The 53,742-nt window shown below is 41.3% G+C and overlaps 5 protein-coding genes across 6 annotated transcripts; 3 read left to right on the top strand and 2 right to left on the bottom strand.

The window, feature by feature from the left end:
* The first annotated feature begins 3,225 nt into the window (after window positions 1-3,225).
* On the top strand, window positions 3,226-10,991 carry tmem42b (transmembrane protein 42b). The gene is made up of 3 exons (XM_080786765.1): window positions 3,226-3,504; window positions 6,452-6,598; window positions 7,846-10,991. Exons 1-3 carry the CDS (start codon window positions 3,328-3,330, stop codon window positions 7,990-7,992), a joined length of 471 nt encoding a protein of 156 aa, XP_080642891.1. The 5' UTR covers window positions 3,226-3,327; the 3' UTR covers window positions 7,993-10,991.
* Window positions 10,992-13,042: 2,051 nt separating this feature from the next.
* Window positions 13,043-28,473, bottom strand: zdhhc3b (zDHHC palmitoyltransferase 3b). 2 transcript variants are annotated; one of them, XM_080787470.1, is made up of 7 exons: window positions 28,349-28,473; window positions 22,652-22,983; window positions 21,281-21,405; window positions 19,961-20,057; window positions 19,019-19,100; window positions 17,334-17,464; window positions 13,043-16,531 (listed from the first exon to the last, which is right to left on the bottom strand). In XM_080787470.1, exons 2-7 carry the CDS (start codon window positions 22,952-22,954, stop codon window positions 16,373-16,375), a joined length of 897 nt encoding a protein of 298 aa, XP_080643596.1. In that variant the 5' UTR covers window positions 22,955-22,983; window positions 28,349-28,473; the 3' UTR covers window positions 13,043-16,372. The 2 variants fall into 2 exon arrangements, with proteins under 2 accessions (XP_080643596.1, XP_080643595.1); XM_080787469.1 differs by lacking the exon at window positions 28,349-28,473 and adding an exon at window positions 27,517-27,934.
* A 136-nt stretch (window positions 28,474-28,609) lies between these two features.
* exosc7 (exosome component 7) lies at window positions 28,610-32,798 on the top strand. The gene is made up of 8 exons (XM_080787404.1): window positions 28,610-28,749; window positions 28,950-29,051; window positions 29,692-29,786; window positions 30,262-30,427; window positions 31,335-31,405; window positions 31,542-31,665; window positions 31,889-32,044; window positions 32,636-32,798. Exons 1-8 carry the CDS (start codon window positions 28,693-28,695, stop codon window positions 32,738-32,740), a joined length of 876 nt encoding a protein of 291 aa, XP_080643530.1. The 5' UTR covers window positions 28,610-28,692; the 3' UTR covers window positions 32,741-32,798.
* Window positions 32,799-34,040: 1,242 nt separating this feature from the next.
* LOC308332048 (tetranectin-like) lies at window positions 34,041-37,826 on the top strand. The gene is made up of 3 exons (XM_080787660.1): window positions 34,041-34,222; window positions 34,622-34,720; window positions 36,376-37,826. Exons 1-3 carry the CDS (start codon window positions 34,105-34,107, stop codon window positions 36,780-36,782), a joined length of 624 nt encoding a protein of 207 aa, XP_080643786.1. The 5' UTR covers window positions 34,041-34,104; the 3' UTR covers window positions 36,783-37,826.
* Window positions 37,827-37,951: 125 nt separating this feature from the next.
* On the bottom strand, window positions 37,952-51,727 carry cdcp1b (CUB domain containing protein 1b). The gene is made up of 13 exons (XM_080787659.1): window positions 51,546-51,727; window positions 47,948-48,172; window positions 47,166-47,516; window positions 46,856-47,068; window positions 46,221-46,571; window positions 44,362-44,574; window positions 43,831-44,187; window positions 43,196-43,555; window positions 42,589-42,786; window positions 41,577-41,939; window positions 40,277-40,636; window positions 39,703-39,787; window positions 37,952-39,336 (listed from the first exon to the last, which is right to left on the bottom strand). The coding sequence occupies exons 1-13, from the start codon at window positions 51,613-51,615 to the stop codon at window positions 38,802-38,804; spliced, it is 3,681 nt and encodes a 1,226-aa protein (XP_080643785.1). The 5' UTR covers window positions 51,616-51,727; the 3' UTR covers window positions 37,952-38,801.
* Window positions 51,728-53,742: the final 2,015 nt, after the last annotated feature.

Below are 53,742 nucleotides of genomic sequence, written 5' to 3'. Positions count from 1 at the left end.
CTTGTTCTATTCATCAAGGCATGCCATTTACAACCTGTGGGCCCAAGCCCACTAACGGGCCATCAGGATATTGCGAGTGGGCACCCAATTGTAATATTAACATGTAAAAAGTCATGGTATTTTTTGCTAACCCATTTAGGAAGTTTTCTGAAAATCTTCAAATATTTATTAAAACATTAAAAAAGAAATTATACTGTGCGCAACAACTATCCCAAAAGGCGTTCCCTTCCTGAAAGGTATGGTTACACAACGGGTTCCAGCTGTTAATGGGACCCTTGTAAAGTTTGTTTTCATTGTGATACCGATAAATAGGAACCTAAAGTATATTGCGTTATATTCCATTGATCCAACACACTCGATTGATTGATCTTTAAAATGAACTTGCTCTGAAACACCCTATGAACACTGATTTTAACGATTACTGTAATTATCAGAAAATAGAGGGATGTTTTTCAAAAAGTGGTGTTATTAGGGCTTGCTTGTGTGTGCCTCGACGGAGCAGGCAGTAGATTATCTGTGTGCTGGTTGTGGTGGTCCGGTCTGGGCCAATTTCTTGACCCAGTCCAGCCCTGGATGGTGGACCGCAAACGCTTTTGAGATTTTCAAATGGGCCCTGATCCAGAAAGGGTTGGGAACTTGGGCAGAAGCAGACAGAGTCCAGTTCACACCCTGCCTGTCTGCAGTTGTCTACTCTGAAGACCAGGGAGTACATCTACAAATGAGAGCAGATGGTAGCCAGACAAGATTAAATTGCCATACCTATATTCAATTGCTTATATCTATCCGTTCATAATGCTGTGGTATAAAAGCTGGTTCTAGGAGCATCCCTTCAAACACACGGGAAACCATATAACGCCTGGGATTCGAACTCTGTAGGTCTCGTATTAATGGAGAATACATCCCTGATCTAGACTAAAAGGAAAACCCCTTCCTTGGCTGGGAGTTATTAGGCTGGGATAGAAATTGTATAACCTTCAGATGTCCAAGCTGCAACTCAATCTCCTAGTCCTGAGCAACTGCTGTATTTATTTTATACTAACGAGCTCTTCACTTTGAGAACTAAAAACGAGGAGGAATGACAGAACTGGTTGATGCAGGCACCAAATGGCTTCGAAAAGTGTCACTTGCTCTCCATAGACTCAATTATCGCTCAGTAAACATGAGATGGAGGACTAGTACTCTGACTTGACACCTCTGTTAGTCAAACCCGCTCAGGCTCATTACAGGCAGTACAGGCCCCTGCAGGCTGCTCCATCTAAATGAGAATATAATGACTAATTAATCATCTGGAATGCAACATTTGTCTTCCAGGAGACACTTTTGAAAGACAAGAAGTCAATATGACAGATCAATATTATTTTTAAGGATTGTTTTAGAGTGACCACAGTGAATATAATTCACTGAATACAATTCACATAATTATGGATGATCCACACATGTACTTGTAATGGATGAGGAAATAGCTTCATGGTAATCCTATATAGATTGATTTAATTGCTCTTTCCAAGTTGTCAAAAATGTCAACAGAACAGACCACTGGCTATTTAAGTCAAATGATTGTGATTCCGCTAGGAAATCACATAGGTTGAGAGTGAGACTGAGGTCACCTGAAAATAAATCGTTCAATGCTGTCTGAAGTGACTCTGTGATGGACATGCTGTTCATCTACAATCTACAGAACATCAGAGACATCTACTGGCCAGGAATGGCATGCTCGGCTGATAACATTTCTACCACAGAAATACAGAGGGTTTAGGTATTAGGTTCATGAAAGCCTGGGTATCTCGAGGCTAGGTTCACTGTAATGAATGAAGTTTAGATCAAATGTCGTTTGACATTGAATCCAAATAGATTTACTATAGGTTTGTTGAGAAACAGTATACAGTAGCCTATATATACTGTATATACAGTCCAATTAATTCCAATGGAAATAAGCTTAGGCTTCCTTGGGTTTAAACCCTGCAGCAGACCTTGTACTGAACCGTATTTTCAATCAATGAAAGCCTTTTGGAGAAAATGGAAGGTTCATTCCATTAATGCTGAGGGGGAGGAGGTATAGACAGCTATGTACAAAATAAATCAACTTTTTGCTGTTTCACAAACATCTTTCAAAAAGTTACATGACTTATTGAGTTCTGTCAGTCGATGTTCAATGTGGGATTTGTCTTATTGTGGGTGACCGTAGGTTGCAGATTACAATGAAAACCTGCAAAACCTTAAACCTGTCAGTCAGTCAGTCCGTCCGTCACGTCTCACACGGCCGTCTCCATATATGAAGATCATGACACTGACTGACCTCATCAAACCCTGGATAGCCATGGAGAAGACTGGATTGTCACCTACATCTGCATATATGGAGCCGATCAGCAACGCCACATCTGACCTCAAACTATATCAGATCAGATCGGATCTGACCTGTTCTGACATTCCATATGTTGATCCTTCCCAACCTGTCCTTCCTCTTTGATGAATTTGATCATTTGTCTATCCCCCAATTTTTTCCCTCTACACCAAATCTCTTTGATGAAATAGTCAATCTACAAACACAAGTGTGTGGGTGTGTGTGTGTGTGTGTGTGTGTGTGTGTGTGTGTGTGTGTGTGTGTGTGTGTGTGTGTGTGTGTGTGTGCGGGTGCGCACTTGGGTGAAATATATATAGCAGTCCATCAATATTCAATCTGAAGCCAGACAGACCCAGTCATTGGGTTTCCAGTGGTCTGATTCAGGCAGTCACAGTGCAATGCTCTTTAGTCTTGATGCAGTACACAGTCGACTACTCTGCCACTTGGCTCCATTCAAGAACATTACATTAGCATTGATCTTCTCTACTCCATCCGGCATTAACAAAGCTATGGGTGGAGTTCAAAGGACCAAAAAAGCAGTTAGCTACACTAATCTTCTGTTACCAAAGTCTGCTTTTCTCCACTACCCTAAATTATTTAAAATATCTTAATTATGGACTCCCGGTTCATTAAGTCCTCAAATAAATGGTTATCTACAGTGGCCTGTATTTATGACGTTTGTAGCCTATACCTTTTCCATATTTGTTATTTCTGTATCCAATGATGACAATCTGCAAACAGACAGCCAGGCTGTGAGGATTATTCCCTCAATGTAGAACTACGCGTCCCATAATGCTCAGCGGGAAAGATCCTGTCCAACCACTGAACACATCGAGGTTGTTCAGCGTGGTTTTGATTGGTGTGACTGCCACCGGACGGTTGTTGGTAGGAATCCCAGCAGAACGTGTTGGGTGACACTCAGGCTGTAGCAGAGATGTGATGATGATGATGGATTAGTAAGAATATGTGCCTCGGTTCCTGTCAACATGCTCCCCGGTGTCTTATATGCATTGCTGGCGGGTTTCCTGGGGGCCGTGGCGTCGTCTTCGGCCAAGCTGTCCCTCGGAGCAGACTACCTGAAGGGGGTTTGCGAAACTGGGCTCCGGACGTGGGGAGAGCAGCGGAAATTTAGACAAGCGGGCGAGACCACGGCATGTGACTGGGTGAGCCTGCCATCGCTGCAGTTAACCGGGCTTTGAATTATTAAAAACGCGAGGGATTCGAATGGCTTTTGAATAATGTACTGTGTGTGTCGGTATAAGTGCACCCTCCGCAGCAGTAGAGGCATTCCTCAGAAGTTACTAGGGGTTCCTTTCAGCAATAGCGCATCTCCTCCTGATTCCAGCTTTCAGCATCAGCACCCCAACAGTATAGCGTCACGGACGTCACGCAACAAAGTCATATGTATAGCAGTAATGACGGCATCTAACTGTAGCCTATACCCTATACTGCTCGTATTAGTGACGACCGTGTTGACGTGAATAAGAGTTGTGCATGCATTATTAGACAAAAATAGAAATATGGCTCAAGGCCAGTTTTGTTTAATAGGCTAGGTCTGATTTCTTGAATCAATGACCTTCAGGCACGAGCACGACACGTGCCGTGGAAGCCGTCGGTTTGTGTTATGGTCGGATTTTAGATTACAATAACATGCAACTCCACATTTATTTGAACACATTGACCTCACCTAGGCCTATACAAATAGCCTATACAACTCTTGTCATCTTTAAAGTAAGATGCTTGCATGTGCTTTGTAACTCACCCTTATCTGGGCAAATGTGGGAACATTGAGGTTGAGGTCCATGAAAGAAACAAGAATCTCAATTGAGAGTAGGCCTACTATACAGTTTAAGTCCACACTAATTATCCATAATGTATAAATTATGGATATGGGGTCAGGACAACTAGGCCTTTTCATGGAGGGGTCAGAATAAATTTTTGACTTAAACTGTTATTCGTCTATAGTAGGCTATAGCAATTTTGATATTCATGATATTAATGGAAAGTACAGTCACGACAGAAAATCACACCTGTGTGAACTGAGCAGTGCAACCAACGGCGTCAACTCCGCGGGTGCGCAGGAGCCGAAGCACCTACTGGCAAAATAATAAGCCAATAATAATAAATTGCGGGGCGGGTGCATGGGCACCTTAAAATATATAGGTTACTCTAAGGTGGGCACCCACTGTCGTTAGGGGAACCTTCCGCCACTGAGTGCAACTATACATATATTGTTATAGTTACTGTACTGTACTGTGCTCTGTATTGTATTGTAGTGTACTGTGCTTTGTACTGTACTTTAATTAGCCTATATTTGGAAATATCTTTGAGAAATGACAGAGTTACCCTGTGGGGGTTCCCGGAACATCCAGACCGCCAGGAACACTCCCAGGGGGCCTGCCCTGTTCCGGCGAGCCTTCCCACGACCAAAATGGTCGAGAAATGACAGTTTTATTTCAAAACTATATTAATTATGTTTGTGATTAGCCTATTTCAAAACTACAGGTGCATCTAAAAATATATATATTGTGGAAAAGTTCATTTTCTTCCATAATATAATTAAAAAAGTGAAACTTTCATATATTCTAGATTCATTGCACATTTTAAAGTGAAATATTTAAAACCTTGTTTTATTTTAATCTTGATCATTATGGCATACAGCTCATGAAAATCTAAAAATCCTATCTCAAAATATTAGAATATTTTATGAAACCACTACCACTATTTATAATACAGTGTGAAGTTTTCACAGTCAGTGGACCAACAACATGCAGATAACATGGACCCAAATCATCACAGTGTTAGGACAGTGGTTCCCAAACTGTGGTGCGTGCATTCCTTGTGGTGCGCGACATGAAAAGTCTAATGGTGGTGCTATGGTTTTATTTTAAATACAGTACCGGTATATTAACATATTATGCCAATATATGGCACGTAATTCAGAATATAGCCTATGCTGCATATATTATGCCATATTCAGGTTCATATATGTGGATAAAAAGGAAATATATGTCTCTATATAGCTTATGCAATTTATATTTCCATGTGGGGGGTGCATCACCTAGGTCGGGAGGTAACGGGGTGCATGGCCAAAAAGGTTTGGGAACCGCTGTATTAGGATATATTACAGCACTGTGTGCTTTTGCTTCCGTATGTTGACAAGCTTTATGGGTATACTGATTTCCTTTTCCAGCAGCACTTGGCACCTGCCAACGGCTCAGGCTGTTCCCCGCGCAAGTTTATAAACGACATAAAACTCTCCTGCGCCTACATTGCGGTTATGTTAATTATGTATGCTGTATACAGGGGCTTAAAGCTGCTATCAAAGCAAATCTGGGCTTTCATAACACCTCAACAGTGCCACTAGTTTATCACCTTCATGCCACACCCCATTGATGAAATAATGTGTTTAAAAGTAGCCCAGACCACGTATTGAGTGCATAAATTAACATACTTTTCAGATGGTCGACATTTCTGTATTATAAATATGTTTTCTTTTAGTGGTCTTAGATAACATTTTTTGATTTTCATGAGCTGTATGCCAGAATCATCAAGATTAAAACAAAAAAAGGTTTTAAATATTTAACTTTATGCGCAATAATCTAGAATATAAAAAAGTAAGAAAGTTTTACTTTTTGAATTATATTACGGAAGAAAATGAACTTTTCCACGATATTCAAATTTTTGGAGATGCACCTGTATATTAAGCAACGCGCCCTTGCCCCCCAGACACCCTTGAAACACTTGAATTCTGCAACAAATTGATTATTTCTAGAAAGCAGTCTTGAGATGTTATTAATGACACACCCTTACTGCGTTGATTCTTATTACAAGACCGTTGAAGATATATCGATAGCTATTTATGGAACGTGCCTTGGGGAGAATGGGGACTAGTGATTAATCAATAATCGTAGCAGATCAGTCATTTCTTTGTATATTCAAGTTATTTGTCATATCTGCCCCATGCAATGTTTGTTTGCAAAACCTAAAAGCATATATTTTGTTAATGTTCCAATAGTGCTCAATTGTAAAACACAATGAAATTGATCATCCCAATTATTTGTCGATAGTGACATGATCAGGCCTGATTGCATGCGTGGTCTTTTCCAGCTCCACATCCCACTGAGGCTGCTGTGTGGTGGCCTGCTCTTCACCTGCAATGCTGTGATGTGGACCTTCCTCGCCAAAGCTCTCAGGTACTCCTCTTCCTCCACCCGAGCCACTGTGACCACCACCGCCTCCAACTTTGTCTCCTCTGTAAGTAAAAACACCTCCCTGTTTGTTTGATTGATTGTCGTTTAATAAAGTAGTAACTTAATACTTTATTTATATCAAAATAAGTGTTATAAAGTGTTTTTTGTTCATGTTTTGCATGAATAATTGTAGTTATACTAAAGAATAAAGAGTTTTTTAAAACACATGCACAGATGCTAAAACAAAGTGCTTGGATGGAATAAAACTGACTCTGCATTTTTATGATAAGTGGAGAGACTGTTCCAGAGAGTGGGAGCTACCACTGCAAAGACACGGTCACCCTTAGTATTTAGCCTAGTTTTCAGGACAGCCAGTAGGCCTTGTTCAGAAGACCTGAGAGACCGCACATTGTCAAGGTGATGCAGAAATGTAAATTGATGCCAGCCTGTATAGTTATTTTTAAATCAGTTCAACATTCAATGGATAACCAATGTAGAAAGGCCAATTCTGTGTAGGAGAGACAGACAGTAGGAAAGCTGAATAGGAGACAGTAGGGAAACTGAGAGAGAAACATTGTAGTGGAGACACGCACTAGGAAAGCTGAGAGGGACAGAAAGTTGCAATTAAGACAGTGTACGAGAGACAGACAATAGGAAAGCTGAGAGAGGCATGTGTAGAGGAGACAGTAGGGAAGCTGAGAGGGAGACAGTGTATGACTGAGACAGACAGTAGGAAGGCTAAGACGGTGTAGGAGAGGAAAGAAATAAAGCGCTTGTAACCTGGGTTCCAGCCTGATTCGCTGCGTTCCATGGATTTGTTTTGTCACTCGCTATACGACAAAACAAATCCACAGAACGCAGCAAATCAGGGTCGAGCGCAGACTACACTGAGGTTTTTAATAAGACAGCTGCTTTGCTTTTATTGCACTTAAGTTTATCTGTGACATTTCGAGCACAAGGTCTTCAGACTAAAAGATCTGTAGTGTTGGCCTCAGTGTGCAAGCGTTTATTTTATTTCTTCCTTATACTGTCAACACCTGCCCAAACTTGGGTTGGTGATGTCACTGATGTGCATGTCGTTGCTCTCTTTACACAAAAGAAAGGAGGCAGTAGGGAAGCTGAGAGGGAGACAGTGTAGGACTGAGACAGTAGGAAGACTGAGACACAGTGTAGAAGGGACAGACAGTTGGGAAACTGAGAGGGAGACAGTACGTGTCTCAGTGTCTTCAGGTTATGTGTTATTGACTTGTTCTCATCTGTGTGACTGATGTCTGTATGTCTAATTCAATTGTATAAAATGTGTTCCCTCAGGCATTTCTGGGCCAGTTGATCTTTGGAGAGCCCCAGATAACACTGTGGTGGGTGGGGATATCCCTAACCTTTTCTGGGCTGTTGGTCCTGCAGAGGTCCTCGCCGCACGATGGACAACAAGCTGCTGTGATGAAGAAGGAGGAGTAATAGATTTCCAAAAGCATCTGAAATCATCTTTGTGTTTAGGGGAAACAGAGAATCTGGGTTAAAACGGGGCATTCATGTTCAAAGGGGCTAAAACGCCTACCACTGCAGACAAACAGGTTTGATTTCTGACTTGGCTACCAAACACAATTTTAACAGGTGGGGTTTGTGTCCTGCACTAGTGACTCCAACTGGTTGGTCCGGGCGCCTGTTGACGGGGAGGGAGGCGAAAGGTAATAATCTTAATTGGACCCTTCATACATGTTCAACTTTCCCCATGAAAAATAATTAGCTGGTGACTCCATGTGTTGTAGTAGGAGGAGACATGTGGTTGCTTACAGACGCCCCAGACTAAATCAGAGAGAAAACAAAATCGTCGTTTAAAAGAACAAAATAGAAATGCAAAGATGATCTCAGTATTGAAATCTTTTGGGGATTGTATTTTTGAACTTAGTCAGTCTGCTTCAGCACAACTCATCTGTCTAGAGAGAGAAATGAGAGAGACCAAGAAAGTGAGCCTGGGAGGGAGAACGGTACAAAGGAAGAAGCAATTATGACGAAACAGGAAGTGAAAAGGAAGAGGTTTAAGACTTTTTTTTTAAATGAAATGCACAGCAATACAGTCAACCAGTAGCAGTCAAACGTTCCTCAACAATGCAAAGATAAAGAAAGTTGAAAGAAATATAATAAAATAAGTCAAAGACAAGTCAAAGAATAAGATGGAGGGAGAATTAAAGAAATAATAATTACAGAGAGGAAAGGACTGAGAATAAAGCAATTTTAAGCAAAATGTTGGGGAACAAAGAACCAGCAGAATTTTATGAGCAAATGAGTGTTTTGGTATAAAGACAGTCAAATTGAAGTAGAGTCAAATTGTAGCCAGTTGTAATTTTCTACGCAGGTTAAGAATATGGCATATCTGCAATGTGCATGATTTAATCCTAAATAAGCCTACAAAATATGCATTGCAGATGTCAGTTCACCGAAGCTTTATTTTGACTGTTGCATTTCCAACGGAAGGTCCCTCACATTCACTGTAAACATTGTGCACAAACACTGCATTATGTGCATTCCCACGGGTGACGAACAATTCATATTATAGTGGATCCTCATCCTTGATGAAAACATGCTGGCTGACATGACGTGGAAGAGTTTACGTTTCATGAAGGGTGACTGCATGTTCCCTACTAAGGCCTGGTCCCAAATAAATCACACCAAAGCGTTTACCACACCGTCCCATCAGCTGCTTAATTCAATCCAAACACTGGTGACTGTGACTTAATTATTTGGTGGCTAACTCTAGCCACAATTTGTATTCACAGTCACACCCACCCCCAGTTTGTGAGGAAGATTGTGGCGCAATAATGAACATCCTCATCTCGTGGGGTTGCCGAGACATCTAGCTGCACCAAATACTTCCGTCCTCATCCTCAGATCCCATTAATGGCACATTCTACTTCCATTCTATCCCATAACACTGTGATATTGTGCTTAACTGGGGAGTTAGTTATTAATAATGGCAATACATGTTATGGAATGTGACATTTTGCTGTTGTAATGATACATATCAACATCACAATATGCATGCAAGCCAGCAATGGTAGCTATTATATCTGTAGCTCGTGTGCAGCAAAGGATCTGTTAGTCCAACAGCGACAATGCACACTATGGAATCAAACTCCTGTAGGCTTTCTATGATGTGATTCCCTGTTAAATGTGATTACAGTTACAATGTGATTATACAGTTATCCACCATATTGCAGGGTGACTGAGTGGTGTTTGACTCTATAGCTTTTCAGCACAATATACAGTATGTTAATGAATTACCCATTCATGCATAGTACTATTATGTTGTATCACACAAATTTGTTTTGTCACCAACTGGACAAAACATGGTCAAGTCCTCTTAAACCGAATTTTATAATCTGTCATGCAGTGGTATCACTTGTTGAACATTAGTGATCTACAAGCTCACAACACGTCACATGTTAGCTTGTAGATCCGCTAGATCGGCTATTTTTCTCAAGCAACACTACATTAAGCATAGAGGACTTGGCTATTTTTGAGAATGACGATATCCCCAAAATAAGGAGCCCAGGTTTATTGTGTTTAAGTGCTAATGTGTTGGGCTACAACGGCAAGAGTCTTGACGGTGCACTTGCAGAAGTTGACATGGTCACGTGATTATGGTCATGTACATCATTATATGGTGTCACTGTCATCAGTCAGTCCGTCAGTCAGTAGTGTCTCTTATTAACTTTTGGTGCCTACATTTCTCGTGCTAATTTTGTCAGTTTGACATGAGGACAAACCATCTTCCTGTGAAACTCACACTTAAAAATGTGTTTATGATATGGCATTGGTTAGTAACTGCTATTGTGTTTCTTTTTTATCCCTGTTAGTTATTTCCAGGATCTGACATATTCTGCCTTGGGTCCACAAGTAACTTTACCAATAATACAATGCTAGATATACAGATGGCAAATGATAAGGCTTACAGGGTGCTACAAATGTAACTAAGTTAATGTGCAGTAGTGCAATATAAAGGAGAGCTCAATTCAGTAATATTATATACTATGCTAATGTCACTTCAGAACATTACAGTTTAATTCACAAAAATGCACTAAGCGTCCTTAAAACTGAACAATCTATCTTAGTTCACTCTTAAGTATCCTAGTTTTATTTAGAAATCCATTAAGAATTGAGATGAGCCCATTATTTGTCATTGGGTTTTAAAAGTCCCCCCACCCATAACTGTACAAATGAGTTGTCCTCTCCCAGGACATTTTACTGACAATTATCAAATTCTTGACTAGTGATGACAGTAAAACTGCCCCCAAGGGTTCAACAAGTTAGTTATAGGTCAGATAAGTACTATGTTTGATAAAGACCACTTTGAGGTGTGAAAGATGCATTTGTAAAAGTGTAAATAGTTTCTATTCATAGAAAAGGTTTTAAGGACATACAAAATGTAAGCTATAATGCAAGATAAAACGCAATGTTAAATAATGATTAAATAAAACCTCTCAGCTGACGATTGTGATTTTTTTCTCTCAAAATATGTCAACTGTGATTATCATTTCCTTACAGTCAACCAGGGAACAGACAAAATGATATAAAAAGGTTACAGTAAGGAATGATTTGTTCAGATTTTACAAACACGTTTCATGTAGGTAATATTATTCTACATTTAGATAAATGTTTGAAATAATAAATCCCTGAATATACAGAGTGCGTTATTTGCATGCGTTAAAAATAAGAGTCACGGGGCACTTGGGTGGCAGTGGCACAGGGGTATGTTTACGTGCTCCTGCCCGCCATCACGGCATAGCAGTGGCCGTGATTTTCTGGCACCACTGAAAAATCTGCCAAAAACATCTTACAAGCCTAAGCCTTTACAAAAAAATATTTAGAACAATTATTTTAAGCCTAGAATCAAGCCATCCAGGATCCTGGTGATTCATGGTGACCTTAAAACCTTTGATTCTGTGATTTATTTTTTATTTATTTTTTATTATGACATTTAATAAATATGCTATGTTTAGGGTTTCTTACTTTAATTTTTCACAATATCAAAGGTTATATGGTGGTCATGATTCACTAGGATCCTGGATGGCTTGAAATAATGGCTTAAAATAATTGATATAAATATTTTTGTAAATCTCTATGGGAAAAAAATAATGGCATATTTTTTCAGTGGTGGCAGAAAGCCCACTGCTATGCCCTATATAGGGACTTCTACATTGCATCTGGCACTATCGACTCCTCCAGGTTGGTCAGGTTTAGTTTAGTCAGTGGGGAGCTGATTCTGATCTGCAGTGAGGAGCTGATCTGCAGTGAGGAGCTGATCTGCAGTGAGGAGCTGATTCGCAGTGAGGAGCTGATCTGCAGTGAGGAGCTTCACTGGGCGTGCCGTGCGGAGGAACATGCTTTCCCATGTTCCTCCGCACGGCACGGGTCACGAGTAACGACGTCCTCAAGTAACTAGTACATTTACTGTACTGTACTTAAGTACAATTTTGAGGTGCTTTTACATTACTGGAGTATCTCAAACTTTCAGTATTTTTTTCTTCTTCTCCACTACATTTCAAAGGCAAATATTTTACTTTTAATTATTCGAAAACTTTAGTTACTAGTTACTTTGTAGATTATTACAAAAAATACCACTTCAGCCCTTCGACCATTTTAAAGTAGCCAATCTACAAGCTCACGATGCATTGCGAGCTTGTAGATCAGCTATTTTCCAAAGATTTTTAGACATTTGAAATAGGATATTCTGCATGAGTACTTTTACTTTTGATACTTTAAGTACACTTTGAATACGGGACCGTTACTTGTAACATAGAACTACATTGCAGTATTATTGATACTTTTAGTTTTACTTAAGTAAAATATTTGAGTACTTTTTCCACCACTGCTACCTCACGTATAGCAGGAGATAATGCTTGCCTACTCCCTCTCTCCAGTCCCTGCGTCATGTCCAGGGGGTGTACTTGTACATGAAGCTGCCTCACGCTGCAGAAACAGGAGATAGGCTCCTGCCCTATGGGCCTCATGGCGGCAAGGCTACTTACAGTAGTTACTTACTTCCTCTCTCCAACCAGTAGGAGTCAGCAGAATTGACAGAACGACTACATTGGGAGGAAAAGGAGATACATATTATTAAAATATTTCCATAGAGGTGACCAGTCCCTTATTCAGTACATGGGAACCCCACTCTGGCCTAGTGCCCGCTGTGATGAGAGTACTTCATGCAATTAATGGAGCTGGGCGTGATGTTCGCCTTGAAACGGCTTCCATCCTCTATCCGCTCACTGTAAACTATTAGAGTAGACAGGTATATATTTTGATTAGGTCTTTATTGCAAGCCAGCCAGAGGCTCACTCTGAAAATAGAAGATCTACAAGCTAGATCTGCTAATTTCAGCATGTGACACCATGCTTTAAATTTGAGTGTGTCTTAAGTATGTTTTAAGATGTTAAGTATTCAAATATGACACATGATGTAAGAATGACTGGTGATGTATTATTAAGAAAACCTTCTTGGACCCTGCTCAGTGCCGCTTGCGGCCATATTTCTGATTTATTTAATTCCCTTCATAGCATAAACCATAACAATAATCAACATCATCACAAAATCAATACCAGTGTTCCAAAAATGACAGATAGTCTTCATGCTTAGTCAACATGTACAAGAAACAAGAAGACAAGCTGGTGTATGCGGAACTAGAATCACAACCATCATTTGTATAAAAAGATAAAATAGTGTAATACTTTCTCATTGAGTAAGCAGTTCTTTCCCATTGACTTGAAATATTATAAAATGCCGCTATGGTTTGTGTGACTCCAGTGCACACATGCACAGTGGTGACCAGAGTTCATAAATCTCTCCCTTTACACCATAACCATAAACCCTACCAGGCCTATTCTGGGATGAACATTTGGCAAAAAATAGACGATCTACAGTACAAGCTCACAATCGCGTCACAACGCACTGTGAGCTTATAAATCGTCTGTTTTCGGCAAATACATTTAGTCAGTGTACAGGGAAAAAAGGAGGGGAGTCCTAGATAGACCCTTGGGGAACTCCGGTCAACTATATATATATAGGGGTTAAATAGTTCATTTGGCAACATTAGTAGTCTTTTACAGTCCAAACTATGATCAAACTATGTACGGTAAGGCTAGTTGAACACATTAAGATAAAGGCATCTGTATACCGGTAGGTTAATATTCCACCTGTGCCAAATCATTACACTCAAAGGCATCAATAGCTGGAGAAAGACAAACTGTGCTTTTTCTCAATGCCGGATAGTCAAGCATCGTCCACACAGCACAGCAGTAGCATTTACATCACAATAGAGACACTTCTGCTGTGGCTCTTCAGGCTTCACTAAACATTTTACACTGGCTAAATTTGGACATGCTTGTCCCATGAGGTTCTTCTGTGCGAGACTCATAACCGCAACCTCGAGTAAAAGGATCATCTGTGAGTAAATCCAATTCGGTGTGGGGGAATCATCCATGCATTGGTTCATTTGGGAAGAATGTGTGTCTAGTACTGCCGTTATATCGTTCTACCTCAGTGGTTTTCAACCAGTGGTCCTTGAGTGGGTTCCAGGTGGTCCCCAATGGAGAGTTGGTAACCAAATGGACTCTTATAGATATTTAACTCTTGAGAGCGTAAAATAAAACCAAATGGACCCGTAACCAAATGGTCTACACAATTAAAGAGAAAAAATTATATTTTGATCAATGTTTGCCTGTTATCTCTCCTATGGTACCACAAACCACATCAATACAGCATGGAATTAACAAAATATTCTAATTATTGGGTCAGAGGCGCTAAATCTCATCAAATGGTGGCCCGTGGGTCAAATGCCAAATAAATAATGGTCTCGATATGAAAAAGGTTTAAAGGTTGTTCTACCTGAACAGTACGACGCGTGTACAACTTCCAATGGGAGGCTGGGAGCCGAGCTCAAAGCCCTGCACCTCCCACTGTGATGGATACAACAGAGGCGCAGCACTGGTTTTGGTTCACGTGGTAACCTATTCCGTCCACCACAGCTTGCTAAGAAGCCTATGGCTTCCGCGACCACTCACTCGCCTGGCGGTTCACTCAGGCGTGCGTTCACAAGCCTCAAGGCCTTGGATGTGGGCGCATACAAGGTACCCTTGATCACAGACACGCTCCCCCGATCTTCAAAACACAAGTCTGTGCAGAACTCCAGAACATTACAGAAACAGCCAGGAAATATTTCAGAAATAGGAGTTCTGGCAGATGCTCAACATCGACCAGTTGTTGGCAATGGACATTAACAGTCCCTGGTGGAAAAAAAGCCACTGTGAGGATCCAGTCCAACCCCAATTCTGAATTTCTATATAGGATGTGTATGTGATATATAACTCCTTCGCCTTTTAGGCAGAACGTTTCAGAAAATGTATTTTCTTTCTCCAAAAATAGCAAACCTACAAGATGCAACACTTTGTGAGCTTCAATGGTTAAAATTTCTTATAAAACAATGCACATACTCTGGACGTTGAGTGAACAAAAACAAGTGCTACCAAACTCAACCCGGTGGAAATCGCATACACACACATCTGAACCAATGTGATGTGTACTGTACTGGGAACAATGAGCTGATTTCCCAGGCACTTCCAAATACACCGTTATCAGATCTACTACCCGTTTTCCAGTTTGACATCTTGACAATGCTGGACAAAGACAGACAGAAACAGTCCTCTATGCCCTTGAGTCCAACAACGACATTGACAATGACATTGAAGTCGTTCCAACTGTGCAGCTACAGCTCTGCCCTGGCTATTGGCTCTGTAGAGGAACTGCGTCAAAGAGGTCCTGAAAATAACCCTTTTAAACACCTTCAAGTAGCAAGCAATGGGCTTTAGTACATCAGGGACAGAATAAAATAAAAACTGATTTCCAGATACTTTCCTTTGATTGTCTTCCTGACTGTCTGTTGTGATATTGTGTTGTGCTGTGCAGTAAAACTCACAATTACAAAATATAAAAAAGGTATCATTAGCAACCACTGTTTGACCCAGATCTGTATTCTATCTAGCCCGTACTTACATTAATACATAACTACGGAAAGCTACAATGCACTGTGCTAAGGCAATTTATGTGCAGCATTCAGCAAAAGACAATTATAATGATACAAATACAGCAAATGAAGAAGTGACGGGATCACAGCATTGCTAGCTGGAAAAGAAGAAAAGAAATGTCACGTTTCCATGTCTGAAGAGCATTGCTTTAAAAAGTTATTCACCTCGTGCATGCCTTATTTAGGCTCGGAGGCAGGACATTATCCAACACAGAAGATCTCTATCTGAAGAAAAATCCAGGTTGTTATCATCATGAAGTGTTTCATGTAAACGTCTGCTATTGAACACCAGGTGTGTCTTTAGTGATGACTGCTTTGTCAGAATTAGTTTTGTCAGAAGTAAGTACATTCCTTCAATGTACTTGGAAGAAAAGCAGCTATACTTCCCAAGTGACTCACGAAGAAAACAGAAACAAATCCCGGGTGTGTAACAACATGATCAAATATCCGGAAATCTTTATATGATCCATAAATGAGAAAGGAAAACAATAGACGTGTTTCTGTTTGACTATGTTGGGCATATCATTATAGGTGAAAGTATATATATCAAAAATAATTTCAAAAATAGCAAACATAGCTAATTTACGAGCTCACATTTCGCAATGTGGCTTGTAGTTCTGCTTTTCAATATTTTTGGAATAGGGTTTAAGTGGTTAAGAGGAGGTTATGTTGGAGGTCCATGGATCGATTGTTCTGATGACCCATTCATGTCCCACCAGGGCAGACCGCCGGCCAGAGTCTGAGCTCGGCTGTGTGTTTTCAGACGATGTACTGATAGATGTCTGCCTTGCCGTGGTCTGGGGTACTGAAAGGACTGAGCCAGTGTATAGTGAAAGGATGTCCAAACACAACCTTCATGTTCATCCATTTGGACCTCTTTGCCCATCGTCTCTCTTCCTTTTTCAGCTGCTCAATGCCCTGTGGATCAAACACATCACAAGTGTGAAGGAAACGTGTGTGGCGACTCTGGTGAGGTCTATTCTCTCACCAGTATACCTCTTTTTTGGAAAAAGGTCACTCTAGACTCTGCAGATTTACACGGTCAAGATACAAGTGGTCTTTGGGTGGGGCTTTAGTGTGATTATAATGCATTATAAAATTATTATAATGTATTAAACTACGAGAATTATAATACAAAGAATAATCTTACAGAAGTGGTCACATATCTGTGAGATTTTAGACAAGATGCGAGAATCAAGCATCTGGTTGTTATGTTTGTACTTTGGCCTGCATCCCCTCTCACTGTGTACATCATCTTACCATGGAAAGGCAAAGGTATTCTATCAAGTCAAATTGCACCTATTCGCTGGCAACCATCACACTTAATCTCAGCCTGACTTTTCATAATGTACCCTGCTATGAACAATGAGTCAAATGAGCGTGAGATTAAATGCAAAGTGAAAGAAGGGACACAAGCTGACCTCTTTAGCTCTCTAAAATATATTTATGTATATAAATGAGCTGCATTCAGCATTCCAAAATATACATTCACCTCAATAGCAGGAGAAAGCTCAGGTCATTCTGGATATGATATTCTAAATATTTGGAGAATTAAGCATTTGTTTTTGTCCCCCCTGTTTTGTAAATACAGTGTAACCATATTATATAGTCCTTTATCTACAACATCCTGCTGTCTTCAGGTCAGAACTTTGACAACATCTGAAACCAAACACAAACTACAGCAACAAATTCAGGGTGGTCCATCACTATGTCTACTTACCGTCTCATCGGTGCAGATGGAATGGACCTGGGTACCAAACATGACAGCCGTGAAGATGAGGAAGAGGAGGGCCTCAAAACACAAGAGGATGAGGAGGATGACTGTCGCAGGAGGGGAGAAGTTACTGCACTCTTGAGTGAGGGAGAGGAGGAGAGCGATGATTCATCAGGTCACACATGATGAACCAAATAGTGAGTTTGATTTAGCAATTAAAGATTTCACTACGTTTCCCTTCCCCATTTCTCCTCCCACTCCCTGCCTACTTAGCTAATCATGTGTTGGGATTGGGAAGAACTAAATGAAAGCAGGTGTATAGTAGGCTGGATAAGAACTACTGCCAGTTAGACGCAGTTGGTGGACGTTCTTTGACAGTCTTTATCACCTCGTGAGTTGGAGATAAAACAATGTTGGGTCTACAGAGAACATCTCAGATATAAACAGTACCTGACAATCTAATCTAATGCAAGAGTTTAACTGGCTAAATTAATGTCCATGCTGCTGCAGACTGCTTTGTTAGTTGGCTTGCTATATTTCAATTCACCGTGATCGCTGCCTGAGACAGTGGAGGAATTGAAACATTCTCCTGAGTCCTGACCCTAAAGTCACAGTTGTGATGAAAACACTGATCCAGGTGAATCCAACATTCTAATTTAAAACAAATTGTACTGGTGTTGAAAACGGGTGCAGTACTTAGTTTAGACAGTACTTAGTTGTTAGACCAGTCATTAGTCCTACAACTACAACCTATCTCAAACCCTCACCCTAAACCTAACCTTAACCCATGTCTAACCAATGACTAGTCTAAACTAAGTATGCACCCCGTTGAAAACAATAGCTGAAGCAATATGGGTGTTTGTGGTATTGGATTTGTGACCAATTCAGTGGTAGAGCATGCTGGAGTTGATCATTTCATCAGTGTTATAGAACCACTCTAATTAGTACCAAGCAGTGTTTCACAGCTCAATTACCAGCACTCTCTTCAGATAATGTTATGAACTCTTCTTCTTCAGGAAGAATCTGAAATAGACTAAACGGCACTATGTGCCGTATGTAATTAATACATAGTGTGAATGTAAATGTTCTTAAACTGTTTGTTATTCAGAATTTCAGACTAGTTTACCATTATTAGAATTAGGTTTCTCGAGAAACACAAAACACGACCGATACTGTAACAATGGCATAGATAAAATAAACAAAACTATATTGGAATAATTAACTTAATTTTGGATCACAAAATCGAAAATAAAAATGAATCATAGATTTGGAGAATGATGAAACCCCTAGCGAACCAAAGGCTGGGGGAAATAGACCTTTCTATTTTGATTAGAGGGTATAGTGGAGCACCATACTCTACTATCTTCCATACTTTTTAACTCAGCTGGTTGAGCAATTAACCATTGGCATATGAAGAGTGAGAGTGACGAAGTGAGACTGATAAAGCCCATTTTTTCATGTCCCTAAATCACGCACATGCACATTTACACGATTTGACGCTGTGTCGGGCTGTTACACACAGCCATGATCAAATGAGCAGCCACCTGTGTGTGCAGTGTGTTGTGCACAGCGCATAACCCAAAGTCTGGAAACACCTCGTCTTTGAGTGCCCACGTCCCCGGGCATGGACTAGCCCGGGGATATATATTCTAGACATAATATACTGTATGGTGTGTAGGAATATAACTTACTGGTCCAGTCTTCCTCTAAGCAGAAAACAAAATGGAATGCCACCATGACCAGAGAATGGAGAGATATTAGTGAAATGTACATCTGAAAGGAAACACAGAACGTTTGGTATTAATTTAGCCTACTCTGAACATTAATCACAATGTCATGAATCATTTTAAATTGGTTTGATGTCTTCTTAATCTGGGAAACTTTTTTCATCTCCGAGGACTTTTGCACTGAGTGGCCCGACATATTGAACCCCATGAAGCCTTGATTTTCTTTTTGTATTCCTGAGCCAATAGTCCAATTTGACTAATTGAAGTTTATATTATTCTTTTACATAGTTTTATGTTGGTCTCCTACCGCAGCAGTGTCATCACATTGGATTATTGGCTAAGGAAAACAAAACAACTCTCCATTAATAATTAATTCAAGGCTTCATGGGGTGAGTAATTGATTAAAATAAATACCTTTTTTGGGTGAAGTATTAATTTAATACATTTAATGTATAGTGCATTTACATTTGAAACAATTCTCAAAGTGCTAGAGCAAAAAATATTTGCAACGAATAACACGTCTAAAAAAGGTCTAAAGAGAAACAAGCATCATATATAAGTACTGTATATAAATATATAAGACCCAGGAGGTAAAACACTGTGGCTCAAACGAATGCTTTGTTACAAATTCCGTCAGTGACAAATTGGTTGTCATGTTCGTCACATCCTTGCTGTTGTTGATATCTAAGCTCTATTGTAGTGTGCTTTACTACCCAAGCTGACCTGTATGTTCACATCCTTACTGTTGATATCTAAGCTGGTCTGTAATGTATTGTATTGTGCTTTACTACCCAAGCTGACCTGTATGTTCAAGAGACGCATACACAAGCAATACAAATGTGAGGTATTTTATAAGCATTCTAAGGAGCACTCAGCATTATGTTTTGTAAAGGTCAAAAAACTCACTGTGAAAAGAACAAAGTACTTCTGGTTGCTTTCTCCCACACAGTTGTTGACCCAAGGACAGTGATGGTCCATTTTTTTGATGCATCGCTTACACACACTGTGGGGAGATCGAGCGCACACGCACACACAAACACACACACACACACACACGAGATAACTGTGTGACATTCAATCAATAGCACTTAATTCACGACACGTGTATGTGTACTGTGCACACATACACGCATGTATGTATGCGTGTGCGTGACTGCACGCGCACGCACACACGTGCACATGCACGCACGCAGCCGCACACACACACGATGGATACTGGAGATTGGAACAGTCCTCTCATACACTGGCAGGAAGGACAGGTGTGTGTGTGTGTGTGTGTGTGTGTGTGTGTGTGTGTGTGTGTGTACTGGATGAGATGAGACAGCCGACACCAAAGGTAAACCTTGAGGATTCATAATTTATCATGCACCATCTACCCTACCGTAACCATCTACAGTAGCATTCTATATATTACTAGACTATTCCTTTCACCATCACCATCACCATCATCATACACACTACACAGTAATAGTCTTCAATTACTCAGTAAATGTGTTCAATGCTCATGTATTCATTTTTGAGTGTCAACCACTCCCTTACGGAGTTATGTGTGTGTGTGTGTGTGTGTGTGTGTGTGTGTGTGTGTGTGTGTGTGGGTGGCTGGCTGGGTATGAGCACGAAAACAGCATGGTTGTTTTTCCACCACCTGTGTGCAACCTAACACACACACAAACACATATTAACTGTATATATGAGGATTTTGGGTGTGCCAGTACAGTACAGTACAGTAGAGGGTACAGTAGAGGGACCGGCACACGGTAACTCATTTCTCAACCGTCTCGGACGCGGGGCGGCACAAGTTAAATTAACACTGAGGATTTTAATGTATAGAACAAACTTACTAAATGTAACCGTATATAATTTAACCTGCCAGTCACTGGTTTGTCTAACCAATTACTCCTGAAATGGTTCTGCTCTTTTCATCTCTGCAGTCTGTAGGTAGCTCCCACTGATCTTCCTCATGGGGAGTTCCTCATGACGCTACAAAGTCCACAGGGAACTGATAATGCAACTGTAACTGAAACACAGGCAGGAGAGGAAAGGAGAGACGAGACTGCAGTCAAGTGTTCTACCCCTATAAATAAACCCACACAGTCAAGTCATTTTGCAGTGTGTGCAATTGTGAATTGTGGCCTTCCTTATTCTGTCACTTGCTCTAGTCTCCAAGCGCACGCACGCAAATGCGCACACACACACACACACACACAGACCCACCCCCCCTCTTACCTGCAGTGGTGAGCTCTGTCAGGCTTGATGCTGCAGCACTTGGGACATTTGTAGACAACCTGGCCGGGCTTGAGCTGGAGGCTTTCAATGAACTCCTTGGTAGCGTTACCTTTAGGTACAGCTCCCTGAGACAGAGAGACACACTTTCCATCACTGCTGATGCTACTGACACACATGACAAATAAACTATCTCTTGGAAACAGAGAAACAAGAATGACGGGTCATAACTGCCAGGTGCAGAAAGCTCTCGTTTATGAACATATACAGTAGAATCAGTTTGTGTGCCATCAGCCTCTGCCTCACCTCACGGCTCCACATTGCGGCGTTGAGAGTATGGGTTTTATGCCGGCCGTTCAGACTATGGGTTTTATGGGTACCGGTATGTCTCCCATTGGCTTAGAGCAGCGGTTCCCAAACCTTTTTGGCCATGCATGCACCCCCTGTTACCTCCCGATCTAGCTGACGCACCCCCCACATGGAAATATAAATTGCATAAGCTATATAGAGACATATATTTCCTATTTATCCATATATGAACATGAATATGACATATATATGCAGCATGGGCTATATTCTGCATATACTGCCATATATTGGCATCATATGTCAATACATTTAATAAAACCATAGCACCACCATTAGCCTTTTCATGTCGTGCAACCCCTAGAAGGCACTCGCGCACCACAAGGAGGGGTGCACGCACCACAGTTTGGGAACCACTGGCTTAGAGGCAACCTAGAGACGAGGCAGCAAATCATGCAAACGTGTCCAGTCCACTACGGTCGCCACTAGAGCTGCCAATAACATTATTATTATTATTATTATTATTGCCTATTTGCTCACACACAATGACGTAGAATTCTCTATTCATTGTCAATGGGAGTTTGTGTAGGACAAAAATAGACACTGCTGATTTGCTCAGACTCTATGATGTAAAAACAAAATCATTGTCAATGGGAATTTGTTTGTTTAGGACAACGTTTGTGAACATACACTAAAAGTTGGATATAGGAGGGGTTAGCGCCCCTCAAAAATAAACAGGGAAAAAATAGATGATAGATTCACCTGACGGGGTCAGGGAGGAGTTTCACAACACCTTGCTGGACAGGCGCCCTGACCAACTCTGTAGGAGTTGATGATAATGTAGCATCAAAGCCCCAGCCAAGCCACATTGCACCAGGGAGCATTCAAACCCCAGTCTCGCTATGGTGGTAGGCAGGAACTTTAAGGAAGCTTCATTATAGACTAGAGGAACAGCAAGCAAATATACTGGTAGCAAAAATAAAATAAAAGTTCAAACCCTTTAAATAAAGAGGAAGCCAATAAAACAACACGTCAGTACTGTAACCGTCAACCTAACACAGGACTGACCGGGTCTGTGCACATGGCTTTGGCGTGCGAGGCGAGGGCAAGGAAGGCCAGGCCGTTGAAGAGCGTCCCGTTGAACAGGGTGTACAGCACATTCTTGGCGGGCAGCAGCATGACAAAGACCACCACAAACTCGGCATAGAAGACCAGCATCCAGGTGATGACGCCACACACGATGCCACAGCCGTCACGGATGAACCACATGTCTTCTGGTCCCGTGCGGACTGGGGGAGGGGCACAGTGCTCTGGCTTCAGGTAGCCAGCTTGCCGCTCTATGTCCCTGGTACGCTGCGCTGGGTTATTCATCCTAGAGCCTTGGTGGATACGTCCGCATGCTGAGGGAAGGGAGAGAGTATGGCTGTAAATGGGAGGTAACTAATAACTGACATTCTGGTAAACTTCCCCATGGTAAACTTCTTTTAGGTGCTAATTTTGTTTAGCATCATTGATCTGGTGGAAGCATCTCTGTGGCCCTGAAACCTTATTCTTCATTACTGCTGGCACATCTTAGTTTTAGCAGTATTTGAGAACAGTATCTGGCCTCTGGTAACTGCATTTGTAACTGTACTCTGCTGTTCACATGTTTTACATGTATGGCAATAAAGGCTTCTGATTCTCTCACACACCTTACCCCCCCAAAGCTCCCAAAATTACCTTAAAATATCTCTTATCTAGAAGGTTCAACTTTATTTTTCTTTTTTAATTATTTTGTGCAGTGGTACCATAAAAGCAACATACATACAAACACAGATGTGGGGTTTAGTTCCCCCAAAAGATGTTCCGTCAAGCTCTACAACTACTAGTATAGTATTTTAATATTACTAAAAATGAGGGAGAGAGATGATAGGGAAAGATTAGAGAGAGACGGTCCACAATTCTCCGCTAGTATTCAAGGAAGCAGGTCAGTGAGAGAATAAAACTTTGATCGTAGTACCACCAGACCAGTCCTTCATAGCCAAACCAGACCATGAGGCTCTCTTTCATTCCACAGATGAAGTGGGAGGTTGGCACTGGAATTAGAACACATTATAGTTATACCTTCATCTCTTCTCTTCCTACGGTTTTTCCAATTCTACAGTAAGCTACTGTATGCCACATTGCAAAACCAAGTAAAGAGTCTGTCTGGCCTCTTAAAACCAACCAATTCAGGATAATTTCATCCTACTGCCCAGCCCACGCAAAAAACCACTAAACCAGAGCACCATCATCTTCCCTTATTAATCGCTTCTATCCATCCAGTGGATGGTACAAGATGGTACAAATGAACAATGAAGATTATCGTTGTCACAATTTATTTTAATTTAGTCGAGTTTAGAGTAAACTCAACTAACTGCTGCGGCAGCCCGATTTAGACTGCAGCCGTGGTTATAGGACATAAAAAACGTTTGTTGTGGATATCCCATTCATCATTGCCATCTGCTCTGGCTAATACAGTTTGTTCTCAGTGAGTTAAACAATGCTCACAGCATAATTACCTCAAGGTGTAAAATACTGGAATTCCCATAGATATGACAACATCCAAATTAGATTATGTCTGATTCAGATTGAAGCAGGTCACTTCAGGCAGGCCAAACTTGCTTCAGAGGGGTTATTTAGTTGACTCATCACAGCACAGTAGTAATTATGTGATTCTTATTTAACTTGCCACTCCTGTGAGAGATCACATTCACATCATTGCCACATGTCTAGGACTATTATGGACAGCGAACTCATATTAATGCAATAGGACATGGGCAGGATGTAAAAAAAACAAGAGACAAGAACAGGCAAAACAATGAGTGGCAAAACATCACTGGATCATTGGAAGCACTTGTTGGAAATCACTCAACAAGTCCTTCATAGTGGGGTACCACCCGTTTCTAAAGTGCAAATAATGCAGAATGCAGCACAATGTTGCGTTATAACGTGTTAAGTAAAATATCGCCACTTTTCCAGAAGGAAAAGCTGGACTGAAATGAAAACTTCCTTTAGGGGAACAGTCATGGGATGATGGGAAGCACAAACGTATGGGGTACACAATTGACAGGTGTGTTACGGTTAGTGTGGGGTAATTGATCACACCACCTATTTTGTGTGCACCATACATTTGTGCTTCCTAAATGAAGTTCAGTCCTGCACTCATTCCGGGCCCCTCGCCAGATAAAATGTCATCCATGCGTGTGTAGCTCGTGGAAAAGTGGAGATATTTTACATCTAATATTCAAACATGAATTCACCAAAACCAACTTAGTTAGTTGATTTAAATTGTATTTGTGTGTGTGCTCGTGCTCCGGACAAGTGACTTTTGTGCCCCAGACAAGTGAATGGGAGATGTAATTGTCCGAAGGACAAGTGCCTCAAAAAGTGAATGTCAAGCCCTGGATTTATTGAAAACGAGCGCTTCCTAACTGACACTTCAAGCTTTCCGTACAGCTGCAATGTTGGTGAGTTTAACGTAATTTAATACAATCAGATAGGACTACTGTATCTGTATGTATGGGCTGTCAACTGTCATGGCCAGAAAGGTGTGTGTTCCCAACTTCCCACATAACATCCGGGTACGATGATGTCACACACATAACCTCTATAATTGGAATGTTCAGCAAAATACTATGTTCCTGAATGTTTGACTGAATCCAAATGTGTCATGATGAATGCTGTTCTGGGTTGTGGTTCTGTGGTTACTTTACAACTGTAAAAATAGCATATGACAAGAGAACAGAACTAACCACTTTCAACATCCTATTTTGGGCTTGTCATTTAATAGACATGCAATTGCGCGTGACACCATCATCATACCCGGAAGTTATGTGGGAGTGGCAAAAAACGACTTTCTGGCCTTAACAGCCCATACATCCCAAACAGAAAAGTCATATTTGATTGCATTAAATTACTTTAAACAACATTAAATTCACCTACATCTACAGGCTCACAACAACACGTCCCAATGTGAGTTTGCCTTCTAAATCTGCTATATAAATATGATCATATGATCGACACACGATGACATGAAAGCATAACTGTAAAAAAAAATGTCATTAAACACACTGGAATCACTACCTTGCATTTTTGTTAAATAGAGGAAACTATTAAACTAATATTTGAGGTGTCTTAACCTGTCTTATCACATCCATGATGCCGATTTGAACAATGTTGGGTGGAGGTTCTTCCATGACCTACTGCAAGTTAGCCCCTCTCGGAACCCCCCGGTTGAGCTCTTTTCATCGTTCACCCGTAGGGTCCCTCTGCAGTTCGTAAGCCCACAATAGGACGCAGCTGTACACACTCCGTTGCGGCCGTGCTGCGGCCTGGTGGTCGTGGTGAGATGTTTCAAAAGAAGCATAAATCGGCTATAGGAGACAACGGAAACGTCAGAGAATTTTCATTTGGCGCAGAAGCTGTTAAGTACTTTAAGTTAAGTACAAACTTTGTTTGACCGTTTTGGCTGCTCTGAAATTCTGCGCCAAATGAAAATTCTCTGACGTTTCCGTTGTCTCCTATAGCCGATTTATGCTTCTTTTGAAACATCTCACCACCACCACCAGGCCGCAGCACGGCCGCAACGGAGGGTATGTACAGCTGCGTCCTATTGAGGAACCCTACGTAAAGTAACATCCAAATTTCAGAAACTTTACGGAGGGTGCAGAGAGGGGCTAACTGCAAGTGTGCATAATATAGACAAAAAACAAACTAAACTAACATCTTTATGATGACTCGAGTCAACAACATAAAACCTGTGACTAGAAATTACACTGCCTACAGGCTAGAGAGTTAATGCCAGTGGGTCAATTCTATCAATGGACTTTTGTGGCAGACTAAAGGACTATAGAACACTCCCTCGGTGAATGGAAGATTTTTATTTTGAACCTGAACCTTTTTTTTTAATTGCATCCCTAGTATTCGGGAAAGAGGTTTGGTAGAGGTTAAAAAGAGCAGACCTAGTCTGTCCTAAATAGTGAAAGGTCAGGTTTAATTGACAGTTTAAATGGTTAAATGAAATTAAAGTAAACATCAACATGAATCCAATACAATGATGGTAGTGCTGTCAAATAGTCTATGAAATCTATGAAAAAGTGCAATCTACTATACTACAACACAACACAATACATAGGATAGGTTTATAGTGGGGGTCCCTGCTGGTATGTGTATGTCTAACTGCCAATGAATCAACTGAACTGACCCCTTCATTAGTAGTTTTGTAACACAAAATAATGTGAATTAATAGTTACAACACAGGTTACAGTCATACAGTGACACTGACTGACCACCTAACTCCAAATATATAATATTCAATATAAATGATAGATAGGGATCATATGTTTCCAGTCTGCCTCCTAGACTCGAGTACTAATTAAAAGTAAGGAGTGATTATGACACATTGAGAGGACAAGGGGGCATGGGGACTGAGGATATAGATATAGAAAGAGAAGTGGATGGATTTGACCTCTAGTGAGAGGAAGGAACAACAGGTGGGCATCTTAACAACACACTGATCGTGTCATTTAAGTCCATATAGGTCAACCATACGCATTAAATGCATTACCAACGAATATAAGGCAAAAAAAACAACCACTTCATTGACAGTTGACACCAATACAGGGCAACATATTGGTTAGTTTCCCACTTAACTGGCCATCATCAGCTTATGTCATGTCACTATCAAGGAGGAAGGCTGGGAATAAATCTCTTCTAGCACCTTGTTTTAACATTTGGACACCACACACCAGGATGTGAATCTTTACAGTTCACACTGGTCACGTCCATGGAGGTGCGGTGACTTCCTCTCCTCGGGTTGGTGTTGTGTTATGATCAATGAATAAAGCTTTTAACAACAACAATAACAATAACTCCATGATGAGAGTAATAAGTTGCTAATTTCCATATCCTACCTCGTACACGCCAGGCCTGTCGACAGAAGTTTGTAGAGAGTCCTCAAATACATACAAAAATCACAACCAGGAGGTCACCAATTTCTGCAGTACACTGCCAGATGCCAGCACAGTGAGCACACGCACCCCTCCTCTCAACACAGTACTAGACACAGTACAGTCGCGACTCATTCACACACGGGGCACACGCACGGCGAGTTCATTTCGATCCTCGATCGGTCCTTCACCCATTCGTAACATGCCAGTAAAGTCAGCTTCAAAAGCGAACTATAACTACCTCACTATTTATTATAGTTTCCTGGGTTCACTGTCTGTCACCCAGAAAGCAGCTCTCTCTCTCTCTCTCTCTGTGTGTATTTGTGTGTCTGTCTGCAGCACAACAACAGAAGGAGTTCCGACCAGGAAGTTCCCTCTGATTGCTCTTTTCTCTGCTCTCTGGCCTCTATTACACCCCATAGCCAGGAGGAACGTTCACTGTCGTGCTGCTGCGATGACAACCGTTGCGAAACAACCAATGCGCCTATCACGGCGCGAATATCCATCCTGGTGATGGGATGTCTCCCATGGTGACTCTTCAGTTGCATGTTTTACAGTAGATTGATTGATTGACAGTTTGCATAATTACATTACATTTCAAGTAGCCTAAGATTTAGACTCTCGTAGATGTATTTATCGATTCTGAATCGATAAATACATCTACCAGAGTCTAAATCTTAGGCTACATTTCAAGCATATAATATAACTCACTCATATATAACTCACATATAACTAAACATACTATTACTATTGCTACTACTTTACGGTAATAAGTGATCTGCAGGAGAATATTTACTTGTTTTAGGTTCTGACGTTCTGTTGTCCAGACAGAGACTATAGTCCTACATTGTGTGTATTATTGAAGAGTTCGATTTTTAAAATATACAGCCTCCTGTACAAAATATAGTTACTTTAAAATGCACGACTTATTTGTTGTCCTCATTCAAAAAAATCTATTGGTTTTATAATGACTTATTCTAATCACAAGAAATAAAAAAGAACTTCGGCTTCTGAGTCTGTTTACAACGCGTGCGCAAGCGCATTTTCCTTTGTCGCCAGTTGATGACGCAGTGTCCCACACCACACATGCTGCTGGTGTTTTTATCTAGTCTAGAATATTAACTATATGGTTTTTATATAATGGCAACTGTACAGGTTAGCGAAGCCGAGAAGGTGTATATACTGCATGGTATACGAGTAAGTATCATTCTCAAACAGTTAGCATACATTATTCAGTGGTCTCGTCTCGTGTGTCACTCTTGTAGGGTAGCTATCCAGGTGTTTAATGGCACTAATGCTAGCTATCTTGTCCTTCTTACCCCTGTACCATTTCTCATCCATCCAGTACTAGTGCGTTTTGTTTAACATTATTGTTATATTCATATTATCAACACCAGGATGGCCTGAGAGTGGACGGACGGAGCTGTGAAGACTACAGACACATGGAGATTGAGACAGACGTGGTAACCAACACAGACGGATCAGCCAAAATTACCCTGGTAAATATTGATGTGTCTGTTGTTGTGGTCTGTTTTAACAGCAGTGAGTGGTGGAAAGTATTAAACTAAGTGCAAGTACTTTTACTTTACTGGAGTATTTCCACATTTTAATACTTTTGACTTATTATGTTTCTACTACATCTCAGAGGCAAATATTGTACTTTTACTCTAGTCACTTTTGTAGATTTGAATTATTATTACAAAACAATAAAACATACATTAACAACTTGCCTTATATTAAACGTTGGCTATTTCCCCTCTTTAAACTTTGGTTTATACATTCTGTCTAATAAACTATTCAATCAATCTCTTGAACCTATAATTGCACTGACCCTTTCTAACTGCATATATCACATGAATCTGTCTTGAGAGATAGATTATTACATGTATGATTGTTAATTAACATGCAAACATTATACTTGTGTCAATGCGGTCAGGAAGTAAGGGCTATTTGACAGTTCATATTAGGCTGGTCTGCATTCATGCGAGCGGCGGAAGTCGAGAGTAACATAGCTCTAAATGCAACGCATTAGAGCTATGGACCAGAGCTGAGCTCATACTTCATCATGTATATATGTAAAACATTTAATTCTAACCCTGAATAACAATTAAAAGGTTCTCTCTATTGTTCATCTTCCAGGGTGATTCAGCTGTTCTAGTTGGAGTCAAGGCTGAGATTGGGAAACCAAGACCTCTAGTTCCAGATGAAGGATATATGGAGTTTTTTGTTGACTGGTAGGTACTGTGGTTGGATACAGGATAGGTAGCCTAAAATCAATAGCGTTTTCGGGTTTCTGATCCGGTCTGGAGTGGAAATGTCTCCTCCTACATTTTCACCTTTTCTAATACACCTTTATTTGCGCAGTCTGTCTGTCTTTGCAGAAACATTAATGTTTTATTTGGCCAAGTATGTTTGAACAAATAGCATAACATGACCACCAGGAGGCAGTGTTTATTGCCTTATAGAATGCAATACAAATCACTGTACTACTTCTTTCAACCTAGCATTCATCATTATAGCAGAATTTATAATAATTTTAAAAAAAAGTAGCAGATCTACAAGTTCAGTGTGTCATGTCTGTTATGTAACATGTTGTGAACTTGTAGATTGGCTATTTTTGAAGGACTAAACTACACTGTCATAACAAAGTGAAATAACCCATTGACTGTCTATATCTTGTCACTTCTTCCCCATTCTGGCCCTTGCCAGTTCAGCCAATGCCACTCCAGAGTTTGAGGGTCGGGGGGGCGATGAGCTTGGGACAGAACTGAGTAACACTCTCTACAAAGTCTTCAACAACAAACGCTGTTTGGACCTGCAGAGCCTCTGCATTAGTGCTGGGGAACACTGCTGGGTGCTCTATGTCGATGTGTTGGTGAGCACCACTGTTTTCAACTACTGTACCATTCTCTGGCACGCCAGCTGGCAATTGGCATAATGTATGAGTTGCTTATAGCAGTGGTTTTCAACTCTTTTCAAATCAAGGCCCATTATATATTCGGCATTTGAGCCACGGACCACCATCTGATGAGATTTAGCCTCGCAAAACAATGAAAGACTTCGAATATTTAGTTGTCGTTGGATAAGATTTTGTCCACATTCCCATGCTTTATTGATGTGGCACCATTAGGAGAGATAACAGGCAAACGTTGATCAAAATAACAATTAATTAGCATTCTCTAGCCTAATTGTGTAGACGTCTTGTAAATTAAGTAATTCTAACAAAAATGTAATTCTTGAGAGAGTAAAATGAAAGCGGTCCATTTGGTTTCATTTTACGCTCAAGAGTTAAAGATCTATAAGGGTCCATTTGGTTACCATCTCTCCTTCATTTAGCTGGGGACCACCTGGAACCCCCTCAAGGACCACTGGTGGTCCCCAGCCCCCGGCCCACTGGTTGAAAATAGGGATGTCCCGAACCCTATACCACAATTTCTGTGTTAGCCGATACCGACACCGAATTCCGATAATTCGGTATTATAATAATAATAATAATATTTATAAACTCTGCATGCCCCAACATTGTATTTACCTGCCATAGTGTCGACCCCTTACCCCTGTGACGGATTGGTGGTTAGACTCGCTGGCATATTCGCCGATACCGATATGACCAACAAAGGCCGTTACCGATACAGTATCGGGACATCTCTAGTTGAAAACCACTGGCTTATAACATGTGGTCTGGTTGGTTTGTTACATGCATGAAGCTGCGTACTGTATGTTTTTGATTCTGTTGAGAAAGAATGAGTCATGAGGAGTCATGCTTGTGTTTGTTTCTGCAGCTGCTGCAGTGTGATGGAAACCTGTACGATGCCATCTCAATAGCTATTAAAGCAGCTCTCTTTAACACCAAGTAAGTTGTCACACAGTGGTATGCAGAATTATTCTGTGATGATCAAACGCAACTCTTGGCCAACATACAGTGTGTTTATCTATGATTCATTGGGGGAAAAAACCCGAAAGTAATGTTTTACCCTGTTGCAAAACAGAATTCCCAAAGTGCACATATCAGAAGACGAGGAAGGAGGAAAGGAAATCGAGTTATCAGACGACCCTTATGACTGCATGAGGTTGAGCGTACAGAATGTTCCTTGCATAGTGACCTTGTGTAAGGTAAGCAGTGTCGACGACACTCACTCGGTTACTGTACATTCATGGCTTGAAAGGGAAACTTATCCTTTGTTCATTTTGCTCTCATATCATCATATTTGCAGGTTGGGAATAAATGCGGGTCGTAAAAAAAAAGAAGAAGCTTGTAGATCTGCTATGTATAGCTAAAGTTTAAAATAACGGTTTAAAGTGGTTAAAAGGTGACACGGATGCGTGTTGTTGGCAGGTGGGTCATCGACATGTGGTGGACGCTACACTGCAGGAGAAGGCTTGCTCCGTGGCCAGCCTGCTCATCTCCGTCACACACAAGGGCATGGTGACCTGCGTGAGGAAGGTGGGAGGAGGCAGTCTGGACCCGGCGAGCATCTTTGAGATGACAGAGGTGGGTCCGAACTTAAGGTCTACAGCTCTCCTACCATCTGTCAGCCACTCCCCTCACAGCCCAGATATTGGCATGAACCTGAACCTCTGGAAGTTCACCTTCAGTTCAGACAATGACCTGTTTATACTTGTGTATATACTGGGTTTAAACCTGCTGTTTGCCTTATTGAACTTTGATTTTGAAGTTTATAGTTTAGATCAGTTTAGAACATTTTATTCTTCATAACTGAAGAGTTTACAAATGGAACCAAACATTTAGTTCCATTTGTACACTCAGAGTTACAGACCTGTAAGGGTCTATTTAGAACCCCCTCAAGAAACCCTGAGGGTCCCTGGACCCCACTTAGATAATGGTTTGATTCTACAATTCTATTGTGAATGAGAGCATTGGTGTGATGTAATGTTAGTCGGGTTGTGGTAACTGCACAGAGGGCCTGATTGGACGTTAAGTCATCTTTATTGTAACTTTTATTATTAACTTATTTTAGTTTTGACTTATTATCTACTTGTTCTCTACCATTAACTCTATCTTTGTTTCATCCTTACTGCGGTGCCGCCTCTGGATTAATAAAGGTCTCTTTATCTTTTCCAGGCAGGTAAACGGGTGGGCAAGGCCCTCCATGCCCCCCTCATGTCTCTGCTAGAGAAGGAAGAGAGCCTGGGGAAGACGAGGCAGAAAGTGGGCTTTCTGGGTTGACGTCAACCATCAGTTTGTAAATGTCTACTTTTCTAATAAAACATTTTTTTTATTTGTATTTTCATTTGTATAATACAGTGTCTCTCTGCAGGAACTAATAAATATCCAGTTAAATCAAACTACCTTTTTGGAGAGTGTGTTCCACAGGCATACGTTACTTAAAACGTGGCATTTAGAAACTCCAGCTTCATTTAATTTCCACTAAAACTAATTTCTTTATTGGCACGGTACTGCCACAGAAGCATTCCATCTGGTCAGTGTGTGTGTCTGTGCCAAGTGTCGGCAGAACAGTGTTGGGTTGAAGGCTGACGGAGGGAACAGATGTGACTCTGGACCATGTCCACTGGTCCTTCAGAACCCTGAGGCGTGTGCACTGTTCTGGGTGGAGACTGGAGACGGGTTCAGATCAGAACAAACTGCTTTTCTGCTCAAAGCTTGCGAGCTGTAATCACATATTAAGTAAGTCAGAGAGGCTTATCGTCTATCAGCCAGGGGCACTGAATCACGTATTAACCACTTACTGTATAACGTCATACGTTGTATGACAAATAGCGACAGTGGCAAACTAGAAGAAGCTCACAATGCATCACAAAGCTTGTAGATCTGTTCTTTCGTGTAACGTCAGAGGTCCAACTTAGTGTCGCGTAGACCGCATCTCTTGTCCCAGGTCGAAGAGGCTGGCTTCCTTAGGGTGGTCTGTGTAAGGGAATGAAGACAATACCAGCACTCAATATATGTCCTTTTCACATGGTTTTATTTACCTCTGATGAGCAGACAATGTACGCGTTTCGGCCTAGTCGGCCTTCCTCAGCATTGTTCTTCATTCTATTATGCATCATCGAGCCTTGCACCTATAAGGATTTTAAGGATTGGGTTTAAGTTGTCTGAGTTTCTACGGTAAGGACAATTGACATAAACTAAACTGTAAGGGAACTGAAATTTAAGAAGTGTGATCATTCCTTCAATACATATTATGCTAAAATGAAAATAAGATGTGATCAAAGCCACTTTCATACTCATTTATACTAACAATGTAACCTAGTATATTTAAAAAATATATATTATTCCAAAATCCATCATGTTTTTCAAGATATACAGAAAATATACAAACAACGTACATATGACATTCATATGTTGTATTCTGTCAACACAGGCATACCGTATAAAAGGAGTTGATATAAATGTCATATAAATAAAAGGGAGATTCATGCCTCACTCTGTCTACCAGTCTCAACCTGCTTTCCATGCCTGCTTCTTGTTAACACTTACATCGCAAGCGGTCTCTCTGGATTGCAGCATCCTTCCCCTGTTGTGGGAAGGGAGGGAGTGAAGGACAGACAGAAGCAGATAAATTGCCAGTTTCCATGCTTGAGCCTCACTCAACAGTTGTGACCATGGACTTCAAAGGAAATTGTGTTTTGCTGGGAGTACTCCTTCTGGTGAGCAGTGCATTTCAACAGGCACCACCAAAGAGGAAGAGAGGTGGGTGACATGAAAACAAACATGCATTGCATTTGTATTGCATTAAATATTACTTGTTTTCTGCAGCTAAACATCGCCTCATACAGCTCTTATTATACAATGCCACTACCCCTCTCAGTATATTTCTTTGAGGATATATTTTCCTGATACACAAAGGAGCATGTACTATTATGTCATTGATTATTGATTACTTCCACCCAACTCTCCTGTGTTTAATCCACTTGTCTGTCTGTTCTGTTTTAACACACCTGTTTATTTCAAATGTTTTAATTCACTCAGTCTTTTTCACTGTCTCCGGTATGTATTAATCTGAGTTCCCAGCTCTCGCACTCCTGTATTAATCCAACTGTCTGTCTCTTCTGGGTTTTAATCCACACCCGTCTTGTGTGTTTGGGGCAGATCTAACCAAGGATGTTGCCATCGAGGGTCTACAGAGACAAATAGATGACATTTTCCAGGAGCTCAATCTGCTGAAAGAACAGCAGTCCTTGCAGACAGGTACTGTAGGAAGGGTTTTTTACTTGTTGCTGTTTTCTAAAAAGGATCACTTTGCCCATTTTCAACATATCTTCATATTGGTCCTATATGCTCATTATAAGACAGCACCATTTCCATCTACTCACTGTGTCTCAGAGGACGCGGCTGTGGACAGTTCCGAAACCTGCCTGCCGGTGACATCAGTAGACAAGTTTGGTCATTTCAAACTTTTGTATTTGTTATTGTTCAAAGCAAAGCAATGTTTTCTATTATAGCATGCTAACTTGACTTTCCCAGGGAGAGAAAGGCTGTAGATTATGACTGAGCTTGAAAACCCCATCAATGATGTCATTGGTAGAGACTGGTTTCTGAACATATGAGATACAGAGTGAGTACGACACAGAAATTGTGTCATCTTATAATGAGCATTAGAGAGTACAAATCATTTTGTATTAAGATACAGTTGAAAATCGGTAGTGTTCTTTTAAACTACTCGAATCCCAGCATTCATATCCATATTCTCGGGGTAACTTTAGCCAAAAATATCTGTTCTGCAAGCTCACAATGCACTCTGGTTGTGACGTGTTGTGTGCCTGTAGCTCAACTATTCAGCAAGAGATTGATTGGTGTATATGGAAAAAGTGCAATTTGGGATGGATGTCGTAAACCCTCTTACAGTTTGCAAAAACAGACAACAGTAGGTTTGTTTAGTATATTACTATTACCGGTAAATGTTACATAACTGTACCTTATTTAGTGTGCCTTTAATTTCAGCATGTGTCGAGGAACATGCACCTAGCTGTGTCTACTTCAGGTCAGATAACCCCTGTGTTGCTGAACCTTTCACACATTGCATTTTAGTTGCTTCCATGTTTAGGGCATTTAGTGGCTCGGTGCTACAAGTTGAATGAGGCCCCAATGCTCCACGAAGTGGTTTTAAAAACAGCAGTAAAAACTGTACAATTTGATAACCTCTGAGAAGAGGGGTTTATCCTAATATATCAGTATTGTAGCCCACCAGTCTAAGATATATAGTACATTAAATGTATATATTTTTTAAATATACAGTATGTGTTTTTTTGTGGCTTTTTATATTGTTTATGTAGGGACAGACAGTAGGCTGACAGGAAATGGGGAGAGATATGGGGGGGTGACATGCAGTAAAGGCCGTCGGTATCGGGAGTCAAACCCGCGGCACACTGCCAGACTGGATTACCAGCCAAGGTGCCTGCCCTGGACCGCTGAGCCATGGCCCAGGATATTAAATGTATTTCTTTATACTGCTAGAACGTTGATGACGATAGTAATAGTCAAATGTCACAGTCTGGGATTGGCCTTTTTTGTGTTAAATAAATGAAGTCAGATGGGTTACATAATGATTGTCTATGATGGTTCTGTATTGGTCTGGAGAACACATGGAAAGCTCTTGTCTGACCTTTTGTCCAGAACACAAAATGACTTACAGTTGCTGTCCGAATCCACAAAACCATTCTACGTGAATGTAAACCATATGTGGTTAGGACATTGATCAAAGTCATTCAGGGCATCATGGTCATATTCTGAATCCAGAAAAAAACTTACATTTGTTATTATTTATTAACAGAGAAAGGTTGTATTATCTATAAAATTAAAGTGTAAGAAAATCTAATCATGGGTTTCCCCTCTTGTATCCGCAGTGTGTCTGAAGGGTGTAAAGATCCATAACAAATGTTACCTGTCTGAACCCCTGAAGAAGCGCTATCACACAGCTAGTGATGACTGCAACGCCCTGGGCGGTGTCCTTGGTACCCCGACATCCGCTGACGAGAATGACCAGCTCAATGACTACATCCGCCAGAGCATCGCTCCAGACGAGCAGGTGTGGTTGGGCATCAGCGACATGGCGACCGAGGGCACCTGGATGGACCAGTCTGGGTCAAGCGTCGTCTACAGGAACTGGGACACTTCCAACTACCGGGCCCGTCAGCCCGATGGGGGCATGTCCCAGAACTGTGTTTTGCTCTCGGAGGCCGCAGGTGGGAAGTGGTTTGATGAGAATTGTCGTGAGGAGAAGGCTTCCGTTTGCCAGTTCAACATTGTCTGAACTCTGAACAGACACACACGTCTTAACCATAGAATGCTTTTTGCTGTGTAATCATTGTTCATTGCCACTTTCACTGAAATAACGGTTTAAACCAGTGCTTCTAAGCTGGTTTTGCATTGGGATCTAATCCAAATCCATTTCAGTTGCATTAATGTCATATAGAAAACAAAGTACAAGTTGTCCCACATTAAGTGATGCATCAAAATGAAAATATAATGCAAGACCACGAAACACCAGTGTTCAGTAGTAGTTGTAACGTGTCCCGTACATTCTTTGTGGTTACAGAAAATCCTGGTTAGAACATGGGTTTTGAAAAACAAAAAAAGGTGGGGACAGAGGTCACTTGCAGTAGCATCACTGACTTCTGTGAGAATATCACACCAACATTGTATTTTTCACTTTCTATACATGATATGTATAGAAAGTGATAAATACAATGATATTGGTTGTTTGTTATTTCTGAAATCACATTAAACTCAGTACTGGTGCTGGCACCAGCTTTCACTAATATTAAAGAGATGGGGATTTAATTCTTCCCCATGGGGAGGACTCTTCATAAAATAGTAAAAACCTTTTGGGGTCTTGAACCACATTTTAAGAAACATTGGTTTAAATTAAGTCTTGCCATGACAAACTTCTCTTCTGCTATGCCTTGCCAAGTTGGTGCAAGCCTAAGGTTCAATAAATTACATTGATACAAAAAAAATCTCAACTTGCTGCATTCCTTACACCAAAGATTAGTTCAGATGTGAGAGCCTTGTTGTCTAGTTGTCTTGTAGCCTTGTCTAGCCTGAAAAATACAGCCAATGAATCACGGAAACAGCGTTTTTATGTTTGTCGTTGTGTATACTACTATTTAGCAGAAACGTGTATTCTGAGATACTTTATACATGAAAAACGCATCTAAAATAATTATGAAGTCTCTTACTGAAGTATGGTGTTACTCGGTCAACTTGGCTTCTGCCAATGCCACTTCCAATAAAACGGTTCCACTGTGAACAATGGAGGCCTGTCCACACCCTCACCGTTTTCTGTGGCTTAAGTTCCTGTGGTTTATGTCAAGCTCACCGTCCATTTCATAAAGGTCACTATGATTTAGACTCGAGTAAACTAAGGGATACAAGGTCATAGGCCAGTGTGAGATGAGTTTTGTCAAACACTAAAGCAAGTGATTTTTCTTTGTCAACGAAATTTGACAGAATTTATTATAAAAATAAATGGAAAAAAAAGTAATTTGCACAAAAACAAAACAATTTACCAGAAAAAACACTAAAAGGTTAACAAATACATTGAGCAAAGGTCCTAAAATGCATTTTTTTTAAATGCCCCAGCAGCTCCCCTAAAATCAGTGGCTTGCTCAAGCAAGATTCAAATAAAAAAACAAATTCTCGACGGCAATGTTGAGGGAACGATAAAAGTCGCTTTCAAGTAACAATAACATAACATGTGTGCCCATAATATATGGGCACATATAATATATAGAAGCACATCAAATAATTGCAGGGGAATGAGAATGAGGGAAGGAGGGGGGGGGGGGGTGTTCTCCTTTTTCAGTTTGAATCTTCTTAGGAAATGCACTTCTATATTGCCTTTATAAAACATTAGATGAAGAAACACTAGAAAAAAGGAACTGATGCTATCTGACTGATTCACTCCTACAGTAGTTCAGTTAGTGACCATTTCCCGGGTTCCCTGAGTGTAATAAACCACTTAAACCCTATTATACAGTACTTAGTTTACCAGGGTTCCCTAGGGTCTATTCTTGGTCCCATCCTTTTTCCTTTCTTCCAAAGCTAAACAAAATGTCTTGAGTTTGCATGTTTTGAGCTTGTAGACTCCCTGTTGTAGACAGACTTTCTGCAAATGTTCACCCCAGAATAGAGACGCTAGGGTTTGTGGTTAATGCAATGTTCTGTCACATTCCTCCAGAACAGTGAGCCCTTGGGAAGCCCAGAGTTGTCACAACAAGTAGTCTGTAACAGTAGTCTGTCAATGACACACAGTCACAGCCTCACCGTGCTATACGGAATCCTCCATTATCGTGTCAGCCATTGGTTCTAGCTCTGGTTCCATCTCTGGTTCTAGGTCTGCTGCAGAGAGGCGAATGGTGTTAATGTCCCCTATGTTCTTGAACGTGTACAGCTCGTTGTCCACCATCCTGCGGTCGTGGAAGCCCATGCTGTCCTGCCGGTCGAGAGGGATGGGGGTGCGGGGTCGGGACGGGATGAAAGAGTCCGCAGGGTCCAGGAAATAGTCCGTCTCAAGTTTTTCCCTCGGTTCTGGTTTTCTTACGGCGGAGAGTTCTCCGTCGATAGGTCCAGTGAAGGTCTGGTATGAATCAGTCTGAATACCTTTGAAGTGATCCGACATGCTGTCCACATAACTGGAATCCCGCAGCAGATGTCCATACACCATGGTCTCGTCAATGGAGGCATAGACGTGGGACTCGTTGTCTGAACGAGTTTTGGAGAAATGTCTGTCGCCTGGGCGGAAAATGTTGCCCTTGCCAATGTAGATAGAATTATCTGCGCGCATTTTCCCTTTCTTCTTTTTCCTGTTCAGAAAATCAAATAAAAGGAGCCGTTATTTGAGTGAGCAGGCATAAAAACATTTGTTTTTTAATTTGTTTGGTTTTGGTGGTGCAAAGATACACTCCACAGATACATTCTTTGCACCATAAACAGCTGCCAACATAACTTACTTTACGTTCATTAATTTATCAACACATACATGGAATTCATCCGAAGATTCCTAACCATCAGGAGAAGTGTTCAGCCACTGAACAGTGCCTGGGGACCAGCTCTAAGACCAGAGCCTTGTTCAAAAGCACTGGCAGTGTTACCCACAACAATGATAACGCTGCCTCAATACTTGCGCCACTATTACAATAAAAGAAGTCTGTTTTTTTTGTCGTACTCACTTTGTCACTATGCACACAGCAGTCAGTATGATGAGCAGGAGGAGGAGGACCGCTCCTACGATGCCCAGTATGATGGCTAGGATATCTGCAGAATTGTTACAAAAAAACAAACAAATCACAAACATTAGCAAGGAAAAGGTCATAGTTAAATACACAGCAGATATCCGGTGTTTGAGATGCTAGGGGGAATTGTGGGATACATGCCTTTCCTTTTGATATCCTTTTTTTATATTTATATTTATATTTCATCCATGCTACTGGGTAGACAATTTAACAATTTATTTAAATATGTGCCTGTATGTTAACCTCATTACCCCTGAATATCCCAATTATGGATTATTATACAGTATATATTGTTATTCTAACAAATATATTGTTATTCTAACAGCAAAAATAGAACAGCTACAAGCTCACATGTGACACATTGTGAGCTTGTAGATCTGCCATCTTCATTGTTTGTTGCACGATGAAGTATACAAGGGCTTAAGTGGTTAAGAAAATGTCCACCCCTCAAACCCTGCATTATACAGTATATCTGTACATCTTACAGCAAAACAATACAACATGTTCTTACTGTTCTTCTTCTGCAGGGTGACTTTGGTGACGGCTCCAAAGTGACCCTCATCTGGCATACAGTTGGACATGTTGAGATAGAAGCTTTCTGGAACCGGTAGCTTGTCATCCGTCAGCTTCTCGTCTTCCCTGCGGCTCAACATCGGCTCCGTGGCACTCAGGGTTTGGACCTTGATGCCCGTGTGCCTCTGACCACACTTTGGCTGGCTGACGTTGACAAACTGCAGCTCTGCAGCGTACTGGCTCTGCAGATTGACGATCCAGGACACCGTCGAGAACGGCTTCATGCCATTGGGCCAGTTAGGGGTGGCCAGCAGGCCTGGCGAAGACATCTTCGGGTTCACAGTGTAAATGATGCTCTCTGAAAAAAGCAGAGCAATGAGGTTATGTTGTAGCGAATTTGTCACCACCAGAAGCCTCCACCTTCTATCCTCCAGCGCCCCCATGTGACAATTTATAAGCCAAGAGCCCATGACTACAGTATACAGTAGATATTACAATATATGACAAATTCTAATAACTAAAAGATTATTATTATGCAGTGTTCATTTTGTTGACTAAAAGACTAAGATTTTGATTGATTTAGTTAGTTAGTTGCTGCGAGAGTGAGGTCTAGCCAACACCAACTCGGGATTCCTGGATCGCTGCCCTCCACAATTTCCTATCCAACGTCAGGTTCTTGAGCTCTTCAGTGTTGTCAGCCAAGCTGTCGCGCCACAGCACGTCTACATTAGGTGGTACATTTCTTTCCCCTCCCGGCTTTGCCCTGGGTTGGCTCCCATAGGGTCAATTTACTTGCCTCAAGTGCCTGACGCAGTGCCTTGCCAGCCTCATCCTTCTCTCTCTGACTTTGTCTGTGACCCGTGGTAGGTCCCCATAAAGGTCCACATTTCTGATGCGGTCCGTCCATGTGACACCTAGTGCCATTCGTAGCATTCTTGTGTAGACTCCATCCAGGGCTTTTTCCTGTTGTATTGTAAGGGTCCATGTCTCGGCCCCATACAGCAGTACTGACTCCACAGTAGCTATGAACAGCCGCCTCTTAAGGTCTTCTTCAATATCTGATTTCCACTCTCCTCATCCCGTTAGTCGACTAAGACTAAACAATTTCAGAAGACTAAATAGGACTAAGACTAAATCAAAATCTGCTGAAAGAATTAACACTGTTATTATGTTTATTAATATTCCACTTTTGGAAAATGTTTACTTTCCCACATTTCCCTTTGGAGAAGTTATGTGTCATGATTGTCAAGTCATCTCATCTAAGATGCAAACAATGCATTAACTATGACTATTCAAACCTTTGATTTCCTTGCTGAAGGAGACGTTAAGAAAAGGCCATCTGATCTCGCTGAAGTCCTGGGCTGTGGCCGTGACAGAGATGTTGGCATGGATCTGTATTTTCCTGATGATTCCCTTGGAGCAGAAATCCCCGATGGCTGATCCGTCGGCCTCAGCAATATGCAGGGAAACACTGCCGTTGCACTCCTGTCCGGGTAGGGACTGCCTGAGGGAGCCTGTGGGGGGCAGCAGGTCCACCGTGCTATCCACCGGGATGTTCAGGTGCCAGGTGAAGCTGTGGAGGGGAATGGGCAGGCCGAAGTCCAGTGTGGGGACGGTGAGGGGCGTGGCACTCACAGAGCAAGACTCCAGACTGTGACAGCCTGTTGATCAGGGGTACAATGACATTTAAGGCTTCATCATCATCATCATTATTTTTTTACTCAACACTACTGAGCATAATTTCAACTAGTGGTGCATTTATGGTAAATGGTGCATTTATATAGCGCCTTTATCCAAGGCGCTTTACAGAGATTGTGCATTACATTCACACACACATTCATACACTGATGGCGGAGGAAACCATGCAAGGCACCAACCTGCTCATCGGGAGCAATTAAGGATTCCATGTCTTGCTCAAGGACACTTCAACACTAACTCTGGGGGAGCCCGGGATCGAACTGGGAACCTTCTGGTTCCCAAGCAGCCACTCTACCCCTGAGCCACTGCCGCCCCGGCGACTATATATAGATCGTAAATAAAACCACCATGAGGGATGTGAAGGTTAATGATTGTGATTTGGGACTTCTATTGTCGCCCTCGATAAGAACATAGAATCAGATATATAACAGATACAATTCCATGAGGACATTGTGAAAGTAATGTTAATGAGACTCAGTTAACAACAATTGTGGGAGAAAAGGGCAATTGATGTGTTTGCCCCAGATCTCAAAGCTACTTTCACTGATAGCCGTTTTTTATTTTCATTTAATTGTCCTCTTTGATTTCGTACAATAGAAAAATCAATCTTACCGATAGTTTTACTGGCAGTGAGACGTAGATCTTCATTTGGACAGTCGAGGAAGGACAGTTTGGCTTTAGTGCCCGGGGCCACGACAATCTTCTTTTTAACAACAGAATCAATGCTCATCTCACAGTAGGGATCTGAACCCACCTTCTCCAGCTGGAGGGACAGGCTGTCCCTTTTCGTAAGATCTACTGTACATAGAACTGGACAGAAAACACCAACAAAACATTACAGAACAAAATATCAGAATATCATAAATGGATGCAGACTTATGCGTAATGCACGGCAGACTGAATGCCTTCTGTGTTATGCACTTTATACCAACTATATCTTGAATAGAGACACATGCAGGTCATACTAAAATAGAAATAACTAATCTGGCTTAATGTTTTACAAATCTGGTTATTTTATGAAGGGAATCAGTTCAGTGCAAGCCGATTCGTTTTAGAAAAGCAAATGGAATGTTGAAATTACTTTTGTTTACTAAGCATGGTACACTATGATCAAAGTATAATTTTAGAACCAGTATCGGAATGTCACAACCAAAACCTATGGGAAAAGGGAGTCTCAATCAACAAGCCAGTCCTACTGAACACTGAAACATCAAATCACCTGGATGTCCACTCCTCATGACAGACACTCTGAACTTCAGGGTAAGACCTTGCAGTGTGCTGTTGGTCTCACAGTTCCACAGAGACATGTAAAAGTTGCCCTGCTTGTGCTCCGGCTGAGGGCTCGTCAGGGTCAGCTCAGTCACCTTCTTGTCCTGCTTCTCGTATTCCACCTTCACTTCCTTACTGAGGCACTCCGGGTCGGTGTACTCCAGCAAGCGCACGGTGTAGTTGTGCATGCCAGGAACTATGAAGTGCCACCTCATTTGCTGATTGTCAGGGAAATCTCTGGGGTAGTTGGTAGTGATGAAGTCAGTATCTGATGTGCCCCGTGGGAGATCCACTTTAACTATGGCCAACACTGGTGAGAGACAGAGAAAGAGAGAGAAAGAAAGAGAGAGAGACGGACGTCTGAATAATGCGATGGGAATGAGTCATACGAGTACTAGCAACCCATCTTTTGTGTTCTGAACCAACTCTCTCCCCACACTGTCGGGGGAATCCCAGGCCAGTACGACTTATAATTTTTCATTCACCACAAGGGTGAATGAAAATTAATCTATTAACATGTTGATGAAATGCCATTCTCTCACTGTAGAGGACCGGAGCTGGTGATACCTGGTATACAACACTTACTGTTAGTCTCCTGCCCAACTGTCAGCTTGAAGTCCAGAGGATCTAGTTTCTTGTCCCACGGCACCTGTAGAGACACACGGCCCTTGTAGCGAACCTGGATGGTATTGATGGTGCCACTTCGACAAAAGGTTCCAATGGTGGCTGGCCCACTGCGTAAGTAGGTGATGATGGTGTACGTGTGCTCATCTGTGCACGTCTCCCCATTGGGAATCTGTTTCATTCCTGGTTCTGGGAACTCCATTTGGAAGGCCCGATTAGATACCACTTTCATATCCCAGATGAAGGTTCTGTTGAAGTCGGGGAACAGGGAGGACTCAGCCTGAACAATGTTACCACTGCAGGTGGTCTCGGTGCAGTCTAGATGTACCGGAGACAAAGCAACAGAAGAGTATTTTTACTATTTGAAATAACACCAATCAATACAATACATACATTTACTATATATTTCTTCTGGTATGGAATATATTGAAATATGTACTATAAGATCCCTACTTCTGAGTCAAATTCTGGTTGTTTTTAAAAGCCTCTTACCAATGTCTCGGATGATCGATACACTGAAGAAGTCCTGTGGCCGAGGACAGTCAAACTCTACTGAGGTGTTTCGAGCGTCCTTCAGGGTCAGATACGTCGGGTTGCACTGCTGCGGTTCTTCACCAACACAAACTTCACAGGGTGGCTCCTTGCCCTGCCTACTGATGGTGACTCTGGTGTCAGTGTCAGGCATCACAGACATCCTTCTGCCCTCTGAAGGGAGACAGAGGGGTGAGGTTAGAAGGATGTTACAGAATAGTATGAATCGTACACAAGGGGCCCCAGATTTGTATTTATTGTCATAAATGGCATACATAAGAAAGCATATCCACATACGTTATTATTATGCCATGGCTCTGTAGGCGGCAAGTAGTATCACATTAAACTTTACTTATGAAGCAACAACGAAAGCTGACCAAGTGCTGTACATGGTTAAAACAGAGCATCAACAAATAATGTGCCCATCTACGCACAAAGAAAATGTTAACTAATTTGATAGGCTCAAGTGCAATTAAAAGCCAGGGAGAACAAGTAGGTTTTGAGTAGGGATTTAAAAACCTAGATGGACTGGGCTGATCTGATGGGCAGGCTATTCCAGTCTAGAAATGGGTCTGTCTGTCCAGGGCTAATCTCGCAAAACACTGGACTGACCTATCGGTGCCAAATTTCCTGGCAGAATGCCTTTCAAAATATTTAACTTAAATCGTACAATGGAAGTTGATGGGGGTGGATAGGGCCCAAAAGGTGTCATCATAGATATGGTATGTGATGACCTTTGTTTTTATTAACAACAATCTCCTACCTGTGTGACTGAGCGATGTCTCATAACTTCGTTTTCATGTTTAGTTTTTAAAAAGCTACAACATTCATAGTTATTAGTCATGTAGGCATTGTATGTGGCCTCCAGGACTACACTTCAGGTCAGTAGGCGTTTCATCTCCTTTAGTGACTAGTGAGGTTATCTATGACATACAAGAATCAAATCATTACCAGTCATTGGATCATCGGTCTGTTTATCCAGAGATAATCTTGCAAACCACTGGACTGATCACTGCCAAATGTAATGTGCACACTGTCTGCAAGTGGGCCAAGGAACCGCCATGCATTTTATCTTCCACATAATATGCTTTATATTGTTTGAAATGTGTAACTTTGGGTAATTTGGGTTCAGATTGGGCTGAAACCTTGGCCAAATATAGAGCCATACAGTATAGATGCGTCATAGATGACCGACATTACAGGCTGGCAACATGAAGCCTGGGATCAACGTGAAATCACGCCATTATACCCCCTGGATCATGTTATTATAAGAAATGTAATTTATAATATGTAATACAATAAAGATGGGCAATCCGAGCACTCAAAAAAGTAAAATAAATAAAATAATTAAAGTTACGTTTAAAACGCCAACATGTTTCGACTCAAACGAGCCTTCATCAGGGAAAGTATTGCTATTTTTTAAACTTTTGAGTGCTCGAATCACCCCTCTTTCTTATATGCTTTCTTATATGTGCTATAGTATAGTCCCTTTGATCCTTGAAGCACCATCCGTAACTTTTTTACTTTTTGCACCTCCACTTTTTTCGCTAATAATATAGTTCTATTGATAATTGTTAATAATGAATAGGTTCTAATGAAACAGTGCCCAGAGCCTCCTAGTGTCGCCAACATCTCATCAGCCACTGACTGTCTCTGAACCCCCAAGAGACAGTAGCATGCCACTTCGACACAGGCCAGGGTCTGATCAGCCTTGGTCGGGTCGCCTGGAGGAGCGCGTCTGTTGTTGCGAGACCCAAAACATCCAATGATTCCAGATAACAACACAGATCATGTGTCAACGTGAGCTCTGTAGGACTTACGTTTGGGCACTGCTTTCACAGTGAATGCAGTCGCGCCTGGTTCTTCACCCTGGGGGACTTGTATCGTCACCGTTGTCTTGCCAAGCAGATCCAGATGGGAAATAGTTCCCTTCCTGCAATAGTAATTATTTTGGACCTCTCCTGCATCATTAGTGGTTCTCACAGTGTACTTGTAACCATCTTCACATTTCTTTGGTCCAGTAGTTTCCTTCAATCCATCACCGGGGAAGTCCAAAGACAGTACCGTCTTCTCGGGTAAACTGACTTCCCATGTGAGGCTTCTGGGGAAATCTATGAAGATACCTGGCTGAACGTCTCCTGAAGCTGGACTGCAGGAGGTCTTGGTGCATTCTGGGTGTTTAAAATTAAAAAGAGAAATTATCATTAATGCGTTTTGACATTTCAGGGCATAGCAGCTGATCAAACAAACAACAATTGCAAATATACAAAAAGGCAATTCCGTATTATTTTCAAATAAATATATATATTTAGTCAATACATTATAAACTTCCAACTTACTTTTCCAATGTCAAGTGTCTATCAGCCTCTTTACTATTCATTTTAATACATTAAAACTCATTCATGTTGCGTTCATTCATTTCATTTCATGTTCGTTCATTCATTTCAACCCTCACCTATTTTCTTCTGGATTTGAACACCAAATGAATCTTGAGGCTGAGGGCAGCTAAACTCCACTGAGGACTTTTGGGGATCTGATATTTCCAGTGCCGTGGAGCTGCAGGTGGGGTTGGAACCCTCATTTAAGCACACGTTACAGTTCGGTCCATCAGCCTCACCCGTGATTATCACAGTGGTCCCCATGTCGGTGGTTATAACCACCGGTTGACCTTTTGAATGACAGAGAGGGAGAGTATATTATGCACTCATTCTTCATTTAAGAATAAAAACATTAAAAAAAACAATCTGATTTGACCATGTCCTTACTCAAAGGCTTGGCAGACACGGTGAAAACAATAGGAGGTGGTGCTATCTTCGGTTTAACTTGTAGAGACACAGCAACTTGACTGGGCAGGTCTAAATGGGTCACAGAACCATCTCTGCAGTAGGCCTGGGTCCAGACATCTCCGTTCCGTTTGCCTTGGGATATCGAGTACTGAAAACCATCGGGACATGAATTTGGGTCTTTGGTTTCTTTGATTCCGACCCCTAGGATGTCCACACCCAAGACAGTCTTTTCGGGTGCTTTTAGGTTCCAGGTGAAGGTTCGCGAGAATTCTGTGAGGATGGAAGGTTCAGCTTCTCCCGTGGTAGGGCTGCAGGAGTCTGCAGTGCATTCTGAATATGTAAACAAACGAGAGGTTAAGAGAAGAAAATTACCGAACTGGTTGTACAGTTTGAGTGCTAAGAGGGTATATTTAATCAATAGAACAACGTGGATGTTCTCATTCACTGGGAAACTATTCTGGGAAAGCCTAAACCTTTGATTACATTCTTTTTTCTTTTTTTTGGGGGGACAAATATATATATATATTTTTTTTAATATATGTTTACTGGTAGTAGGCATCAACAATTTAGTACAGTTTGACCATACCTTTTTTTTTTTTTTCTCCCTCACCCCATCCCTCCCCCCAGTTTTGATTACATTCATGATGCAATACATTGATTGCATTCATATTAATGCAGCCAATGGGATTTCACTGTGCATTGTGTGAAGCTGAAGAATGGAGCAATGTGTTCCAACATCATTATAGAATGGAGAAACTCACCTATACTGCTAATGACCGTGACAGCATAAGCCTCCTCAAGAGGCTTGGAGCAGTTGAAGAGCAAAGTGACCTCTTCTTCAGCTGCCACAGTCAGAGTGGAATCACAAGACGACTGGGTGTTATTGACCCCGCTGAGTGTGCACACAGTGCACGGGTCAGCAGGCAGGGTAGTGGATACAGTCATCACAAAGCCTTTCTGAAGTGTCACCGTCTTCTGTAGACATTCTGAAGAAACAGCAAAAAGGTGAAAGTTAAAGCGACAATAGGACTTCATTTTTATTTATTTATTTACCAGTAGCATATCTGCAGTACTTTGAGGTGGTCTCCCTACTCTTCCAATGGCCAATTCCACTGGATTGGTGTCCTAACAGGCGTTGACAATAAAATTAGATGAAGCACACCGGATTGGCTATTATAGTTCAAACATTACAATACCTCTTTCTCTGTCAGGAGACATACAACGTATGGATTATAGCTCAATCCGTAATTGAATAATTCTCCAACCAGATTGGACAATGATATAGAAAGCTATTCTATTCCATTATGTCATTGCTACCATTACACACATTAATAATAGACAAAACCAACAATTACATTACATTGCTAACAGAACAGTCTATTTTAAAGCATTGCAAAACTCTCGAGAGCACTATACTCAACATAGCACTACAAAAATTGGAATGGCGAGCCTCCAATGTGGATAACAGACTTGTGGATAACAGTGGTCAAGCTGAGTGATGTCAGTCATCTACCGTATGATGCAAGCCATCTACTGTATGACATGATCTATGACTTAAAGTGAAATAAAAGAAAGTCTAGAAACGTGTCAAAAACACTTTTGTGGCCGTCGCCTACTGGCAGAATAGATTTGGCGCTGATCTGTCCAGCAGTTTGTGAGATTAGCATTGGACACACAGACCCTCTTACAGCCAAGACAGCTAGACATCCTGCAGGGCCACACTGTATAAATCACATTGCGTGGTTCCCGGGAGCGATCCATATGAGATGGTGTGGCTAGATAGATAGTTCAGGTTTGCTTGACAACGTTGACATTCAAATCAACAGAGAGGAAAAACGGTGTCAGGTGGCTGGCCATCCTCAGTAGTACACACACAAAGCAGAGCAGTGTCCAAGTGTCACTTACAGTGTTAAGCTATCAACTGAGCACCATGGATACACATCTAATAACAAAAGGCATACACCTATGAGCCTGGTCGATGTCAACGATTAAGCAAATAGAACGGTTCCAGGCACACCTGTCTCTGTGGCACTACCAGTGCCAGTGGACCAGAGACGACTCATTGAATTAGTCCTGAGTCATCCAATGGGGGGGAGGTGAACAAGCCCTCTGTCCTGTTTTTCAAACATGAATATCTCCTGTCTCTGTGATATTTGACTCTCCTCTGCGACTCTTGATACATGTTCTCTATACATGTACCCAGTACTTCTACATTAGGTACATAATAGCCTAATCCTTTAACAACCGTAGTTGAAACAATCATCGGTACTTTCCTGTAATTGTATGCAGTAATAGTGCTGGGGGCAAATGTAACTTTTGGTTCCAACCCTGTTTAGTGTAGCAGCAAGTATTTCTATTTCATTATGAGGACTACACTACAGTCTTCACAGTTAATGTTATTCGTTTTGGTTTGTTCAATCAAACACAAACATTAGAACAGAAGATCTGTTTGCCCTCACAAAACCAGCACAGAGGCTCCAAATAATGTATCAATTCAGCACAAAGGGAAAGTAATGGCAAGCAGTGTTTCTGCCCTAAAAGCCATCTTCAGTGGACTCTTTATGTGATGATAAAGCAGAGGGCTATTTGCAAACGTTACGACTACTTACTGCATGTTTTACAACAGAGGTTCCTTCCAACCCTGATTGTCAGGGACCCTGACAGTAAGTTGATTCCCTCGTGTGCACTTCTAGCTATATATTAAGACTATACCGTAGACATAGGACACCAGGTGAACATAATGAATTAATTATAGCGAAAACCAACTACACTACAAGGGTCCCAAAGGACCAGGGTTTTTGAGGCTACATTGATTTACATGACATTTCTGGGCTGTTTATTTTTATTTTTATGGCAGTGGTTCTGAAATTGGGATCCAGGGGGTCCCAGTAAAATAATTTAATATAGCATCAAAATCAGTTCAAGCACTTTAAGCCATTTACTATGGCTATTCAAAAATAGCCCCTCTAAAAGCTCACAACGCAATGTGATCTGTTGAGCTTGTACATCGCCATTCTTTAATTTGTTTGGAATTTTTGTAATAAGACAAATCTGCTCTTCTGGGGTCCCTGTCCTGGCACAAAATATTTTCAGAAGGGTTTCCGTGGCCAAATGCATATTCATTTTGGGCTTCAGAATCGATTTCCCCAATGTACACGTTCAATAGCAGTCAGTCGCCTTGTACTGAAAGACTTTCGCTCCTTGATGGAACACGAAAACTGGTTTGCAAAACTTTGCATTTTTTATTATTAAACTGTAAGTAAAACTGTTGATCTGATAAATAACATAATGACTATTGGTAACTGGTCTTGCATGCAAATTCTGTGTTCACAAAAGTGAACCAGACTTCCAGAGTACTGAATAACTGCCTTATGTTCCCCACTAAAACCACCCTAATCATTGCTAGAGTGATACATTCTTTCCATATGGAGCTATTGATGAAGCTTCCAGACAGAAATAGGACATAATTACGACAGTTTAATTTACATTTAAATGTCCCTTAGCATTCAAAACATTAGGCTATTATTTGTTTCTTTTTTAACAGGAAGCACTGCAGTATTCAGCATTTGATTTGAATGAACCCTTTCAGTTCACACACAAGATGCAGCAGTTGAAATCACCAGAAACTTGGTGACTTGAAAGTGGAGAACAGTACCCTAGCATTTGCTTTGAGAAAAGCCTCCCTATACCATAAATGCAGTTCTCAAGGGCAGGGACTGTAAACAATGGGTGTGTCACACAGTCCAAGACAGTGAAACGTTGCTGTGGTGAAGTAGAGTCGACAGTAAACTAATTAATATTAAAGAAATAATAAAACAGTCGCTAACGTTTATGAGTTATGCAGGAAAAACAACTATTATTTAGGTTGATGTGCCTGCATTGTAGCCTATGACAATAATGCCTCTAAAAGCGGCATATAATTGTCCTTCAGTAGGCCTAAAGAGTTCAAAAGTCATGGCAGCTATTCATTCAAGAAATTTGTCTTTATTTTCATCACTGTGTCAACTCAAATTATAAGAGGACTAGCCTACTACATTGCCAAAGAAGTCTTTTAGAATATGATGTTTGTTTTGTAAAACTAAACAAACATTTTGGACTTTTGACAGCCATGCTGTTTTTACAAAGCCTATACCCACTGAATCCAAGCAAATTATGTTACTAATTTGTTAGCCCTAGGTCTACTAATTTGTATTACTGTACATTAACAGACTTGAATGTAATAGACTGGTCAGCCATAAACCTATATAGACTTACTTAAGTAATGTATAATGTAGCAGAGGACTAAAGCAAACGATGCTTTTACAAGGCCTAGTAACAACACCCATTTACTTCTCTCATATTTAGAGATTGTGTTCTCACCTGAGAAGTTGAAGAGGCCTAACATCATGGTTCCCAGGAGCGTAGAAATGAAAATCACAGAGAACCTCATCTTGCTAGATAAAAAAATAAAAAGCCTACAAGACTTTTTTTAAAACAAGGCTACGTCTGCTACCAAATACACATTTCCATTAGAACGTTTGAATGCTCACGACGGCGTTGAGTTGACAGCAGCGCAGCAGTCCTGCAACTTCCTGATGTGATCCGAGCTGCTGCTGCACGGCAGAGCGGAGGGCGTGGCTCTCAGAGGGCGTGGCTCACAGACTGTCAGGTACGTTACCTGTTGAAACCTGACAGTCAATGAACGGTTAGGCCTGTTATGCTGCTGCCCTGTGGTCGCTGTGCTGAACCCCTGATGATGATACCAAATAACTGGGGGATTACCACAGGACCGTATGAGAAATCCTTTTGTTGCTTGGCACTGAGTCGGCATGGCTGCCCTATTTATAAACATTGTCACATGCCAAGGATAGTTGGCACTGCATCATGCTGTGTGAGCAAAAAGAGAAAGGGAGTGGAGTAGATGGAGCCTGAAGAACTAATATAGGGCTAGGGCACCTGTTTATTAATTATAGGAATGAGTTAGGTCTTCACAAATGTAAGCTGTCCCAATATGATAGGCATAGCTTTGACTTAAAAGAAAGAAAGAAACTTGACATTGTTGATTTGGGGCAGGTGTGTTTTCAGTAAAACCTGTCCGTTCAGTGCCAATTTTTTTTGCATGAAGTTTTGTTGTTTGTCAGTCACTTCATGGAGCTGCTGGGCCTATTGGGGTTAATAGAATACCTTACTCTAAGGTTAATACTGCAGTATTTCAGAGGCATCCTCCTGTCTCCACACGCCTCATGACGCCAGCATTCCTGAGTGAAACAGCCGGGGGCCCGAATGCGCGGATGTGTCCTCACTCCTCACATAATACTTGTGTGGTCATGCATGCACGCATACACATCCACATCGATACACGTAGGCTATGCTGCTCGTGCTCGCCAGCGCACATACGCACTCGTCTCACACATTGTCATAATCGTGTTTTTAATTCCCACACAAGATAGATTTCAAATAGGCTATTGTGTTTCAAAAGTTAAAACATACAAATGTTTCGAAACTATAATAAAAGTTGGCTATAGAAGGCCTATTTAACAATACTATGCCGATTTTCTAAGAAATAGGCTATGTTTTTGAAAAACTTTATATTCACAGTAGGCTAATGAATTCATTGATTGTACCAGCAACTGCCAGGGTTCCCCATTAGGCCATTTACTGTAATAAATTCCCTACTTGCCGTATTGCTTTCATCATCTCATCTGGTAGACCTACTCTGGACATAACTATCAGAGAGCTCAGACCACATGGGGGCAGCAACACACAATTTATGAGAATAAATAATATGTTGTCGCTGAGTGGGTTCCATGCCGTCTCTTTTGATTGATTGAAATATGTATTAACAGTTTGTAGAATTACAGTACATTTCAAGCACAAACTAAATACAAAGACTGTTAACTGTGAGTGGACGACCCAATTAAGCATTACACATGTTTACAACAGGGTGCACCTTAATTGTTCAATTCATCAAAACATTTAGAGACATACAAATAGACACTTCTATGTAGTTATAAAGAACAGAGCAGGAATTCATCATAAAGGAAGAAAAAACGGAAAAGAAACATATTCAGTGAGGGGAAAGGGGGGGGCGGTGGGGGGGGATTCAGATTTAATACAGGGGCCATGCAGTTTCGAATTGCAGCCGTCCGTAGATGCCCTTTGAGAGCGGTTTTGAAGGAGTCAAGGGATTGCATGTCTTAATGACTGTTGGTAGGGCGTTCCACATTTTGGTGGCATAGGAGCGAAAATAATTTAGTCCCTTCTTTGTGCCGAATCTGGGTTGTACATGGTTTGTTGCACTCCCTCTGGTGTTGTGGGTGTGGACTTCGTTTACATTAAGGAAGTATTTAGACAGGTACATGGGTATCTTGGTGGTGTATCGAATCTTGTAGACCAGACCCATTGCAAGATGCTGTACTCTGTCCCTCTGACCCTAAGCCATCCCAGCCTGTCAAAGTGGGCAGGGGTGAGGTGGGTTCGGGGGTGAGGCCAAGTAGGAGCCTGACCAGTTTGTTTTGGGAGTTCTGGAGCCTTGTTTTAAGGGCCTTTGAGGTGCTGTGGTACGAAGAGGTGCATG

The sequence above is a fragment of the Protomyctophum bolini genome (assembly GCF_963924005.1).
Source record: "Protomyctophum bolini genome assembly, chromosome: 17".
In the NCBI taxonomy this organism is placed as follows: Eukaryota; Metazoa; Chordata; class Actinopteri; order Myctophiformes; family Myctophidae; genus Protomyctophum; species Protomyctophum bolini.
Note: the sequence above shows the minus strand (reverse complement) of the source record. Positions and strands in the feature narration are given on the sequence as shown.

Bases quoted from the DNA above. Each gene is read 5' to 3' on its own strand.
- tmem42b (XM_080786765.1), top strand. From the start codon at position 3,328: ATGCTCCCCGGTGTCTTATATGCATTGCTGGCGGGTTTCCTGGGGGCC. The intron at 3,505-6,451 runs GTGAGCCTGCCA...GGTCTTTTCCAG, and splicing joins AGACCACGGCATGTGACTGG to CTCCACATCCCACTGAGGCT. The intron at 6,599-7,845 runs GTAAGTAAAAAC...GTGTTCCCTCAG, and splicing joins CCTCCAACTTTGTCTCCTCT to GCATTTCTGGGCCAGTTGAT.
- zdhhc3b (XM_080787470.1), bottom strand. From the start codon at position 22,954: ATGAATAACCCAGCGCAGCGTACCAGGGACATAGAGCGGCAAGCTGGC. The intron at 19,101-19,960 runs GTGAGTTTTTTG...GTTTCCTTTCAG, and splicing joins AGTACTTTGTTCTTTTCACA to ATGTACATTTCACTAATATC. The intron at 17,465-19,018 runs GTAAGTTATATT...CCCTCACTCAAG, and splicing joins CTTAGAGGAAGACTGGACCA to AGTGCAGTAACTTCTCCCCT.
- exosc7 (XM_080787404.1), top strand. From the start codon at position 28,693: ATGGCAACTGTACAGGTTAGCGAAGCCGAGAAGGTGTATATACTGCAT. The intron at 28,750-28,949 runs GTAAGTATCATT...TATCAACACCAG, and splicing joins ATATACTGCATGGTATACGA to GATGGCCTGAGAGTGGACGG. The intron at 29,787-30,261 runs GTAGGTACTGTG...GGCCCTTGCCAG, and splicing joins ATGGAGTTTTTTGTTGACTG to TTCAGCCAATGCCACTCCAG.
- LOC308332048 (XM_080787660.1), top strand. From the start codon at position 34,105: ATGCTTGAGCCTCACTCAACAGTTGTGACCATGGACTTCAAAGGAAAT. The intron at 34,223-34,621 runs GTGGGTGACATG...TGTTTGGGGCAG, and splicing joins ACCACCAAAGAGGAAGAGAG to ATCTAACCAAGGATGTTGCC. The intron at 34,721-36,375 runs GTACTGTAGGAA...TTGTATCCGCAG, and splicing joins ACAGCAGTCCTTGCAGACAG to TGTGTCTGAAGGGTGTAAAG.
- cdcp1b (XM_080787659.1), bottom strand. From the start codon at position 51,615: ATGAGGTTCTCTGTGATTTTCATTTCTACGCTCCTGGGAACCATGATG. The intron at 44,575-46,220 runs GTAAGTCCTACA...GTCTCCCTTCAG, and splicing joins TGTGAAAGCAGTGCCCAAAC to AGGGCAGAAGGATGTCTGTG. The intron at 40,637-41,576 runs GTTTGAATAGTC...TGCTTTTTTCAG, and splicing joins CTTCAGCAAGGAAATCAAAG to AGAGCATCATTTACACTGTG.